The sequence below is a fragment of the Gossypium hirsutum genome, chromosome D08, assembly GCF_007990345.1.
Source record: "Gossypium hirsutum isolate 1008001.06 chromosome D08, Gossypium_hirsutum_v2.1, whole genome shotgun sequence".
Lineage (NCBI taxonomy): Eukaryota > Viridiplantae > Streptophyta > Magnoliopsida > Malvales > Malvaceae > Gossypium > Gossypium hirsutum.
The window spans coordinates 66,504,991-66,576,477 of NC_053444.1; the positions used below are offsets into that span (position 1 = coordinate 66,504,991).

The 71,487-nt window shown below is 31.6% G+C and overlaps 7 protein-coding genes across 9 annotated transcripts; 2 read left to right on the forward strand and 5 right to left on the reverse strand.

Annotated features, from left to right (window-relative positions):
• Positions 1-2,526: 2,526 nt before the first annotated feature.
• Positions 2,527-3,480, forward strand: LOC121219980 (adenylate isopentenyltransferase 5, chloroplastic). Its single transcript, XM_041098915.1, has one exon. It carries the CDS (start codon positions 2,528-2,530, stop codon positions 3,380-3,382), a length of 855 nt encoding a protein of 284 aa, XP_040954849.1. The 5' UTR covers position 2,527; the 3' UTR covers positions 3,383-3,480.
• A 3,765-nt stretch (positions 3,481-7,245) lies between these two features.
• Positions 7,246-13,836, reverse strand: LOC107909066 (zinc finger CCCH domain-containing protein 19). Its single transcript, XM_016836445.2, has 10 exons — positions 13,540-13,836; positions 12,653-12,732; positions 12,342-12,529; positions 11,762-12,010; positions 11,280-11,670; positions 11,005-11,114; positions 10,415-10,474; positions 9,690-9,740; positions 7,855-7,925; positions 7,246-7,614 (listed from the first exon to the last, which is right to left on the reverse strand). The coding sequence occupies exons 1-10, from the start codon at positions 13,692-13,694 to the stop codon at positions 7,458-7,460; spliced, it is 1,512 nt and encodes a 503-aa protein (XP_016691934.1). The 5' UTR covers positions 13,695-13,836; the 3' UTR covers positions 7,246-7,457.
• Positions 13,837-29,275: 15,439 nt separating this feature from the next.
• On the forward strand, positions 29,276-37,480 carry LOC107909067 (protein TOPLESS-RELATED PROTEIN 2). Of its 2 annotated transcripts, none has more exons than XM_041098916.1 (25): positions 29,276-29,470; positions 30,543-30,722; positions 30,888-31,001; positions 31,083-31,241; positions 31,389-31,569; positions 31,652-31,781; positions 31,874-31,983; positions 32,057-32,195; positions 32,285-32,394; positions 32,568-32,637; positions 32,739-32,812; positions 32,890-32,985; positions 33,067-33,162; positions 33,304-33,431; positions 33,735-33,969; positions 34,047-34,214; positions 34,291-34,392; positions 34,474-34,620; positions 34,788-34,898; positions 34,989-35,171; positions 35,259-35,387; positions 35,702-35,797; positions 35,983-36,168; positions 36,915-37,087; positions 37,180-37,480. In XM_041098916.1, the coding sequence occupies exons 2-25, from the start codon at positions 30,574-30,576 to the stop codon at positions 37,370-37,372; spliced, it is 3,279 nt and encodes a 1,092-aa protein (XP_040954850.1). In that variant the 5' UTR covers positions 29,276-29,470; positions 30,543-30,573; the 3' UTR covers positions 37,373-37,480. The 2 variants fall into 2 exon arrangements, with proteins under 2 accessions (XP_040954850.1, XP_016691935.1); XM_016836446.2 differs by having other exon boundaries at positions 29,440-30,198.
• A 1,692-nt stretch (positions 37,481-39,172) lies between these two features.
• LOC107909068 (uncharacterized) lies at positions 39,173-42,448 on the reverse strand. Of its 2 annotated transcripts, none has more exons than XM_016836448.2 (5): positions 42,233-42,448; positions 41,189-41,711; positions 40,944-41,099; positions 39,635-40,824; positions 39,173-39,541 (listed from the first exon to the last, which is right to left on the reverse strand). In XM_016836448.2, the coding sequence occupies exons 1-5, from the start codon at positions 42,344-42,346 to the stop codon at positions 39,461-39,463; spliced, it is 2,064 nt and encodes a 687-aa protein (XP_016691937.1). In that variant the 5' UTR covers positions 42,347-42,448; the 3' UTR covers positions 39,173-39,460. The 2 variants fall into 2 exon arrangements, with proteins under 2 accessions (XP_016691937.1, XP_016691936.1); XM_016836447.2 differs by having other exon boundaries at positions 39,173-39,544; positions 42,233-42,447.
• Positions 42,449-43,714: 1,266 nt separating this feature from the next.
• On the reverse strand, positions 43,715-44,321 carry LOC121219981 (uncharacterized). The gene is made up of 2 exons (XM_041098917.1): positions 44,236-44,321; positions 43,715-44,112 (listed from the first exon to the last, which is right to left on the reverse strand). Exons 1-2 carry the CDS (start codon positions 44,271-44,273, stop codon positions 43,794-43,796), a joined length of 357 nt encoding a protein of 118 aa, XP_040954851.1. The 5' UTR covers positions 44,274-44,321; the 3' UTR covers positions 43,715-43,793.
• A 5,362-nt stretch (positions 44,322-49,683) lies between these two features.
• On the reverse strand, positions 49,684-51,365 carry LOC121220383 (uncharacterized). Its single transcript, XM_041100085.1, has 3 exons — positions 51,273-51,365; positions 50,973-51,175; positions 49,684-50,002 (listed from the first exon to the last, which is right to left on the reverse strand). Exons 1-3 carry the CDS (start codon positions 51,363-51,365, stop codon positions 49,684-49,686), a joined length of 615 nt encoding a protein of 204 aa, XP_040956019.1.
• Positions 51,366-60,848: 9,483 nt separating this feature from the next.
• Positions 60,849-62,780, reverse strand: LOC121220384 (protein MODIFYING WALL LIGNIN-2). The gene is made up of 3 exons (XM_041100086.1): positions 62,685-62,780; positions 61,790-61,992; positions 60,849-61,155 (listed from the first exon to the last, which is right to left on the reverse strand). The coding sequence occupies exons 1-3, from the start codon at positions 62,778-62,780 to the stop codon at positions 60,849-60,851; spliced, it is 606 nt and encodes a 201-aa protein (XP_040956020.1).
• Between the last annotated feature and the right edge of the window lie 8,707 nt (positions 62,781-71,487).

Consider the following 71,487-nt stretch of genomic DNA (forward strand, 5'->3'; position numbering starts at 1 on the left):
GCAACACTCTATCCGTTTGGTGCATCTCAACGGTAGCATAACTAACCAGTGGGACCCTAACGTGCCAAATGTTCGATTCTGTAAGAATTCATCTGGAATTACTACCCGAATTGCCGGATCCTCGTATGGTGTCCATTGAAGCTATATGGACGTGATAAAAATATTAGTTATATATATAATACTAAATACGAAATCGACTATGTTATGTATATATAGTTCAAAATGAAATAAATGCTTACATGCGCTTTCGACCGTTGGTCTAATAGAAGCCGTATATCTTCAAGAGCGGTAGGTATTCCCTTATAACTCGGGTAATGGTTCCACCTATTTAAATAAAATTTTAGAATAATATTTTATTTTAAATCTATTTAATAATTGTGAAATCTAATATAAATTTTACCTTGTTACGAGTGGGAATGTATACAGGTGGTTCACTCGAGGACGTAAAAATGGAAAGCGAAACCAAACTCATGATTGTAGCAGTGCAAGGCAACCTCCAATTTTGATTTTATTTGGTTGCGTCGCCCGACACATCTCCCGATATAATGTCGTCAACACGACAGACCCCCAACTGAGCTCTCCAGCTGCTCTAAAATCGATGAGTTTTAGTAGCCACCTCAGATGTACGAGGTTTCGTGACTTGTCCGGCTTCAGATAACCTTTGATGATTTGAAGGATGTACGCCCAAGCGTATCGTACTTTTTGTACTTCAATCGAATCATCCCCGCACCGGGAATATCTCTCGTAACCAGCTTATATCGATCTGACCTCCGTAAATATTATCCGGAATCGCACCCAAAAGATCATAACATATGGCTCCCCAATCAGTAGATTGAGCGAACCCGGTGAGTACGGATCCATCCACCGATAACCCTAACTGTAATTGCACGTCCTCCAAAGTGATGGTACACTCCCCACATGGAAGATGGAATATGTGCGTCTCAGGTCTCCACCTCTCCACAAATGCGCTGATGAGTTTTGGGTCCAACTTGCACCCTCGGCCTATATTGGCCACATGCCAAAAACCGGCTTCCCTCAAGTAATTTTCAATCAACGGTGATGGAGGACCAGGTAGATTACGAATAAAACATTGTAACACTCGATCTACATGCTATTTTAAAAAAATTATCAAAAATATTAATTAAATTATAAAAATTAAATAATATTAAAAAAATAAAATTAACCCTTACCATTGCATTTGGTCGATGGAGATATGTTTATCATTGAGACGAATTAATTGTCGAGCCATTGCTAACACGATCAAATTTCTTAGAAATTATATAAAAAAACAATAATTCAGACAAAAATAAAAAATTTAGAGAGCTTTGAGAGCTTTTTTGAGAAATTTGGAAGAATAATAAAATTTGGTATGAAAAAATGGGTTTGGGGAGGGGAGTTATACTTTTTTTTTCCTAACCGTTGGAGGCCCAACGGTCAGATTTTTAAACGGCCGTTGGAGGTGACCGTTAGGGAAAACACGGCCAAAAACGAGCCCTTGTCAACGCTTTTTAGTCAAACGCTCCCATGTCAACGAGTTTTTAAGTTTTCGGTTCATACCCATTATTATTTTTAAAAACGGCCTATTTCCGTAAATAATTTAAAAAATGGGCCCTTATTGGTACTAAACCCTATTAACCTATACTAAATCATTTAAAATGTTATCAGTAAAATTAAATTTAGTTTTATTGTAGTGGATTTATTTTTCAAAGGAGTTTACTTATATTAGTTTTATACACTTTCATATAGTTTGTATTAGTTTCAACAGTTAGATTGAATAATATTATTGTACTATTATCTTTATTAATATATAAAAGAGGACAAAGTCATCGTAAAATTATTGAATGATAAATAACAAAATCCCAAAAAAAACCCATATTTGGTAAATATCAATAATAAAAGGTAGTTACAACCACAATTTTGTGTGGCATTTTTATTTCAATTAAATGATTATGCCTGCTTAAGAAATGTTTCCTTTTAAAAATAATGCTTTTATGGCACATTCTTAGTTGCCATACATTAACCATTTTAGCAACCCCTATTTATACACTTCCATTTTCTCTATATCTATTCTATTTCTTCTTTTTCGCCAAATCCACCAATGTCAGTCTTCCTTACCCTCTTTTTCCCTTTTCTTTTTCATCTACGTGTATACAAATATTGCAAAATTTTGTTGGGGGCAGATGTGGATTTCTCTTTATTAATATGATGCGTAAATTTGGTTAAATTTTAGCTTTTATGCATCATTTTCAAACAGATCAATTGGTCGAAAACGGATTGTATATCAGTTCAAACAAAAAGTTAAACAGACTTTTAAGTTAATTTTTTTTTATTTTTTCTAATGTGAGATTTGAGTTGGGTTCATGCATCATTCATGCATAAATATTTTATGAATTTAAATTATCAAAATATTTTAAAAAAACTCAGATGAAAAATATATTTTTCCTAATTTTTTATTTTAATAATTAATTTTTTGAATAATTTAATAATTAACAATATTCTTATTGGTTCTTTTTTTGGCAGAAACAGTATGACAATCAACACCATTGTGAACGGCTACTCCACCGAAAACCAGAAGACCAAAAAGAGCAAAGTCATTTTCGTTGTGGGAGCGACGGCCACCGGAAAATCCAAACTTTCCGTCGACCTCGCCGTTCATTTCAACGGCGAAATCATCAATTCCGACAAGATTCAAGTTTACAAGGGACTCGATATCGTAACCAACAAAGTCACAAACGAAGAAACCAGAGGCATCCCCCATCACTTGCTCGGCATCGTCGACGACCCTGACCAAGATTTCTCCGCCGACGACTTCCGTCGTCACGGCAAGGAAGCCATCGAATCGGTTTTAAGCAACGGCAAAGTCCCTATCGTCGCCGGCGGGTCCAACTCTTACGTCGAACACCTCGTGGATGACCCGAACTTCAGTCGACGTTTTGAATGCTGTTTCATTTGGGTCGACGTTTCTTTACCCGTTTTGCACAAACGGGCTAAGGAACGGGTCGACCAGATGGTGGCGGCCGGACTCCTCGACGAGGTACGAGAAATGTTCGTCGCCGACGCCGATTACGGTCGAGGAATAAGACGAGCTATTGGGTTACCGGAACTGGAAGCCTATTTCACGGTGGAGAAGGACTCCAACGTGGATGAAGCGACGAAAGCGAAAATCTTAGCTAATTGTATCGAAGAAACAAAAAAGAACACCTTAAAGTTGATAGATTCACAGCTGGGGAAGATACGGCGGCTGAGGGAAGAGGTTGGGTGGAAACTGCAAAGGGTCGACGCAACCGCCGTGCATGAAAAATGTGGACGAGATGCTCAACTTGCATGGGAGCAAAGGGTGTTAAAGAAAAGTTTTGAAATAGTGGGGGCATTTTTGAACTAAATGTTTTTTTGGGAGGACCATTTTAAATTTAAGGATTATATATCTAGCAATTTTATAAAATTATGACAATATTTTGGTTAGATTTTAAAATAATTATGTTATTTTATTTTATTTTATAAGATCGAAACTTTTCTTAAATCCTTCTAGATCAATTTTGAGTTTCTGTTATTTTAAATTCGGATCATTTCAAGTCAATCTCGATTTGTATTATTTTGGGTTTAGAGTTAGCTCAGATTCAAACTATTTTAAATTCAGATTATTTCGAGTTTAAGTTGTTTTAATTGCAAGTTTGAAGCTCCAATTTTAAAAAATCAAGTAAATAATTTCAAGTTACTTATTCAATCATTTTAGATTTTAATTATATCAAATTGATTAAGTTTAATTTAAGCTTAAATTCGAGTTTATTAAATTAAATTTTAAATGATTCTAATTACAATGTTAAAAATATCATATGCTTTTTAAAATTTTACTTTTTTATTGATGTATTACATTGTTTTTCACTAATTCAAAAATTATTTATTTTTATATCAGTGGTAAGGCTTCAGCTTACTTTTTGGTCCTGTATTCGAATTTTTGCTTATGCAAAGTAGAAAACTTATTTAAAACCACATGTGGTGGCCTGATGGTCAAAGTTGTTCCCCGTCTCAAGTGTTGCCTAAATTCGAGTTGTGCTAGTCGTGTTTGTTGTTTGAACTTTGCCCTAAATAAAAATAAAATTCTACTAAATAATTATGATTTTTCAAAACCATTATTTTATTTTATTTTACTACATTCAAAATCTATAAATATTTTATTATTTTAAATTCAATATCTAAAAAATAAGTTGCAATAATTTATTTACCCTTTCCTAATATAAATCTATGGCTTAAAAAACAACTCACTTTAATCAAATGTTTAAAATATTTTTATTTTCATTATTTTTATTATAAAAAATTTCATTATAATTACCACTATAATCTTTACATCAAATAGACAATTTTTTTACGAACATATGAACATAGTTATGAAGAAACTTTATTATCCTGAACAAACTTTAAAAACGTCAACATAGTTATGTCGGGTATATATTCATATTTGACACTCACATTCAAGTCAGAATCACATAAATTTAGAATAAAAGTACCGGAAATAAATGACAACTACAATACCTCAATTCTAACTTTATTTTCAATATCTTTTATCAACATAATCAACCAAAATTGATATTCATTATCATCTACGTAATCCTTTTTACAAGTCTTATAATAAATAATTTCTTATATCTAAAATAATAAATTCATCATGATTCGTGACTTCTTACCTTGCATATCTTTTCCGATGCTCGTGTTCTCAATAGTTTCCCTTCCCCCAAAACTACTCACACAATCAATGCACGTAGTATCGAGTATCACTATTGACGTATACAACCCATTATATGGAAATTATAGATTTGTTGAGTGATTGTGTTTCTCTCTCCTCCCTTGAAGGTCCATTTTCATATTTATTAGGTACGGTCCTTTGATGTGACGTACTAGGTTCAAATAGGTTTCATTCATGCCAACATGTATCCTCCCCTAATATCAGCACGTGTCCTCCTGGCATGGATTTGCCAGCATACTGGCGAACTGTTTGGTATGCAAGTTGCTAAGTAACGAGCTACATACCCATAAACAGTAATCGGTTAGGTTGATTTTAATCAGATAACAGATCGAATCAGGACGGATGATGGCTAGCACTATAACAAGAATAAATAACAACAATGAACATTCCAAACCTCGCAAATTCCAACCTAACATAATTTCAATGTTACATTATTTAAAACATCCATTAAAAAAAGCTGTACATATCAAGTATCACTGTCGACATTGCACGAGTGAAACTGCATGCTATCAGATACATTTCAAATGGACATGACAGTTGCACTCACGTTCTGCACATAAAAGAGCTACATCTTCACACACCTCACCACATTCACTGCATTCAAGGTAATACTTTATGTATGTGAGAGGGTGCGGATGATCCCCTTCTTCGTAGATGTTCCCGTTTTTTGATAAATAGATATTTTCTAAGAACACATTTCACATTAGCACAAATATCCCAAGTTATGCAATGATAAAACCAGTGCTTTGGATCCTTTTTTCACTTACAAATGTTACGGTAGTGATGTTTTGAATGATCACTTACCTCCGGATAAGTGAGTGAAAGAAAATATATATCGCATTTGCGTCCAGCTCTACTTGGTAGTCGAATACACCAAGGATCTACTGAATAATTGCAATCCTTGCAGCCGAATGCCGTTGTTATATTGTTAGCACAAGCACTGCATTGCCCGTCAAAATCATTATAGAAAAGAAGGGGGTGTTCATGTCCTGGACATGTTAGAGCATCAGGAGGAAGAGTTGCACATCGAAGGCAAATGTGCTCTTCACATTCATTACATTTATAGGCAAAGCCATTAGAAACGAACTTACATTTTTCGCATCTGAAAATGTAGTCTGAAAGGACAAGGGCAGATAATTGGCAATCATGATGCCAAATAGGCTTCATCTTTGGTAATTCGGCACACTCTTTATGAAGAAAGATTTCACACTGAGAGCAATAGCAGAATCAAGCCAAGATCGGCAACATGCACCCATCACAACATTTATCACTTAGAATTAAGTAGTGATTATGCTTGAAATGCTCTATTATCGTGGCTTCTCCTGCATCATTCCCGTTAAGAACATCAGTGGAGTTGAAAGATACATCAAGAGGTTTCTCATCTTCATCTTCTGGTGAAATAGCATAAAACAAAGATGAATCTCCCACTGCACAATTCACATGTCACATGCAATATGATATTGCACTTCGTACAATAATAACTACCGTATTCCATGTTGATCTCATCATGGCATATTACGTAATCCAATCTTCCAGAATCATTTTTGTCAAGGCAATACGTGTGAAAAACACGATGGCCATAAAACCTGCTTTTGATAATGCGAGGCAACATGATTGCCATTAGTGCCGCATCACAAATGATTGGAGCTTGTCTCAACAGCAAAGACAATTGATGTTGATGACTTATATCTTCATTGTGATGGTGTGCACATTGAACATCAATAGGCTAGCAAACTTACAAAGCGAACAACCACATGCAAACCCTCGTCGTTCAGTCATTTGACATATCTTGTAAAAGAGTTGTTCAGTTTCAAATTGTAGAACGAGAGGGTGCTTGCGATGACACACATCAGGAGAAAAGGTATGATTCGCTAATGGTTCCCAACACACAACGCAGCTAGTAACGATCATTTTAGTGAAAAACAATCATTTTAATGGAAAAAAGTGGGACATTTAATATTTTCAGCAATATTAAATGTCAAACAAAGCACATTTAATATGAAAGTTCAATCCGCAAGAGCAGTGATAAAAGAATTCCTTACATATTTTATCACAAAAATGGCAAAAGCACATTGATGGTGGTTTTTTCGACACAAATACTTCAGTTAAACCCAAATGTCAAACATGAATAATGAATATAAGACCGACTCAAAGCAACAAATCTCACAAAAAGGTTATTCGACTCAAACACCCCAAAAATTTTAGTTTTTAAAGCTCAACCATACAAGTGATTAAACCGGTCAAGTCACCAATTCGTCGATCCAACCAATCCGATTAAATAAATCACTAAAAAAAAAACTAATCCAATCAGAGTTTAGCCACGAATATGAGTCAACCAATTTGAAACCCCTCTAAATTGGAACCCTGACTGACTCCCAATCAAACCAATTCAACTGGTTGATCTAATCCAATTCAAACAACCATGATTTTTACAAGATTCTTCTAAATCATATCACACTACCATAAGCTTTGATGCCTAAAAAATATCAATTTTAGAAAAATGGTTCATCCAAAAGAATGCAGCCATGATTTTCCAGGTATATGAAGTTAATGTTATTTACAGTACAGTGTCTACAATCAACCCTGCAATTCATATAGCATCTAAATCACCATTGATGAAGACATAAAACATAATGAGGTTAGAAATCAACAAAAACTTGAATCAACAATCCAGTTTTTGCCATTAAGCTTCATTATCAGCTCGCTTTTGCAGCTTTCACAATCCGGTTGGGCAATCATTTCCCGAGTAATTCCTATCAGCAGTTCTTTTAACCTCGACTTCCTCCGCAATCACTCTCGGCAACTTTTGAAGTAGTCGCTGCTGTTCAGACGGTTTCTGCAGCATTTCCCTTTCATACAGAAATCGTTCCAACGTATAAAACCAGGTAGAGTTAAGGTAAAATTATTTATTGAAATTGGCACTACCTAAACATAAGTTGGAACTTAAAAGGGAGATACTAGTTTGAGGCAATCCATAAAAATCAATACGGAAAGATTCGATTTGCATCGTCCCGTAAGAAAATTCGACGAGAAGACTTCAATGAAAGACGTGTTCACAAATTTTATTTGCCAATTCAATAGCTATGATATGACACAACACCGTAAAAGGATATATGTATTTCCGTCCCTTCTCATGCGCAAAATCAATTTTACCCTGCAATTGAACTAATTCTCGCTGAATCCACTGCCAATAAAATTCCAAACAAGGCAAAGACAATTAGAGAAATCTATAATGGAATGAGACATAAATAGATGCAGATATTAGACTAACACGGACATCATAAGATTATTCAAATGACTATTGGTATTGAATCAAAAGCAAATTGATTGAATGAATCGAGTTTTCATTAATCATGAGCATTATCATTGCAGCATACAATAGAACAGATTATATCATGCAAACATAAAACTGAACATGCTTTTAAATATATAACATAAGGGCGGAAAAATCTAAGATGTCCATAATCAACACCAGGGATTTAAATTGCGGTCGCGGTCGCGTTTTCGGTCGCGTCGCGTTTGTCGCGGTCGCGGACATAACGGACGCTATTGCAGTCACTGCGGGTATCGCGATCGTGATTTTTTTTCAAATTCGCACAACTTATTGTAAAACATAGTAATTATAATTATAATTATAAAAATTCACTTTTAATGATTTTAGAATGTTTTCTAGCACTTATAAATCTTTATTAATATGATATGAGAACACAACTTTATATATGAAGTCCATGTCATATTAAAAATTGTGTCCAGAAATTTATATATATATTTAAATTTAATAAAGAAATTTTCAAATAATTATTTTAAGACAAATTTTAACAATGGATAGGTGGATAAAAGCACAATTTACATGCCTATTTTCTAGTGGTTAAAATGGACGGTGGCTGCCCCTAATTAATGAGTAAAACAAGAGTCAAAGAAGAAACAAAACAGAGCAGCATGCCAATTGCCAATAAAGCCACAAACAAAAACAAAAACAGAAAAATTAAAAGAAAATGAAACGATTCTTTCTATTCCCTAACCCTAACCAGTAGCCTCCAAGGCTCCAAGCCTCCAACTCATCAGACTATCAACAAAAATGGCCGAATCTCTACTGCTGTTGAAACTTGAAAGTGTGAAAAACCAGGTAAAGGAATACTGGCTTAGAACTTAGAAGGGCTAAGAAAGAACTGGAAGAAACCTAGAAGTACTTCGAAGAGGAAATAGATGGGTTTGCTTTTCAGATTCAAGTCCTCGGCAGTTGGCTCGGCTCCTTGCTTTCATCTGCTGCTTGTTGTTTGCCCATATATAAGAAACAGAATTTCATATTTCTTTTTCTATTGGTTTTGAGTTTTGATTACTTTTTTTGTTTCTTTGACTTCTTTTTACTTTTTTTTTTATTGAAAGCTCTCTGATTTTGCACTTTGCAGGTGGGGGAATATATTCCCTTTTGTTTTTCACTGTTTCTGTCGATTTTTGTTTGAGGGGATGACTTTTTTTTAAAATTTACTGTAACGGAAAATAACGGGAATAGCGGCCCGTTATTGCCGCAATTGGCCGTTACCCGTTAAGTTGCGGCCGCGACCCACCGCTATTGGCGTGACTCCGCTTCACACCGCTATTTTCAGCAAAAGCGGTTTCGGACGGTGCCGCTACCGCTATATAACGGCCGCTATTCTGATATCGGCCCGCTATTTGAATCCCTGATCAACACTTCCCCCTCCCTCAATAGTCGCACGTGCATGCATGCATATACAAGGACATAAACAATAACCAAATTTGCATGAGAAAACACTAGAACATTCATTTATTAGCATTGCATTTGTTTCCATATTTCAAACTGCAAGTCCCCAAAAATAATAAAGCAATATAGAGACAACATACATGGAATCGAAATGCAAATAAAAGTTAAAAATGTATAGCATTTCAATAGAATATCAAGAGAATCAGAATAATTACATATACTTACATGCTTTGTTATATCTTCATGCAGACTTTTGGCTTTCTCTTCGAGCTCCACCTGTCAACAAAAATGTTCGGATTAAGCTTCTGAATAACCTTTCTCCAATTGCGATGAATTTTTAATCAATCCAAATTCAATATGTATTAAGAGAAATAAATAAGAACCCATCTTACAAAATAAACTCTCAAACTTTGCCATTTACATATGGCTTTGCTTCAAGATAAAGTGAGAAATTTATAAAAAGACAAATTGGAAAGTAATAAAATCAATGAATATCTTACACTTAAATGGTTTACACATGAAACCCACATCCGTAAAAGGAAAGTATTTAATCGTTCTCTTCAACCGAACTTAAAATCGTAAATTGGCAAGTGTAATCATATATAAGTAAAGAACCTAGGCATTCATAACCCCAATCAAAATGACTTTTCACAGCTGCCTCCTCCGAACTTAAAATGACTTTTGCTAGGTTTTCATTTCTCATTCTTTAAGCAATTATGGATCCTTGAAACGTATTCTTTTTAAACAATTTTAAGCACAATACTTTCACCAATAACTTGAATACCATTTTATTCCATTGGATTCATTTCCTTGTAGTTCTAAGAACAGTAACCTTCCGAGAACATAGAGTGGTCATATAAACAAACAAGCAGTAATCACTCATAAAAAAAGGTTATTGGATAAGTTGTTTCTAGGAAAGTAGGAGTTTCTCGTGTAGGAGCAAAACTTACAACAGTAGGTCTTTTGATAATACCATCTTTTATCCTCTGTTGCAGATCTATGCATTCTTCCTGTTAACACAACATCATGCAACTAAGCATACAATGCAGGAAGTTACCAAAAATCACAATAATATCATATCTCATTAGGAATGAATTTAAGATGAACATATCGACTCCAAAATAGCATAGGAACAGATATAATCGGTATGCGACACAAGGGATAACTGATACAGCAAGGAAGCTCAAGCAGTTATCTGAAATCTGTGAATCAAATGTGGGAAAATAGTGCAGATGAACGCATACACACTCAAAAACAATGTAAGCAAAAAGAGGTGTTATCATGGGAAATTCACTCAATGCCGGTACCATCTAACTGTTTATAGAAAGCCAAGGAAATTCCCTCGGTAAATTTACGAGACTCCACATGCTTGAAACATACAGAGATATATTGCTGGAAATTAAAATTCAAGTAACTTTACTGCTATGTTTGAGAAATGAATTTGAAAAATAATCCTGAATGTTACATTTGTATGTGTTTTACATCAATATTCGACATTTTGGAAAAACGACAAAAGATAAATCCCCTTGACATTTATTACCTCTGAGATGTCATCATCATTAAGCATGTCGATAGGAATATCAACCGGCATGCAAGAAACCTCGAGGAGAATCCCCTTGTTGCTCTCAGCATTTGAGGTTTTCTTTACGCCTGAGAAGTAAAAGATAAAAAATTGCAAAAATTAACATAATCTTGAATCGTTTACGAAACAAAGATATTTATAGCTTAGATTTAATGCAAATAAGGATAAGGTTATAGCAAAAGACTACATAACGTTAAGAGTAAAAGATTATCTATTTTCATATAAAAGAATACCAGTAACTAGCAAAAGCTGAAAAGAAGTCATCCCCGAACAGTTTCCAGGCTTTCTCTTCACTCTAACAAAACTTCCCACAACCTTTTCTTCAAATGTATCAGGATGCATCAACAGCTCCTCCACTAAGCTCCTCCTTAAGTACACAAGTTTGATATTTTCAACAACTACAGAAGCATAACAACTCTTTCGGACCGCATATTCCACCTTGATAGGTACTTTATAGGGGGTCAATGTTCTCGGCCTCTTGCATTCTGAGATAATTTGTTCATCTTCATTCACCGAACGACTTTCACCACCATTCCGCTTTCCATCCAATATCGATGGTTCCAAAGTATTAGCAAAATGACTTTTCAAAAGATCACATATTTTGTTCTTTGGTTCCCGTTTCTTCTGAAAAAAGAGAATACAAATTTGCATCAGAAAGCATTCCTTATGAGATCACAGTGAGAAGCTTTGAACCCTGTCGAACATATTCTCTTACCCGAGACCTCTTTATTTTGTCAAACGAATCATCTGAAGCGTAATCTGAGCAGTTATCAGCATCCGATATTGAGATTACATCATCTTTATCTTTGTTCTTATCATAATCCGAGCCACTGTTATAGTTCTCCCTCTTCGAATAAGCATGATGTAAATCATCAAAGGTCAACTCTTCTTGCTCCATTATTATCAACAAATATTCTTTAAACAAGAATTCATCCGTCGTTGGATCTTGAAAGTCTAGCTTCTCCTGCAGATAAATCCGAAAAATTCAAAGGCCCATTCTCCCGAAAACAAATAGGAGAGAGATAAAGCGCATAATTAACAGAATAGAGAAAACAAAATTATCGATATTCCCATCGTAGCCTTGCACCCATTTCCCTAATCTGCTTCCCGATTTCCTTTTCCTTACTCATTAATCTTCTACACACATCAAATTCTATCTACTAAAAAAGAGTTTCATGATCAAAAAGCCTCCGAATATTAAATAACATGGCATTTACAAAATTCAAAGAAAACATGCTAAAGCCAAAGAGAAGGGGGAAAAAGGTTATGAAGCCATTATTAATCGAGTTGCTTACTCCTTCGGAGTCGATTTCTGCATTCTTTTCTGCAAGCAGTGCGAGCTCAAAACATGTTTTGCATAGTCCTTTGTCCAACTTAAGACGCACAAACTCATATGCCCAAACACAGAGCCTACAGACAGAATCAGGGCAAGCGAGGCAGTAAAACTGAGGGGGGCCACCACATTCAGCACAAGAATGCCTGTCTGGAAACACAAATAATCGAGACCAACATTAAACAGCAGGTCTAAAAGGAATCCGATATGTTATAACAGTGCAAATCACAAGTATATGTAGCAACTGTTGGCAAAGAGGAAGAAAAGACTTACGGCAGATCCAGCTACCTTCAGACTTCAGTACTTTATTTTTCTTACCAATGCAGCTGGGGTGATAAGCCTTTATACAGCCCCTGGAAACAAAGAACACAACGAGTAACGTATACATACATTATTAGGGAATCAGAAATAAGAATCTATATATCGACACACCATCTTAACAATAATACATATTACGTTACCGAGATTTAGGGTGACTGACTTTCACATACAAATATGATCAACTTACACCCCATACCCCTATCCGAATACTTGTCAAGCATGGATAAACGAAAAATCGGAGTAGTACAGATTATCTATGACCAAAATTCCAAATTCGAAACCAGCGTAATAGAAAAGCACGAAACTTATTGTACTTATATGAAGTATTCAAGCTGCATAAAAGAAAATCCAACAGCCATTTAAATCCGCCATACTAAATGAAAAATAAAAACACATTCAAAGAATTCAACAATGTGAGAACTCTTAAAACAAAGTTTTCTAACAATCAATTTCACTGTTAATAAATTACATGCTTCTTAAGTTTTTCCCTAAAGATGACAAGAATAAATTACCAACGGTGCATCATTAACAATACTATATTAACAAAAGCACTTGTTTTTCTTTTTCCTTTTCCTTTTTTCCTTTACCTTTAATCTTCTTTCGTTTTTCATTTTCTTTTTCCTCTTTTGTTAACTTTTTTCCCTTTCTTTTTCCACTATTTTTTTCTTCTATTTCAACATACAACACAAAGATATAACCCAAATCTGAATGTTTAGTTAGAACAAACAAAACAAACCCAATAATTCATTGATCAAAAGCAAAAGAAAAACCCTAAAACTACCCAGAAAAACCCTTCCAAAAAAAAACGAAAATTTTACTTCAAAAGAAAAGAAACTCACTTGTGATCGCAAAGAAGCAAGTTCCCACCATCTTTACAAACAAAACACCAGTCTTCTGCTTCTTCTTCTTCTTCTTCTTCTTCTTCTCCTTCTTTTTCTTCTTCTTCTTTTTCTTCTTCTTCTTCCACTATCTGCTTCCCTTTGTCTTTGCTCATTGTCAAAAAACTTCAATGTTTCTTCAAAGCTGAAGCGTAGGAGGAGGAGACAGTGTGCAGGCAGTGTTAAAAAGGTAAAATCTTTGAGCAATTTCAGTCAAAGAAGGTAAAATAATATGATTATTATTGTCAGGTATACTCTGACTCGAAATTTAAAAAACTTTTTTTTTATTTTAATCGTCCAAAAATAAATTGGTGTTAATATTATATTTGGTACCAGAATTTGGCTTCAAATTCAATTTGGTATTTAAGTCTTTTTGTCCGAATTTAAATCTAGTTTTGACTTTAAAGTTCACTTTTGAATTTGAGTTTTTCAATTTGATATACGAGTTTTATTTTAATTAAGTACTTAAGTTTGGTTTTAATATTAAATTTAATACTTTAATTTTTTTTTGTTCTAATTAAGTACCTTTGGTTTTTTAGTAGAATATGCATGTTAATTATTCAATGGACCAAATGATGCTATTTGTTCTAGATACCAAATTGAACATCAAAGCCAAACTTAAGCACCAAATTAAGATAAAAAAATTAGATATCAAATGATATATTAACCTAATAATTTTCTTAATACAATGAAAAGACATACAACTTCAAGTTGTCATCAAGAAACCCGAGTCAAAAAAGATAAAATAATAAAATTATTAATTTTATAAACATAAAACATGTAATAATTTACTGATGAATTTACATGTGTTGATATTAATCCTATCTTCTAGATTTATCCCTTACAAAAAAATTCCTTAATAATTTTTTAAATTTTTAAAGGGTTAAAATATAAATTTTACAATTTTATTAGCGATGAAACAAGGGACTGAAACTCAAATTTTCCAAACCAAATGAGTCCCAGACATCTACCTACCTTTGGTTCGCGGCTGCCTTAAATTATGTATTTCAAGTGTGTTGAATGTTGAATTCAATTTTGATAACTTAAAATATTTGTCTGTTAATTAGAATTTAATTGTTTAATTTATTTTAATGATTGACATTATTGGTTAATTAAACAATTAAATCCTAGGCATTTGTATGGCCAAGCAAAAAAAAAAATCTTAAATACTTGTTATAAGATTATTTATTGATAAGGGGAATAATTAATGGTGTTTGTCTTGATTATTGAAAATGTAAGAAAAGATTGGTCGTATGGCGATTGTTGTTAACTATAACCAATTTATAACTGAATAATGAAATTTATCTTTGCATCGATAATCATACCATAAATCAAAATTGAGATTTTACCTTTGACCAAACTCTTATCATATTGGTTTTCTTATATTTTAATTGTGATCTGTCTTTTAACATTTTTATTTTTATTTTTAAAAACTTTCATGAAAAGACAAACGTGGTAGCTAATGCCTTGAATAGAAAGCCATTTACAACTTTGAAAGCAATGAATGCTTAAATGAAATTCGAGTCAAATGAGATATTGATAGCTGAGTTAAAAGTAAAACCAACTATGTTACAAGCTGTGAAAGATGAACAAGTGGAAGATGGCAAGAAAAACGGATTTGAAGTTGACAATGAAGGGAGCATGTGATTTTAAGGTGGATTATGTGTAACTAGGGTGATGAACTGAAACAAATAATACTTTGAGAAGCTCATTGTAGCATGTTTGCTATGCATTTTAGAAGTAATAAGATCTATCATTATCTGAAACCCTATTATTGGTGGAAAAGAATGAAAAAGGATATTATTGAATATGTTTCCAATATTTTAATTTGTCAACAGGTAAAGGATTACAATTCCTGAATGGAAGCGAGAAAGAATCACAGTGGATGTTTTGACCATATTTTTAACCCCATATTTGTGCTTATGTTAATGATACTTTGAATATATGTTGGGTTGTTGCTTGTATTGGAATGATGATGAGTAGTTGAATCTATGGTGATTAGTTGATGTAAATGTTGCATGGTCAGTTTTTGGTACAAGGACTAAATCATAAAAAATGAAGTAAATTAAATAAACTTCAAAACTTAGAATTGACGCCTTTGGGGGAAAACATAGATAGGTGAGACCAAGATGAGATCCTATTGAGCACCAAATTGGTTGTCTCGAGTTAGTTTGGTGAGGTCGAGAGATAAATCGAACTAAATCATCTAATTTGGTAAAATGGTGTTTGAGAGGTAAAATTGAGTCAATTAAAAGTTTAATCTTTTTAGACCCCTAATCCAAGGACTAATCAGCAAAATCAAAGTCAACCAACCGATGTTGTTTATTGAATTGCTAATTGTTTAGTTTTATCTATTTTGCAATTTAGTCATTTTTAATGTTAGGTAATTAATTAACGTAATTAACCTCAATTATAAATTGTCGTAATATAAGACTCAGCAAATAGTTAGCTAGACTTTTTGGTTGCATATTGGTTGCTTAGGAATCACTTATCCCTAAACTCTAGTAATGCAACAAGAGATAGGCCTAAAGTCCACTACTTTACTAGGATTAAGGGACTTAGGCATAAGAGTTAGTAAAATTTGTTTAAGTTATAATTATATCAACAATTTCAATCAAAATCAATTATTACAAGCGCTAAATTAATAACTAATTCAACAACTAATTAACCTCAAATTAACTTACTATAATCAAAATAAGCTTAAAGAAAAACATGCACATTTATGTAAGATATAATTCAAACTTAAGATGTTAAAATTCTAAGAATCTCAATCTTACTATCCAGCTAACACCATAAAATTTATTTCTAAAATAGAAAAAATGTTAGTTGAAGTTACCAAACAAATTAAATCTACAGCTAAGATATATCCAGCTCATTTCCTACATATTTAATGTACAATTAATTACATACCATGTATATATTCAATCTGGATCCTTTTATATGAATGTTGTATCTTATAAAAGGAATGAATGTCAGATATTAGATTTTGTATTAAATATTTACCATATTTATGTAAATTGTATGAATTTATTATTCAGCTTTTTTTTATTTAAATCATTTCGCTAATTTTTATAAAAATGTCTATTTGATGAGAATTTTTATAACAAAAATTAAAAAATTTTAACTAATGAATTTACTAAGATATAAATTTATAGATATCATTAAAATATTTACATTAGGGAAGTGTAAAAAAATATTGCAATTTATTTTATCAAATTAAAAATAATAAAGTATTTATAGATTTTGAATTTAACAAAAATAAAATAAAGCAATGGTTTTAAAAATCACAATTATTCAGTAGAATCTTTTTCTTTTTCTTTTTTTACTTAACTTTTAATTTGATATGATATAAAAATAAATAATGTATTTTTTTAATTAGTGAAAACAATGTAAATATATCAATGGAAAAGTAAATTTTAAAAAAAGCATTTGTTATTTCTAACATTATTATGTGATAATTAGAAATGTCTATTATGAACTAATCTCAAAACTCGAACTTAAATCTAAACATCGAACCAATGGATGTGATCATATAATGTTAACAATTAAATTTCAAAGAGACTTGAATAAGTAATTTGAAATTAAGTTTATTTATAATGGAAACTTTTAAAATGCAAATTGCGAGAATTAAAATGATTTTAACCATTAATCAAAATAAAACAAGTAAGACTCAATCTCTTTCTTTTTTTATTTTCATTTTCATTGGGTAATTGAAGTTTTAGTGTGAATTTGTTTTTATAATATTTACTTTATTTTTTTTCTTGAAAAAAATAGAATGGAAAGCAAGAGATTAAGGTTATTAAGATTAATCAAATTGGATATTAGATATTTGTTTTTCTTGATTGAAAATTTGGTCTAATCATTTCATTATAAAAAAAATGGGATTCTCAATTGAAATCAACTAAGAAAAAAAATTTCCATTTTTTAGAATGAAATGGTTGACCAATTTTTTCAATCAAGAAAAATAAACACCTAATACCCAAATTAATTAATCTTAATAACCCTGATATCTTGCTTATTATTCTATTTTTTTTCAAAAAAAAAGTAAATATTATCCAATTATTTTTATCCTTGATACTTTAATTACTTGTGAAATTAAAAAAGAAGATAAAGATCTAGTGTTGTTGGTTTTATTTTAACAATGTAAGATAAATACAAAACCTAAGGCTTAGGACCATTTATCTTGATTCAATGGCTAATATAATTTTTGTTATCACGATTCTTATTTTAAAAGTTCTCACTATACTTGCCACCCTAGATTGTAGGTTTGATGACAAATTTGGCCACTAACGTTTTTACATGTTTTGTCAAAATGGCCCTAATTGTATTTTTGAGCCTTTTTTGGCTATCGACTTTTTTTTTCAATCTATTTTTTCTAATAGATTTAATGAAAGTACAGTTAAAAAAGTTAACAGGGATGATGTGGAATTTCATATGTGGAATATTTTTAATGAGATGTAATTTATTACTTTGATAACCCAACAAGCTAATTATATGTGAAAAATAATAAAATAAATAATACATTAAATTAAAAAATCTTAATTTAAAGAAAATAAACGTAATTATCTAAAAAAATTAACTCAATAGAAAAACTTATCCGTAAACAAACATATGAAAGATTTAAACTTTTTGAAATAAAAGAAAGATTGAAACCTTGAATTTATTTATTAAATTTGTTAGATAAAAACATATTAAAAATAAAAGTTGATAGCCAAAAAAGACTAAAAAATACAATTAGGACCATTTTGACAAAACATGCAAACATTAGTGGCAAAATTTATCATCAAGCCTGGTTTATATAAGGAGAGAACTACTTACTATCATAATTTTGTATACAATAAATATTTTAACAATTTAATTATTATAGTTATCAATATAAACTATAAGGGTAAACAATACCAAATGTCAATAAACTATTACTAAGTTTATATTTTAGTTACTTAACATCAAAATTTTATAAAATGATCAATGAAATTATTCAAAAGTCTTTATTTAATTCGTTGAATTATTCGCAAGTTTTTATTTTAGTTATTGGGTTGTTGAGTTTTTTTTTTAAACTAGCTAGCAAGTTCTAAGCAACGATTCGATGATCAATATAATGAATCAGTATCCATCGACAAGTGGAAGAACATATCTTAGATCCAAATCAATCCGGGGGTTAGTGTCAGAGATCAAAGAAGAAAGTTGTTTAGATTTTGGTTCATTTGTGACATTCGAAGCTGTTTTATGAAAAAAAATTGAATTGTAGAAGAGAAGATGAATGAGAGTTTTTTATTGATGCATGCAGTGCAAACAAAGAAAGCCAAACAACAACGGTTTTAATACCCTAATTACTTAAAATGAAAACTTTCAAATAATTCAGTGACCATTTTATAACTTTTTGAAGTTAAGTGACCAAAACGTAAACTTACTAGTAATTTAGTGACATTGAGTGTAATTTACCCTAAATACATTCATGCATGTATTTTTAGTTGATTCATATTAGATTTGCTCATGGGTTGGGCCTCTTGCCAAGGGTCGCCTGAGAATTTGGAGAGTTTGAACAAAATATAGGGCCCCGAAAAAATGGACATTGGGTAAATTTTAAGGCACACTTTCTACATGGGCCAAGTCTTGGGCAATATTTTTTCCCGAGCTTGGCCCGACTTAACCCGAATATATTATATTATAAAAATTATATTAATTATATATGTAACACCCCTAACCCGTATCCGTTGTCGAAACAGGGTTTAAGAGCATTACCGGAGTTTACAGATCAATCTCAGATATTTTATATTACTTGACATTCATATCAGAAATTAATCATATCGTCCCTTATATGAGCCATCGAGGCCCAAAACATACATTAAAAACAAGTCGAGACTAAATCGGAATCTCATGGAATTTTTCACAAAATTTCAAAATCTTTCCAAGGTGCAGGGGACACACGCATGTGTGGTCAGGCCGTGTGGCTCACACGGCCAAGTGACACACCTGTGTCTTAGGCCGTGTGGTATTTGAAGTAGGGCACACGGTCGTGTCCCCAGCCCGTGTAGCTCTTTGACTTGCAATATATTTAAGTGCAGGGGTCACACGGCCAAGCCATACGCCCGTGTGAAAATACCTGAGCATTCTGTTTTGAATTTTTAATATGCAAGGGACACACAGCCATATCACATGCCCATGTACTAGGCCATGTGTCACACACGGCTGAGACACACGCTCGTATCTCTGCCCATGTGGACAAAATAAAGCAATTTCTAAGCCCTATTTCTCAACCAATTTTGTCTTCCACCTACATCAACACTTAAACACATTCTCAATCCAATACAAGATATTTAAATCAAGCCAAAACCAAGTCATATACATGATATTTTCATTACTTGTATTCATAAACTTTATTTTACCTAATTGATCAAATTCATCCATGTACTTACCATCATTTGACATTTCAAACACACATCAAGCAATATTTAGATTATTTACACATCAAAACATACCAAACATAAGCCATTCAAATGGCTATTTACAACCAAATTATTTATATGCCATAAATGCCCAATTTTAACCTATACATGCCATTATAACAAAAATTAGTTTTATAAATATACTGAAATGGGTCGATGGATAGTGTGAGTGATCTCCGCCAAGTTTCCAACCCAATGAGCCTCCGAGAACTATAAAACAGAAGAAATAATACAGAGTAAGCACTTAATGCTTAGTAAGTTCGTATAACGGAAATTAACTTACCATACATTTATACATAAAGTAAGCATACAAAGTGCATCCAAAGCAAATTGGCTATTTGCCCAACACATAACTTCACCAAGCATGTTAGTCGTGTATTTAATGTAAATATCAAGAACATGGATGAGCTCATCAGGTATCGAGTTTTCAAAAATAGTTTCATTTTGATTTCTCATGTTCTCATGTCAGAAATTCACCCATTGAATCATTTGAAATCTCGATGTATACTTGGGTAGTACACCTAAAGTGTACAATACTATAATTCCGTCAATTCATATCCGGAAGTACTTTTATGAGCACTTAAACAGAAAATTCACTCTCAAGCACTATAACGAGAAGCTCATTGAGCCTTGTAACGGGAAGCTCACAAAGAGCCTATAACGGGTAGCTCCGAATAACACTTAACAGGAAGCACTAGATAGCCAAATAACGGGAAGTTCAAGCGAGCACTAACGGAAAGCTCCCAAAGAGTATTTAATCGGGACGCTCACAAAGAGCCATATAACAGGATGCTCATAAGAGCTGCAGTGTGCCCACAACACATGTAGGGTCATGATCGATCGGGATGCTCCGAAGAGCATTTAACGAGAAGCTCGCAATAACACTATAACAGGAAGCTTGAGAGGGCTTATATCGGGATGCTCTTTCGAGCTACGGTATGTCCGCAACATATGCAGGAACACTACCATATTGGGAAACAAAACCCTGTATCCAATCGAATTTCGTTCATTCAAACGGGATTTAACATTTATTGGGTATTTTCCGGATATGCAATCAGATTTCATATACATGACCAATACATAACTCACATACAAATCATTCAAACCAATTCAAACATATAATTACACAATTAAGTTACACGAACTTACTCGATAAACGTTTGTATACAATGATCTACTAATCTGATACTTTTTGTTTTCCTCAATCCAACCTAGTATTAGGTCTTTCTGGATCTATATAAATTAATTTAGCGTCAATTTAATCCATTTCATATTCAATTTAAATCAATTCACATCCTAAGAAAATTACCATTTTGCCCCAATACTTTTCATAAATGACGATTTCATCCTTAGGCTCGGAAAATGAAATTCATACAATTTAATCATTATTCCAAGCCTAACCAATTTTTACATATAACATTTAATGCAAACATATTTCATAAAAATCGTAAATTTTCCATGAATTTTACGTCTTTATAATTTAGTCCCTAAATCACAATTTCATGAAAATTCATTTTACAAAAGTTGTTTATCTATTAACAACCTTTCATTTTCTACCAAAAATTTCAAATTTTCAGCATATTCATCCATGGAAAATTTTCAATGCTTTAACATATTTACAAATTGATCCTCAAAATAGATAGATTAGGTTATTCCGATCTCAAAAATATAAAAATTACTAAAAACAGTAAATGGTTACTTACCTAATTAAGCTTGCTTGATTTTCTTTCTCTTTCCTAGAGTTTCCATAGAAATTTTAGGGAAGATGATGAAATAAGATGATATTAGGCTATTATCATCTTTATTTATTCCAAATTCTAATTTAGTCCTTTTCTTTTTCTAATTTTCCATGGATGAATCATAAAAAATATCTACTAACTTTTCTTAATGGTCTAATTACCATGTAAGGACTTGAAGTTTTGAATTCCATAGCTATTTGATACTTATAGTTACTAGAACTCAACTTTTGCATTTTATGCAATTTGGTCATTTCTATAATTAAACATGTAATCGGTAAAATGTTATTATCGAGATTTTCATACGTCTTTCCTACCATAATGCAGACCATGCAATATTATTAAAATAAATTTTCTTTCTGACTCGGATTTGTGGTCCCGAAATTACTGTTCCGATTTCACTGAAAACGGGTTGTTACAATATATGTTAAATAATTATTATATATATTTATATTTATATTAAATCACTAACTCAATAACAATTAAATTCATTACCAAAAACCTAAAAAAAAATTACCCAACTAAATAACTCAACCCAAAATATAAAATTTTAAAGATTATATTAAATATAATAAAATATTTATTTTATTTATTTGTCTTTTTTAATAAAATAAAACATTTACTATATTATGATAATTTTTTAATAGAAATATATTTTAATGTGTTGAAAAACTTTTATTTTAGCGATTTTTAGTGCATTTGATCTATTATGTTTTTAAAAAATTATTTTAAATAAAAATAATCTAAAAAAATTATATATGGATGGGTTCAGTCAAGTTCAAATTTATCTTTCTTAAATTAGACTAGATTTAAGCAAAAAAAAACCCTATTTTTCAGATAAGTCCGTCCCGAATTTAAAAAATTAACCTCTAATTCAAGTTAATGAAATCCAAATTAAGGAGTTAAGGCAGGCCAAATTGAGTGCCCACCTAAATAGGACTCTGTCTCCTACGAAGGTCTCTGTCTGGTCTTTTAAAGTTTGGACTGTCATGTCATCAGATTTTTTTTTAATACCCTGTGGTCGATTTCATCTTAGAAGGGCATTTTGGTTATTTGATAGAATCAATTATAACCTGACACGTTAAGGTCTAGCATCGTAGGGCAGGCAGGCAGGCATTAAAGGCAGATTTATTTATTATATTAAATTTATTTTCTTTTTTTCCATTTCAATGTAAACACATGTTTGTTTGGAATTCCGAAATCACCAAAAGTATTTGATTGGACATTATTTTTAATTACTATTTCCTTCCAATTATGAGGTGTACATTTTCTTAATAATATTTGGTCACAATAATTAACTTATTTAGGTTGAAAATAACTTTCAGAAAATAATTATTTTTTTGAAAAAAATTATATTTTTTGGTATTTGGATGGATCTGTGTAAAATATTTTATATTGTTTGATAGATTCCTAAAAATATTTCATAAATTTTTTTCATTAAAACAAACATACATTTGAGATTCATAATAAGTAGTGAATTGATTACAAAGTGATGTTAAGGTAAATTATATTAAACAATGAATCTTCATGATGTTAAGGATTAAATTGTAAACTTTGTAAATTTTATAATTGAAACAATAGAAGTGTGAAATAAGATATTATAATGAATTTTTTTATTAAAGTGTGATTACATGGTGAAAAATAGATTACATGGCAATGGGGACTAAATTGAAAAATGTACAAAAGTTTAAGTATGAAACAATTTAATATGTGAATGAGGAAATTATGATAATAGTTTAATGAATGCGTTATAAGATGATGAAATATGCATAAAGTATTGTAAAAGTGAAATTGTGAAAAAATATGAAATTTTATGATGATAAGGATTGAATTGTTAACTTGAGAAAATATGTGGATTAAATAATAGAAGTTTTTAAAATATAAAACATAAAAAAATCCGAAATTATTAAAAAGTAGAAAACTTTTAAAAATTTATTGAAAATATAAAAAAATATTAAAATCTAAAAATTAAAGAAAATTATTAAAAATATTCATAAAAATATAAAAAAACATTTAAAAATTATAAAAATATATTTAAAATTATTATAAAATACAAATAAATATAGAAAATATTTAAAATTATTATAATAGAAAAAAAAAGTTATAATTTATAAATATATATATATAGAAAAGTTTTAAAAAATCGTGGCAGATTTGTCTTCTGCTTCTCTAAGTGGCAGATTTGGAAGGTGAACAGCCATGAGATCTCCTCAAAGTCGGAACCCATTAGTACTCCTTGGTCTGTTCAAGAACCCAAAAAGCTTTCAGTCGCCTGAAGCAACAAATTCTAGTTGTTGAGCTCCATTGCTGATGCCAATTCTTGGAAACATGGAGACGTCAAAGCTTTTGGGAAGAGTCGAAATGCCATATATATTTTTTAATATTTTTTTTATAAAATTTAAATAGTTTTCTACTTTTTATATTTTTTATAAAAAATTATTAGTTATTATTTTTTTGATTTTTCATTGATAAATTTTTTATCATTATTCTAGCATGTGTCACCACGTGGTGGAATTAACTCAAAAAAAGAGAAAGAAAACAAATACCGTTAAAAGTTAACGATTAAATGACTCTTTTTTTTATGAATTTTGACAATTCAAGTAATATTAAAAATATAGCCAAATCTCATGTTCATCTATATAACATTTTAGGTGAGATCTTATTATTGTGAGATCCTGTGAGATGCTTTTAAACCAACGATCATGGTTAAAAAGACGGAAATTAGGAGATTGTAGTCGTTTGATCAAACAATGCTAGAAACTAAAGAATTGTGTTGGTGGCCTGAAATTTGTTAAATCGGTTACCGAATACATTGTTTTTCTTTGAAAACCAATTTATCTCATTTAGTGTTGAAACATGTTGAATTGTTAAAAGATAAATTCACGTTTCTTAATGCAAATCTCACTAGCATGCTTGACGGTGAATTGATGTTTTTTCTTCTCTCTTTTCATTTCAACCGTTGAATTAAAAAAATCTCACGGGATCTCATTATAATGAAATATTTAAATAAATGCCACATCCATTATAATAAATTTATAATATATTAAAAAAGTATTCAACCAAGTCGATTATGCTTAAGCTAAAAAATTTATTTTAAGGCCCAATTCGAATGAAGAATGAGATTAAAATTTTGTCCAAACCTATTTATTGAGTCTAATATTTGGACAAATAACCTGACAATTAAAATTAGCATCGAGTATATAAATACCCATCATCTGTCTGCTATAAGGGATTGAAGAGGAAATTAAGGGCCATTAGACCTTTGTTTTGAATATTTAGAGTACTAACAAAAATAAGAAGTTTAACTATTACATATGTATTAAAATAAATGGTTAATATCATAGGAGATATAAATTTAAACTTAAATTTAAAAAATGATTAGTAAAACTCTAGGGAAAAATACAATATCTTTAAAATAAATAAAAAATAAAAAATAAAAATACGTTACTTGAGAGAATATATTTCTTATATCCCACATCTAGACACCTCATGCCACACATAGAGCATCACCATGACACCACAAAGGGCAACATCACATTATTATCGAGGATAATAGTTACATCAGATTCAATTTTATTAATGCTCTCAACTTCTCAAGCTTACACCAATCTTACGTCGGGTTGCATTCAAGCCATGCACTAGTTTGAGTCTAAATCACAATCTTTCAAGGAGACAATCATTGTATAAGACACACAATCTAAACCCTTTCTTCCTATAAATACTCATTTTCTAAGATCGAAGGGGACATAATACACAACACAAGAGATCAATCATTAATTATCACTTTGTTAAAGCATCACCATAACCCTTTGTAGTAGCTTTCTACATCATATAGAGCGTGAATCACCACCATAGTTTATCCCAGTACCTTCCGCAAGTTAATTATCATAACAATAGGGATAAATATTAAAATTATACACAAATTTTAATACAAATTGTAATATTATAATTAGTTTTGATTTGGTGCATTTGTATACATTGAGCTTTAATTTTTATTCAATTTTCACATTTCACTTACCCGTTATTTATGTGGCACAGTTTTTCATTAAGCTATGCATAAATTATTGACATGACATTTTAATAGGCTGAAAAACAATGAAATATATTTAAATTATTTTCACATAGATTAAAAAAGATAAACACACTTAGAAAAATGGTTTCATATTTCCCCCTATTTTTTTTCTTTTAGCTAGGTGGAAATAATTTAAATTTATTTGTTTCTTTTTTAACTTAATAAAGTGTTATGTAAAGAATTTACACATAATTTTATGGAAAATTTTGCCTCATAGATAATAGAGTTAAAGAAATGTGAAATTTTAACCAAAACTAAAGTTTAAATGAAAACGTTGATTAAAACTTTAAATTTCAAACAATGTTGACGTGGCAATCCGTGTAACAGTCCACGCGTACTTCATGCTAATATGTTATTATTTTTCTCTATATCACATCAATGAGTGATTTAAAAACATAATATATTAAAAAAGTAAAAAATAAAAAATCATAAAAATTCTAAAAAAATTAGCATGAAGTACATGTATATTGTCATGCAGGCTATCATGTTTAAAAATTTAACATTTTAGTTTGTATTTTTATATAAAATCAACAATCTCACTATTTTGAAATGTTAAGGGTCAAATTTGACTATTTTCAAAAGATCGAGTCCAAATTTAACTAAAAATAAAAATAATGGTCAAACTGAAAAAAAAAATCAAGAGTTAAATTTGATATCATGCCTTAACATTTTATTTATTATTAATAAATTTTTATTTACTAATATTCGTTACATTGAACGATAAAAAATTTAACGTCTCTTAAATAAAGTATCAATTCGAGTACTAAAATGTAATAAAAGTTTTTTTTGGGGGGGGGCATCATCCATCCCCGTTATTTATTTTGTTACGAGGAAAAGGAAAGTTTTTGTACACTTGGTCAATAAAAGTTCATTGAATGTCTCAAAGTGGGAATATAAAACAAAACATAAGTTTAAATATATAGAAACCATAATTATTATTACTATTATTGTATGAAAATTTTAAATGAATATATATATATATCAAAAGAATGTGTATATTAATAGGAAATAATTAATGAGAATTTATAGTACTCAAAATTAAGAATTTTGGTTTAAATATTTGTTAAGTGGGTCCATTTTTCCAATGATTTTTTAAAAATGTCGTCCGTTTGAAAGTTAATTGGTCCTCCAATAATCGAATGTATCCTCACATAGATTTTGTCTCCTGTATTTTATTAAAAGCCAACATATCATGATCAGTTGTTTTAAGAGTTTGGTTTAAAAAGACTGGAGTGTCTCGACTGTAGGTGGGTGGCCGTATACCTATATATATATTTGAAGAAGTTATAAATACAAATACAATCACGATTGATAATTGTATCCCAAATTATAATAAATCTAAATAAAGCTCACTTACATGTAATTTACATATTCTGGGTTTGAATTTGAGATCATAGAGTTACCAAAGCCTCGACTTTGCCATTAAAAGCAAGGCCTCATCCAACTATCTAAATTGTATCTTAAACTTTTAATTGAGTTGTGTCAGGAGTTAACGGAACATTAATTTAGTTAGGCAAGAACAATAATATTATCATTTTACGAAGTAAATTATGTTATTTTGAGGATATTATTATTAGTTTATATTAAAAAAAAACAAACAAAAAGCTATGCATGCAATAGAGTTTGAAACATAAAACATTATGGGTTTTAAAATTTTTATTTTACCATTTCAACTTATGCCTTATTTGTTTTTATATATTTTATTATTATTATAAAATATCTAATACTAAAATTTAAACGTTTTACTGAGTTGTTATCACCCTTAATCGGGTCACAAATTTAGTTATGAAATTATAAAAATACCTTTTATTTTAAATTATAATTATTAGTATAATGATTTTGTCTTACTTTTATATAATTTTTAAATAAAATAATTAAAATACAAGTCCAATAATAGAACACATGTTTAATAACATTAAAATATAAATTTATTACCACTTAACTTATATTTATTATTAAATAAAATTTGAAAGGAAACATTTTACACATTGTGTGATAAAATCTAATATTTATTATTATTTTTCACTTGTATACGTGCAATAATTTTAAATAATTTTTGTTCATGGACTAAGTACGTTGAAGTAGGTTTGAAAATAGAGTTGTCCATGGCTTGGGCTGGGCTAGGTCGGTTCAATCTGGGCCTTAACAAAATTTTAGGTTCGGACTCAGTTCGACTAGTATTATTTTTTTAAATTTTATTTTATGTATACAAAATTTTAAAAATATTAAAATAAATGTTTCCCGATAAATTGAAATTAAATTAAAAAAGTCTTTATACTTAAATAGCACTAAGATAAGTACAACTTAACAAGTAAATGTTATACAATAAAACAAAATTAACAAAAAAAAGTGTTATACAATATCTAAACATTAAAAAAAATAGTAGCAGTATAATAGTGAAATAATAATAAAATAGTGGTAGAAAGTGAGAAAACAACAGCAAAAATAACAAATTTTTTATTATTAAAAATTTAAGTCAAGATGGGCCCTGGCAAAAACCTTATTTGAGGCTCAGCCCATTTTCTAGACGGATATTATTTTTTTGATAAAATCTATTTTTCAAGTTTATATTTTTACTCAGACCCTCCAAATTTTAAGCGGACGTGGTTAAGCAACTCTACTTTATAGCTGATTCTCTATTCAAATAACATGTTTTAAAAAAAATTATAATTAAACTAAAATAAAAGACATTATAAATTATAAAATATAAATTTCAACCAAAGTAGAATGATAAAAAAAGTCATAAAATCTTAATTTAGAATTTATTATTTTGGATGGATCATACTATTATTTTATTCAAAAGTGTTGGACACTTGAACTTCATTTTCTTTAAAATTAAAGGTTGAAAACATAGGGAGTGAAAGAGACAATTATTGTGACACTTTAATAAAGGGGCAGCTACACCCCACCCCACTAGATCTGTTTTATATTTAATAATTTTTATAAATTAATAATTCAAATTATATCATTCCATAAAAAACATATAAAAATTTATATAAAAACTAAATAAAAATCTTAATTAAAAGAATAAAGTGAAAGCACTAAAATTTATAGCGTTTTAAGTTTAAATTTAATATTTATATTATATATAAAGAAATTGTTGATGTCATGAGTTAACTCGAATAAATTCAATCATGAAATTATTAAAATATTATTATTTTAAAGGATAATTAATATTATTATAATATCTTCATATTTTTATATAAATTTTAAATAAAAAAATAAAAAATATTATTTAAAAATCGAATATAAGATCAACAAATTCATATTAAAACTCTCACCACATCACTAGTAATCATTTATTAATATGTATTTTAAATAAAATCTAGTATTTATTTATGTATTTTTATAATATTATATATAATATATAATTATTTCTATGTATAGCAGCCTACACCAACACCAACACCAACACCAACACCAACACCAACACCATTTCTTTTTATTTTTTTCACAAATTTAACACTTTTTTTCACCATTGAAACTCTATAGATTCTAGCATTGCTATTATTTGACAGAGCATCCAACTGTCATACCACTTAATCGGACAATTTTGTATTTGTATGAGAACATAAAAAGAAAAAAAGAAAGAAAGAAAAAGTCCAACAGAGCTTTGTCCTAATCTTACAAACAAAAAGGTACAGACAGAGAAAGAGAATCAAAGTTTGAGTTTTCCCCTTTTTAAATTTTTTTTTTCAGACAAAAGTTAAGGTTGTTGTAGAAAAAAAACAAGGAAAAAAGAACCCTAACCCTGTTTTTAGTTTTTTTTACTCTCCTTGCTCTTTCATGGTGCTACAGCAAAGGCCAAAACTTTACTCTTTTTAATTTTTTTTTCTCTAGTAAAGCTTAGAAGTTTCAGACTTTTGGTGTTGTTGTGACTGAAGTTCAAGCTTTAGTTAACTCTCTCACACTTTGTTGGATCTTTTATTTAAGGTGAAATGAAATTAGGGTTTATGTGAAAGGTTGAAAAAAAGGGGGGTTTTTTTAAAGGGCTCTTTTTGCTTATTTATTGTTTTAATAATTTGGGTTTTTGTTGTTTTGGCCAGAAAGGGTTTTGGTATTTTGATTTGCAGCTTGTTAGTTGGGAAAAGTGAAATTAGAGTGTTTAATGAGTGATTTTGAAGGCAGTTAAAGGAATGCCATTTCTGGGTATTTTGTTAGGGTCTTTATGAATTGTTAGGGTTTTTTTTTGTTTGGTGTGGTGGTTTTTTGGGTTAGTTTTAAAAAATTAATTTCTTGGTTCACCATTAATATTTGAGCTGGAGCGATTAGGAGTACCCGGGACAATGTCTTCCTTAAGTAGGGAGCTGGTCTTTTTGATATTACAGTTCCTTGATGAGGAAAAATTCAAGGAAACTGTTCATAAGTAAGTTGATTATTTCTTTTGCTATATTGATTCATGTTAATTTTCTTTGTTTTTTTTTTGGCTTTTGAGATAGGTTAGAAGATTATGCCCTAAGAGTGTTTTTTTTAGATCATGTTATGTGATTTGTTAAAAACCTTGTAGACTTGTAGTTAATGCTTTTTTTTTTTTGTGTTGCAAATGGTGAGAAATCATGGATATTTTGATTAGCAATATAGAAATGTGCTTTGTTAGTAGCTGAAAAAGCATTGGTACCCTTTTGTGGTAGGTTTTTTAGTTCATTGACTTTGACCAGATTTCGAGTCCTTGTTTAATGTCTTGTTTTGCATGGTTTGCTTGAATTATAGGTTAGAACAAGAGTCCGGTTTTTTCTTCAATATGAAACATTTTGAAGATCAAGTCCAGGCTGGTGAATGGGATGAAGTCGAGCGTTATCTATGTGGGTTCACTAAGGTTGAAGATAACCGTTACTCGATGAAGATTTTCTTTGAAATTAGAAAGCAGAAGTATTTGGAAGCACTCGACAGGTGAGCACTTATTGTATTGCTGTTAATCTCTTGTTTGTTGATGTTTAGGATTCACAAACTATGTGTTTCCACTTATAATTTCTGAAGTGAATGGTGTCAAAGATAATGTAAAGGGTCATATTTCTTTTGTATGGTTGGATTAATCTATGCATTATCTTCTACCAGGCAGGATCGAGCAAAGGCTGTTGAAATTCTTGTAAAGGATCTGAAGGTTTTTGCATCCTTTAACGAGGAACTTTTTAAAGAGATTACGCAGTTGCTTACTCTTGATAACTTTAGGTGTGTACTCTTGCATTCCTTTGTTCTTAATTGCTACTTGATTGAATTATGCTAAATTTTCTGTTTGTATTCTGTTATCAGACAAAATGAGCAGCTTTCAAAATATGGTGACACGAAATCTGCTCGGAATATCATGCTTGTAGAGCTTAAGAAGCTGATTGAAGCAAATCCCTTATTCCGCGATAAGCTTGCATTCCCAGCTTTTAAAAGTTCACGACTAAGGACCTTAATAAACCAGAGGTGACTTTTACTTATTCTATGGTCGTTTTGAGTGTTTCCGTGTTAATACCTTGATACTTGTAGAAATGGTACATAGAACAATTGATACAATTGACTCTAGATTGGTACGGTCTCTGTGAGCTCATTTTTCTCTGTTGAATTTTTCAGTCTGAATTGGCAGCATCAGCTATGCAAGAATCCTCGTCCAAACCCTGACATTAAAACTCTTTTTATGGATCATTCTTGTTCTCCCTCTACTAATGGTGCTCGTCCTCCTCCACCAACTAGCAGTCCTCTTGTCGGACCAATTCCCAAGGCTGGGACATTCCCTCCCATCGGTGCTCATGTTGTAAGTATTTTGCATTATTTTTTCTCATACAAAATATATACATCATTCTTAAAAAAAATTCTTGGATAACTCCGATGTGCAGCCATTTCAGCCTGTCGTTTCCCCATCTTCTGGTGCTATTGCGGGGTGGATCTCAAGTGGTAATCCTTCTTTACCTCATGCGGCTGCTGTGGCGGCAGGTCCTCCTGGTCTTGTCCAGCCTTCTAATGCAGGTAGGAACAATGCAATTGGTTTTTGGTGTCTTTGTATAATAATGTTTCGGCAAACTTGCATTATTTGACTATTTTTTGCCTTGATGGTTCAGCTGCATTTCTTAAGCATCCGAGGACACCATCTGGTATGCCAGGAATGGATTATCAGTCAGCCGATTCAGATCATTTGATGAAGCGCATTCGTACTGGCCAACCTGACGAGGTACAGATATATTGTGCAATTTCCCGGGTTTCCTCAGTTTTTTTTACTCATCTAAATACAATGGCTTCTGCAGGTATCCTTTTCTGGTATCGCACATACTCCCAATGTGTACTCACAAGATGACATTCCAAAAACCGTTGTGCGTGCTCTTAATCAAGGGTCTAATGTCATGAGCATGGACTTTCATCCTCATCAACAAACTATTCTCCTAGGTAAATATATATTTTTTCTTCTTCATGTCACTTTGCTATGAACTTCTAAAAATTTTAGCACGTGTTGATGGATTTACTTTTTATTTTAGTTGGCACGAATGTTGGTGACATCAGCCTTTGGGAAGTAGGATCTCGGGAAAGATTGGCCCATAAACTGTTTAAAGTTTGGGATATCTCAGCTGCTTCCATGCCTTTGCAGGTACTCTACAATTTCCTCTGGTTTTACCAATTCATCATTCTTTGTCAATTCTTACCAATTATACCTTCCTACCATGTAAAACACAGACAAAGATACGCTTGGAACTTGAATGATGATCTGATATCAGTAACCTTTGACCTAACATTGATCTTTCTGTCTTTATTCTACTCCAGACAGCTCTATTGAACGACGCTGTGATATCAGTCAACCGATGTGTTTGGGCACCTGATGGACTTATGCTTGGTAAGCTTTGCTTGAAACTTGAATACTGTTTGATCTCCCTGTCTCCCCTTCCTCGAAATTGCTTTTATATGTTCTCGAATCAAGTATTGCTTTTTCTATAGGTGTTGCATTTTCAAAACATATAGTCCAGATATATCAGTGTAATTCAACTGGAGAATTAAGATCGCATTTGGAGGTAAGCCTATCACATGTAACAATATATATTGGAATTCACAAAGAAGAAGGTCATGAACAGCTTATTATATCTTTTAGATTGATGCTCATGTTGGAGGTGTTAACGACATAGCATTTGCTTATCCCAACAAGCAATTTTGTATCATTACTTGTGGTGACGATAAGACGATCAAGGTATTAACTTTTGACCCTATTTAATATTTGTAGGTTGAATAGAATGTGTTTATTGATATTGAAATGTTTTGTGTTTGGCAGGTATGGGATACTGTAGGTGGACGTAGACTTCATATTTTTGAAGGCCATGAAGCTCCTGTATATTCTGTTTGCCCTCATTATAAGGAAAATATTCAGGTAAATCTCAATTAGAAATTACTATTACCATTCTACTCTTTGTTTCTGCTTCTGCTATTCGTTCATGGTTGTTCCGCAGAATTTTGGCCTGTAAATTTCATTTCCATCCTCATAGTTTACAAACTGGTTCTCTATGAGCAGTTTATTTTCTCCACTGCCATTGATGGGAAGATTAAAGCTTGGTTATATGATTGCTTGGGGTCTAGAGTGGACTATGATGCTCCCGGACTTTGGTGTACGACAATGGCTTATAGCGCTGATGGAACTAGGTAAAAATGTTAATTTTTTGGAGAGATGGCTCTTTCATATATAAATATACACATATTTATTTGGAAGTCTTGGCATGTTTCCACGTATACATGTTCATAATTAACCATTGCATTATTCGTATTTTAGATGAATCTGAACTATTTCAAATTAAGAAGATTGTAGTTTATTTTCCCTTGGTTCATCTGACCCTGAAAAATAGTTCATTTTAGATGGTGTCTGATCTTGTTTTAAGGCTTATTTCGATGTTATTTATGTTCAAGCTTGATATACATATGAGCAAAAACTCGGATTTATTCCCGTAGGCTTTTCTCTTGTGGAACAAGTAAAGACGGTGAATCCCATTTAGTCGAGTGGAATGAGAGTGAAGGAGCAATCAAAAGAACATATTCTGGTTTTAGGAAGCGTTCATTAGGTGTTGTCCAGTTCGACACAACAAGGAACAGGTTCTTAGCAGCCGGCGATGAATTCCAAATTAAGTTTTGGGACATGGATAATACTGCCATGTTGACAGCTGTTGACGCAGACGGCGGGTTGCCTGTTAGTATTGTTACAGTTTTTTTTCCCCACAAGTAGGTTTAAGTTGCTTGTAATAATCCATTTTTATCCTTTTACAGGCCAGTCCAAGACTAAGGTTCAACAAGGAAGGGTCGTTGTTGGCTGTTACAACTAGTGATAATGGTATCAAAATCTTGGCTAACAGTGATGGTTCACGCTTGATACGAATGTTGGAGAGTAGGGGCGTTGATAAAAGTCGAGGCCCTTCTGAACCTGTCAATTCTAAGGTAGTTTTCTGCTTCGGTTTTAATTATTCCTCAGGTTTCGCAATGCTATGTAAATTCATACACTTTTTTTGCGCAGCCATTGATCATTAACGCACTTGGTCCTGTGGGAAATGCTGCCATTCCACCATCCCTTGAACGCCCTGATAGAGTCCCAACTGCTGTATCCATTAGCAGTCTTGTAAGTTCAACCTGCTGTTTCAGTTGCGTTTTATCTTCGGTCTTACCGGGGTTCCTAATTTCATTTGGGTGTCATTCACAGGGTACAATGGAAAACAGCCGGCTTGTTGATGTTAAGCCACGAATTTCCGATGATGCAGACAAGATAAAGGGCTGGCGAATTCCTGACATTATTGATCCCTCTCACCTGAAAGTCCTACGATTATCTGATGCCATAACAGCAGGAAAGGTAGGTACTTAGAAGAATGTGATTAGTTCTCGGATTTTAGTACATTAGGCATAAGTTTTACATGTGTATATCTTCATGTATTCACAAACGTAATTGTTCTATATATTTTATCCAACTTCTAGGTTTCTATATTCCCGTAATCGAGGGTTACCAATCTTTGATTGCAGGTTGTGAGGCTGTTATATACCAACTCTGGTCTTGCTCTTTTGGCCCTTGCATCGAATGCAGTTCACAAGCTTTGGAAATGGCAGCGTAGTGAAAGGAGTCCCTTAGGCAAGGTGTGTCTTGTGTCTTAAAATAAGAAAAGCTGTATTTCTTAGTTATTAGCATATATTTTCTAATATTTCTTTCATCTCTAAACCTTGAAGGCTACTGCATATGTTGCACCGCAATTGTGGCAGCCACCTAGTGGCACTCCTATGACAAATGATATAAACGAGACTAAACCAGCTGAAGAATCTGCTGCGTGCATTGCATTATCTAAAAATGATTCTTATGTTATGTCCGCCTCGGGAGGGAAGGTTTCTTTGTTCAACATGATGACATTCAAGGTCTACGAATGCAGTTTTCACTTGTTTCCTGTTATATGTTGATTGAAGTTTTTGACATTGCTTACACAACGGGTTAATTCTTTACAGGTGATGACCACCTTTATGTCCCCTCCTCCTGAAGCCACGTTCTTGGCATTTCATCCACAAGACAATAATATTATCGCGATTGGCATGGAAGACTCCACAATTCAAATTTACAATGTTCGAGTCGATGAGGTGAAACATAATTATATAGAAACTTCTCGATTTATATTTGGTTAGGACAATTTTGTTGGAGTAGGAAAATGCTAATTTGTTGCATTTATCAAATCCTTTTTAGCATTTTTTTTATACAAGTCCTACTATTCATAACCCCCAAACCCTTAAATCGAAGGATAATACGTGGTTAAGTGTGCTTGAACCACGTCCTCATGGTTGTTGCAACAACGGTGCTGAAGCTAAAATATTTCACAGAAAGCCAAAAGCTTATTGTATCATTTCCCTAATAACATTCAGCTTCTGGTCTGACGTTCTGCTGTTGTTTTTTGCAGGTCAAAACCAAACTCAAGGGCCACCAAAATCGGATAACCGGACTTGCCTTTTCACAAACTTTGAATTCTCTGGTGTCTTCAGGGGCTGATGCACAGGTTAGTCATTGATTGAATGAATATTGTATAATGCCGTGTCTGAAAGCCATGTTCAACGTATTGGGTAGCATGGGACATACCCATAGCCAAGATTCACCCCAAGTTCGAGTAACATGGAACAACCGTCAATTTTACAGTTTTCTTATACATAATTTAACTGTTTAATGACTTCATTTCGCTTGCAGTTATGTGTTTGGAGCATAGATGGATGGGAGAAAAAAAAATCGAGGTTCATACAAGCTCCGGCTGGTCGTCAATCTCCGCTAGCAGGAGAAACCAAAGTCCAGTTTCACAATGACCAAACTCATCTATTGGTTGTCCACGAGAGCCAAATAGCCATTTATGACAGCAAGCTCGAATGTTTACGCTCAGTAAGTTGTTTACCTCGCATTATTTTCCTTGTATTGTAGTTCATCATATTTCTTTGGGGAACTCTTTTACAAGAACATGACTAATGTGGGAATAAGGTAACAAAAACATCAGTTATTACTATTATCGGGATCTATCTGGTCTGAAGTTCCGAACTTGAGTTGTGGTCTTTGGGTAAAATTACCATAGAGGCCTCTATACTAAGAGTCGGGTTGCATTTTGCCCCCTCTAAAATGGGCAAATTAATCTCTGTTAGATCAAAGAGCAAACTGATCTTTCTGTTAAAAATCTCATTTAAAACTACTATTAAAAATTGGTCCCTGTATGTTAGCATGAGGTACGCGTGGCATGTCACATGTCATTGTCTGGTTATTTCATTAACCACGTCAGTTTTCAACAGTACAAGTAGATGAAATTTTTAATAGAAAGGTTGCTCTTTGATTTAACGTACATGGACTAATTTGTCTATTTTCTGAGTAGAGGGGGCAAAATGCAATCTTGGCTCGGGCTTTCATGGTACTTTTACCGTGATCTTTGCTCTTTGGAAAAACAGTAGCAGATTTTTCCTGCAAGTTTTTATTTGCTCGTTGAATGTTTCCAGTTTTTATTTGGACGAGTTTTTAGCGTTGTCTATGCATGAAAAATCATATATATTGTTTTTATTCATTTTCAATATATTGTTTTTATTCATTTTCAATACCTGTTTCGATCGTATGATTTTATAAACAGCTGATCTTCATTTTTGCAGTGTTCTCCAAAAGAGTCATTAAATGCTCCCATTTCGAGTGCAATATATTCTTGCGATGGCTCACTGGTTTATGCCGGTTTTTGTGACGGCGCCATTGGAGTTTTTGATTCCGATAACTTGAGACTCAGATGTCGAATAGCACCTTCGGCTTACATACCTTCGTTATCCGTCAGGTAGCATATATAGTAGGTGTTCGTAACTTATAGTAGTTTTACGTACAACTGTTTTAACATCAAACATTGACAAAAAAACGAACTTTCTGCAGTGGCAGCAACGGTGCAGCCTATGCCGTGGTCATAGCAGCTCACCCATCGGAACCAAACCAGATTGCTCTCGGGATGAGTGATGGAGCAGTTCACGTAATCGAACCCTCTCAAGATAATGGATCCCATAATCCATCAAATTCATCTAATCCTTCATTAACTGTTAAACAACCAACAGAGTTACCTTCTAGGTGAATATTATTAATGTAGATACAAAAAAAAAAAACTCCTTTTACTTTTGTAATCAATTTGCCTTAAAACCACTCCCCAATGTTATGTAATATTCATTGTAATTTTCTTTTACTACGCCTGTTTTTTTGTTTGCCTTTTCTACCAAGCAACCTTTAAGACTTATGCATATGCAAAAATTAGCCGGTTGGACCGAACCGGAGGTCGAACTTTTACAATGTGGCCTTCGGGATATTGGTTCATCTCTCATTACTTGCAAAAAAAACCTTGGTTTTTGGGATGCCAAACTAGTTGGAACTGCTTTGATGGATCAATCCACATATTTTACTGTTTTGGTGAATGAATTTTTAGTAGTGAACTAAAAGGTGCATTATTAGCTTAATATTAGCAGTGTTTTCAATTTATGGGGTTTTTTTAATACAATATTTAACTTTACTTATAATATTTTTCCATTTTTTAAATTGGGGAAAAGACGTGCTTTTCTTTTTGGTGAAGAAATAAACACCACATTACATTGAGCTAATATAAAACGAAAGCATTTCTATCTGTGTTAGACTTCAAAAGTTTCAAGAAAATTCGAACGTTACGATCTATTTCCTAGAAAATTTGAATGTTTCGATCTTTGAAGGTTATGATCCTTATCAGTTGCCATTTTAGCTAGTGAACCTACAATTCAACTATGTTGAATGGTTTTGGCTACTTTTAAATTATCAGCTTGGATCAATACTCTATCCAAGCCCTGCTTTTGTAGGAGAGCCAAGCCATCTAAAACCCCTTGGAGCTAACCCTCAAATAATGATTATATCCAAAGATTTACCTTCAAATCCCTCAAATAATGATTATATCCAAAGATTTACCTTCTATTTGATTTTCGCAACACGGAAAAAACGTGCTTTAAGCATATATGAACTTCTCTTTCCTTTAGTTGCTAATGGTTCCAGTTATGCTAAAATTTAATCTTTTTAGATATAACTACAATGGTCCTCGGTTTGGGCATAATCTATTTTTATGGAATCTGTTTGATAAAATCTCTTTTCACGTGATAGTTTATTGAGTTTTCAAATTGAATCGATGATCGAACTAATTAAACTAATTATTCACTCTTTAAATGCTCAAATTTTAAAAAATAAAAATTCAGAAAAAGAAGATCCGAAAAAGAAAAAAATGAGCACAAATAAATAAGAAATTTAATGTATATAACAGGTGGGAGACACACCCCATTTAGCAAATCTATCACATGTTTCAAGTTAGCTTTTGACGGCTTAAGAGGAAACCAAATAAGATAATGACGATGCTAATCCACTATGTCTCTCACCCATATTCAACTACTTGAAACATGTGATAGATTTGTGAAATGGGTATGTCATCATTATATTTTTAATATCATGTTTAATTGTTAGGTTCATTGTAGGTGAAAAGATTTCTCTAACCTTTTTCAATTTCAAATTTGAATAAATTGATTTTTTTAAAATTAAAATAAGTCAATTTTAATCGGTCTTTTTGGCCTTAATTTTAAAAAGTTAATAAGATCAAATTGATAAAATATGTAAATATGAGAAATAAATTTATTATTATACCAATTGATGAAAAACATTGACGTCCCACTTGATTGTTGTCCTTTTTTTAGAAATTGATAAGGATCAAATTGCTTTGATTTTTGTAGATGACCAATTTACTCGGTTTTTGTAGAGTTCTTTTTTTACCCATGATTTTTACAGTTTGGAATAAAAGGTTGGAATGCAGTTAAAAATTAACCCAGATTTTGCAAAGAAAGTGGAGGACTATATTATAGAGAAGGCAAAATAATGAACTGTGTAACAGTGCCTTGTATTATATTGTAAACGCAAGTGTTGGAGAGAAAATCAAAGATGAAAGTAAAACATCTTTATGATGTTGATGAGCCAAATAAAATGGTCTCTCTTACATCTTAGGACTCATTATTAGCAAAATAATGGACTGTAAAATGGAAAAGAAAAAAAACAAAACATCATTGTTTTTCCAGTTTTGCTAGAAAAAAAAAAACAGAACAAAAACCCAATGGAGACCAACAAACCAAGGTTTGAATCCCTTCATCATCATTATCACATGCTTGTTTCAGTTTTGCTTCTCTGCTTCTTCATTGTTCATACAATTCTGTGGCAATGATTGCAAGGCTGTTCTGCTCTTCCCAAATGGCTGCTGCACTCATAAAAAAAAAAAAACCAAATTACTATTACTGAACCATTTCAAAGTATTTCTATGTTACTTGAAGAGTGAAAGTAACCTCACCTTATTGAGATTATCATCTTCTTTGTTCTTCATATTATCATTGATCTCTAGTTTGTTAAACATCTTGGTTAGCTTCATTAGTTTCCTAAGGCTCAAATCTTCCAAATTCTGCATGGTACCCTCATCAATGACGTTCTTGTTTTTCTTCACCTTCTTCACAACATCAATGTTCTCCTTGTTGATGTTCTCCTCCGGGATTGTTGTCTGTTTCTTGCTTGATGATTTCCTTGGTTGAGAAAGTTGAGGTTTCAATGGTGATGGCAATGGTAGTGAGGTGGTGGTTGTAATAATCTCAGTTGTCTCTCCAAATTCAACCTCTGGCATTACACCAACATCGATCAATGCTTCTGGATCCTGCACTTGGAAATCATCATCCACAACAGATTGGGAAGCATTGTGGAATGAATTCACAGGGATTGTTTTGGCTTCGGTTACATTTGCATCAACCAATGCTGCTTCATTCACCACATTAGTCATTAGATCCTCATCAGCTACAGATTCATCATCGATGTTTGAATCGCCAAGGACATCATCATCAGATTCTTCGTCCACCATATTAGTCATTGGATCATCACATTCCTCAACATCGATGTCTGAATCGCCAAGGAGCTCATGATCATCATTAGATGCTTCATTTCCCTTGTTCGCTGAGGAATCAATATGATCTTCAGGGAGAACTGAAGGAACATCTTGAGATACTTCGCCCTCGGCATACTCTTTAGCTTTCGGAAGTATGGTTAGATCATCATGTACTGCTTCAATTTCTTGTGGAGCTTGATTAGCATGCTCTTCTACTCTAACAGCCTCCACTGGTGAAGAATGATCCAAGACTTCCTCAGATATATCCTCAGCATTTGCAACCAGTACTTCAGGCTCATCAACTACCAATTCCTCATGGGAAACAACATCATCGGTGTCATCAGCTACCGATTTCTCAGGTAAGCTCTCGATTTCAGGTGCATCTTCGGAAACAGCAGCATCATTGGTTCCATCAGCTGCCAATTCTTGAGAAACAGCAGCATCATAGGTCTCATCAGCCACCAATTCTTCAGAAACAACAGCATCGTTGGTCTCATCAGCCAACAATTCTTCAGATACAGCAGCATCATTGGTCTCATCAGCTACCAATTCCTCATTCGGCGTGCTCACAGTCTCATATGAGTCTTCAAAGACAGCATTATCATCACAACCTGAAGTGTGACAACCATTTTCAAAGAGAACAAAATAGATGGCTTGAGAAAACAAACTGCACATAGGTTGCCATAGTTCAATAAATGTTAAAAGAGTTAAAAACAAATAGCTTTCATACCCTTTGGACCTTCAGGCTCATCAATCTTGTCATCAAGGGAGATCAGTGTCCCATTACTTCCTCCATTTTCACACTTGCTATTTTCCTCAACATCATCTTTAAAATCCCTTTCATCTTCAAGAGATGCACTTAAATTTCGAGCCAATGGTAACTCTTCTGTAAACATATTCAAATTCATGAGATGAACAAATAAAAAAACCTGAAAATCAAAATGCCAAATGCATTCAACACAAAGAAAAACATACCAGATTGGCCATTGTTGTTTTGAACTTCACTTTCCACCATTTCATCAGCCTTCACGGGCTCCATTTTTTCACTCTCTTTTAAACTCAACCCTTCCATACACTTCTCCAGTAACCTCACCGACCGCCTTGTTCCGTAGCCGGTCTGCAATGTATCCTCAACTTTCCTCCTTGTAGATCCCACTCCAGGCCTTCTCCTACCACTCTGCAAAGCTGGAGTCTCAACCAAATCACTCTTTTTTTGATCCTTAACTTCAGATTCAATTTTCTTAGCCCTCCTGCTGGTGTTAGTAGTCACCGCAGGAGTCTCAGTCACATTCAGGTTCTTGTTTTCTTCATCCAATTCAGCTGTTCTTCTTGTCATTTTTCGGGTTCGGACAGTCGATTGTGCAGTTTGATGCTCTTCCTTGGTAGGTTTTCTCCGAGTTGATGTCCTGGAAATAGTAGAGGGGATTTCTTGTGATGTTTTATTCATGGTCTTTTCTGGGGATTGAGATTGATTCTTGAACTCCTCAAGTCCTTCAACCTGTTACATCGATTTATTCAGATCATTACAAAAAGGAAATTGGGAATATTCAAGAAAATGAGCCTTCTAAAAAGAATCAATTAAAGGAAATGATTATTGTTATTATTTAAATGAATTATTATTTTCTGATGGTAACCATTTCACTATCAAAGAAGACAACAGTAGGCAAATGGATTCTAAAAAAAAAAGTTCTTTTCCTTACAAATCTATTGATTTTCCCTTTTGCCTTGTTTTCTTGGCAACCAAACAGAAAAAAGAACCATTCAATCAAAGAATCCAAACTGTAAATTCATTGAAAAATAAACTCTTAAATGAATTGCAGAAGCCTTAAATAATCGAAATCGTTTCACATGAGAGATATTTAAGATTTAAAATTTTCAATCGAATAGAAGATACGCAGCTCCAGCTCTGATCTTCAAACTCTATCAAATTTTTTTCTTCGATCAATATATAAAAAGGTAAAGTTCAAAACAAAGAATAATGATAAATATAAAAAAAAAGATGAAAAAAAAGGAGCTTACAATCTCAAGAGCTTTGAGAGCATCAGCCATGGCAACATTGGTAATATTAGCTGGGATTTTGTTTCTCTTGCAAAGAAACTGAAGCTCTTTCCTTGTAAGGCAATCGAAATCCATTTTTTTTCAAAAGATCAAAGAAACAAACGGAGATAGTTTGTTTTTCTTTTTCTTGTTTGGTTACTGAGAAAAAAGATCTCTTTTTTTAGATGAAAGGAGGGAAGAAATGCCGGCCTTTTAAAGGTGTAATTTGTAAAGGATGAAAGAGACGTTGGGAGAAAACCCTAGAGATTATTTGACCGTTGGAGCGGCTGCATTTGAAATTTGAATTTAGGGTTTTCGAAATTTTTTAAAAATTGCCGGTTATTAAAATTTTCTTAAAGGATAATAAAATCCCTTTTTTTCCTCCAAAATAATAGTTAAGCCCAATTTTTTCTTAAAAAAAAATAAAAATAAAATTAAGGGCATGGTTTTCTTTTTCCTAATTTCAAATAAAAGAAACATAAAAACGTATTTTTTGAAATAAAAAATATTTAAAATAGTCTTTTTAATAAATATTAAATTTATACATAAACTTTGGTCAAATGTGTAATTTAATACATGAACTTTGAATTTGGTATAATTATACATATAAAATATGAATTTAGAATTTTAATTTTGATTTAACTGTGCATATTTAGATAAATAAATACATTTATTTTCATATTGAATTAATTTAATTATTTTTTGTGTGCAATATATGAACGTAAAATGGTGTTAATTTGACAATGGTGTTAGTGATCTGTGAAAATTGAATCAAATCAAAGTTTCATGTATAAAATCGTACAAAATCGAAATTCATGTATGGCATTACACATTAGATCAAAATTCATGTATAGCTTTAATATTTATCCTATTTCTCTTGCGCTAGATATTAAACTCATTCATCCTTTAATAGATCTAATCAATATTTTAAAAAGGTTAAAATGTGATATTAGTCCCTATACTTAGACAAAAATTAAAATTTAGTCTCTGTACTTAAAAAATTAAAAATTAACTTCTCTTACTTTTGAGATTTAAAAATTTTAACCCAATTATTAACATTGTTAGTATTTTCTGTCAAAATTTACCAACTTAACACGTTAATTAGACTATTCTCAATTCTTATATGACGTTGCATATGATTGACAAAGTCGATAAATTTTAACAGAAATTACAAACAATTATAATGATTAGACTAAAATTTTTAAAAAATTAGTCCAATTTCCAATGTTATTTGGGCTTTTAAGGCCCAAAACTTGTTAAGCACATTTTAGTTATTCATTATTCTTCATTTGTCTTTTATTATTTATTATTGTAAATTTATTTATAATATGGAAAATAGGCCGAACACTGAAGATTTTCATGAAAAAATAATTAAAAATATATATAAAAAGGAAAAAGAAACGAAAAACCCAATAATAATCCTTCAGTAAAAAAATAATAATGAAAAGAAAATTAATTTTCACAATTTGACCCATGCCAACGCAACCACCAAATTGATTTCAAGACTAATGCACGCCGGAAAATCAACGAAAAAGATTTCCGATCAACTGAATTGTCGCTTGTTATAAGCATCTTCAGTTACAAAACCAGAATTCTGGATCGGGAATTGAGGTTGTGCCATGACTATGCCACCTTGATTCGGAATCTCTACATTGCTGGTGCCCTTCTCTTTCGAGTTTAGGGTTTGATAATAAAAGACTCCGAAAATGGAACTTACAGCAGCCAAGACAGCTCCGGTGGCAAACACTCCTGGTTTGATAACATAGCAGTAGTAGCCGCCGTTTTTCACAATTACTTCATCATGTCTATCATTCAGTGCTGCACCGGCTAGCAATAGACCCATGCCAATAATAAATGTAATCCTGCATCAACATGTCCCTGGGTATCAACATTAAGGTTACAGAAAAAGAAATCCAGAAAATTGAAGATCAATAAAAAAGTGAAGTCTCTAAGTATTATCAGTAGAGGTGTTCAAGCTAGACTACCTGTCACCCATATCTAACCCGTACCCGGCTTGGTCCATCAACACCTTTAGTTCAAGTTGCGAGTTAAAATGTGATTCTAAAAACCTTTAAAAGCTTGAACCTATCTATCCAAAAGCTCATTTCTTTGTTTAAAGAGTATTAAATATTAAAATTATTTTTATATTTTTTATTGTTTATAAATAGTAAAATTAATTCGGAGTTAAAAAATAAAAATTCAAACTCGACTAAAAATAAACCAAGCTGAGGTGATTGGGTCAGGTGGTCGAGATGAACAACTCTAGGATTGTGATGGAAAATTACCATGAAATAATATAGAAGCAAAAAGCTCTAGTGAAGTGAGGTTCAGCGGTTCTTCTAATGCAGCAAAAACAGCCGGTGGCAACATTTATTATTATTTGAGCCATCAAAATCGTTGCTGCTGATATTATATATGCTAAAAACAAGCGCAGGGCTCTGAGGATATGAACATTGTCTGAAACTATCTAACTTCACTTGCGAAGCCTAAAAAACATAAACAAGAATTTAACACAGAACCCAATATACAAAACATAATTAAGAAAGCCTTAATCTATGCAAAAACAATATGATGATGTTTTATGTTTCATTACCTTAACCCTTGTAACTTCAGCAGCAAAGCCAGCACCTGCTGATATCATCCCCAAAAGGGCCACAACAAAGCATAATATACCCATTTTGTCCATCTCTGATTACTTTCTCTCCTACACTTTCCTGGGAAAAAAACTAAGAATTTTCTGTTTGGTTGATGAGAAAATGGAAATTGTTTGTTTGTGTCTGTCTGAATTCTGAAACTATAAAGCTTTTGCTGATTCTGAGTATTGTTTTGTGGTGCCTGCCTTTGGGATGACGACTTTATACAATATTTATAGGATTTTAGGCTAACATTTTTATATTTTAAAGGGTAAAATATATTTAAGGTCACTAAATTATTAGTAAATTTGTGTTTTGGTCACTTAGCTTTAAAAAGTTATAAAATGGTAGTTGAATTATTCGAAAATTTTTATTTAAGTCATTGGACTGTTAAAGCCCCTATTGTATGGTCTTTTTTAATCTCATTTGGCTTCTCTTCTATAGTTTAGTTTTTTTTTCATTAAACAACTTTGAACGTTAAGAATTTGCGAACCAAAATCCAAACAACTAATTTTTTCTCTGGTCTCCGACACTGACCATCAGACAACTTGGATCTAAGATATGTTATTCTACTTCCACTGCACAGATTGTCGAATTGTTGCTTGGAGCTCGCTAGCCGAACTTAAAAAAAAAATTACCAACTTAGTGGTTTGAACAAATATCTTCAAATAGTTCAGTGAGCATTTTGTAACTTTTTGAAGTTGAATGACTAAAATGTAAAGTTACTAATAGTTTAATACATCAGGTGTAGTTTACCCTATTTAAAAAGGTATAAAGCAACATTTAGTCCTAATCTTGGTAAGTTTTTTCAACTTAGTCCCTATTTTTTTAGTTCACATTAGTATTGAAATTTGATAATTTTTCCCAACTTTGTTCCATGCAGTGATATGTCACTTTAATATTGTGCCACATCATCTCAAATATCAAAATTGTGAAAAATTGTTAAGTTCCAATACTAACATGGATCAAAAAAGTTCAAGATCAAATTGAGAAAAGTTGCTAAGTTTAGAGACTAAATGGTGTATTATTCCTTTTTTAAAAAATATACTTAAATTTCATAAATTAATTGTTTTATTTAATATAAAAGCATTTTAAAGGTTTTCATTAACCATTCTCAGTTTTTATATTCTTCTTGTCATTAGGGATGTGAAATAAGATAATTAACTGTTTTCATTGGTCAAAACGAAAGAATTATTATTTTATACATGTCAAAAATATATTTTTATTGTGGGATTTAAATTTTTTATTTTAATATAGGTTAATACTAAAATTTTTAATTTTAAGATTACATGTTGGTATAATCATGAATTTTATCCTTCCATTTAATTTTTCATTCTTTTTAGCCCTTAAACTTGTGGAAGACATGTCAACATTTAATCAGCCTTATTAAAATTTTAAAAATTCAAAAAAAATTATAAAATTTGTTTTTAAATTTTTTAAATAATTTAAATTATTAAAAATATTAAAAAAAATACTTTTTAATATTTTTAAAATTTTAAAAAATAAATTAAATGCTAACATGTCATCCACGTGGTAATCCATGTGTATGCTACCTCAGCAAAGTTAAAAAACATTAACTTTTTCATTTATTTTGGGGTGATTTGACAAAAAAATTAAATTTAATCGTTAAAAGAGGCGAAAAATTAAACATATATAGGACTAAAATGATTTTTTTGTAAAGTTAGAAGATAAAATATTCATTATACCTAGATTTTATATGAAAATACATAAAAAAAAAACTAGAGCAGAAAAGAGTGGATTAGAAGGTAATAATTAGAGAAGAACGTGCTTTGCAATATCTCTACTCTTGATCATCTAATTTCAAAGTCAAAGAGAATAATTATATTCTTTAAAAATCAAGAGGTAGGTGGCTTTTTAAATACATATATATTTTCTATACAAGGATGGATAGCGGTAAAAATGGTTGATCTATTCTGTTTAGAACAAAATAGCGAGTCGTCGAAACGAATGATCCGATTAATAAGGAAGAGAGAATGAGGTTTTGGAATGGAGAGAAGAGGAGATAGAGAAGTTGCTTGGGTTACTAGTCCTTAATCTCTAACTTTTATATTCTTGTTGTCTCTTGTCTTAGAGTGTCACGTGTTAAGTTACTATTGGTGAATTATGTGACTTAATACCATAAGCTTAGGTAGAATGACGAGACGTGATAGTTGAGACTTGATATGATGGCTAATAAATGGGTTTTCTTGTCAAGCAATTTGTAAATCGAGAAGCTCTTACAAATAATCTCCTTGGAGAGTCTATTTGTACTGCATAGAGACTTGACTGTCTGGACGATCATGATTGGGTGTAACATTTTTTTTTGAAATTATTTGTATTTAATATTTATATTAAAATTAATATTTGGTACAATATAATATTTAAGTTTAAATATACTGAAGATCCTTGTATTGTTTTATATTTAAAATTAATTCATATACTTCAATTTTGAGAGAGTTCTCGTACATTTTTTTGGCCCCATCATCGAATTTTTCAAAAATATTATTTATATGGCAACTATAAAAAAGTAAAATAACATTTTTAGTCCTCTCACATTTACTTCCAGCATTGTTAGGTCAAGAGATCATGTAACTGTATACAGTTCAGCCAAGTCAACATTGGGAATGTGGATGTTCAAAAACTTTCTGTAAACATTATTTATTTTGCTGAGTAATCTAATGAGCTGACTTCTAAAATGAAGCCAAAAGTCATCGGTAAAAGAAACAGCGAAGTTTTCTTATATGTTGGTGTTAAATTCCGCCATTAGTCCCTGTACTTTGTGAAAGTTATAGATTTAATCTCTGTATTTTAATTTGATCATTGTTAATCCTCGTATTTTTTCGATTTTAAAATTTTAGTCATCACCAAATATTAATTGTTAAATTGGTTAAGTTCTGTTATTTTCAAAATTTGATACGTTAAACATATTATCATACGTGTAATTCCATGTCAACTTAATATTTCCACGCATTACTCACTAATAAATGAATTAACGACTGCCATTTACGTCAAGACTAAAATTTTAAAAGTCTAAAAGTATAGGAATGTAGAATGATCCAATTGGAGAATATGGAGCAAATATACAATTACACATATATTTAAACCTATATTTTATAATATGTATTTTGTGCACTAGTTGGGATCTGAATTTGTTAATTATTTCTCACATTGGGGCATGAACTTTTTTTGTGCAACTTTTAAAGAAATATTAGGGACTAACTTGGAAAAAAAATAATTTAGGCCTCAATGTGGGAACAGTTGCCAAGTTCAAGCCTCAAAGACTGCATCAACCTTTTTCGAATCAATGAGACTTCTTACAGATTATACGATCTCACTAACCTTCCTTACACAATACGGGTTTAAGTTAAAGGTTTTTTTTCTTTAAATTATTAGATATTGATTAAATTCCAATTTTGGTCTCTTTATATTTTGTTTTGAAATTAAATTACAATGATGAAATTTCAATTTTGGTTCCAATAAACTTTTAATTTATATACTTTTAAGTTTTATATAATGTAAGCCTTCCTTATGATCTCGTGTGGGTCTAACTCTTTATTTATTTATTTATTTATGAGAAAATGCTTAAATATCAATTCTGATTCCTTTACTTTTTTTTTAATTATATAACAATGGTCAAAATTTAGTTTTGATCCCTATACTATGCTCAAATTTAATATCTAATATCTAAATTTTAATTTTTAACATAATTTGATATCTTAATTTTTAATTAAAACACTGACATGAAATTAAGAATTGTTGACTTCAGGAAAATTTTTTGCTAAATTTAGATCCATTGGAATGTCTTCTTTTTTTATCGCATGATTATCAAATGAGTATTTTTTTATTTCAAAATGTCACACTAATAACGAAAAATTTTAATGGTATTAACAACTAGATCTAAAATTTTAAATTAAAAAATTAGGACTAAAGTTTTGAAAATAAACACATGGGGACTAAATCTTAAATATATGAAAAGTATAAGGGCACATTGTAACCTCTAAATTTTTACTTTATAATTTAGCTCAAAAAATTAATCCAATGAGAAACGTGAATAAATACCATACTAGTTATATGATAACAATATATATAATATTATAAAAAATATTTTTTATTGACACATGGAAGTGGTGTGAAGATCGGAATTATTTTCACCCTTGGAGGGTAGAGAACCATAAGATGGAGATGGTGGCGTTGGATGGAGAAGAAAAGGGAAGAAGGAGCTGAAAGAATAAAAGATGGTTGAAGGAAAGAATGTATGTGTGTGCGTGTATGTGTGTGAACCAGATCTATTTGCTAAGAAGTAAGAGACATGCCATGTTGCCCTTCTTGAGGTCAACGTGTCATTCATTGATCTTTTACTAGGTTGGCAATATGATGTGAAGTGATCAAGATGTAAGGTATATAGGCGACGAGTGATAGATATATTGTCAGTATGATTAGATTGTCAATGATAGTTGTATATTTTTAACAATCTGGTGGAACATATTCTCTAACGAATGAGGAGAACGCTGGTGAATCATGCTAGACAGCGAGAGTGATAATTCAATGAAGCTGTATGTGTAAGAATTCATAATAGTTGACTCCGTTAAAAAAACCATGCATGCACATTAATCAAAACAATGTCCAATACACAATGTACAAAAACCACCCATTACGTCAAGGAAAATAAAATAACTTTCACAATTCATAAGCTTTAATATTTGACCCATGCCAATGCAACCACCAAACAGATTTTTAAGACTAACGCACGTCGGACGAACAGCCGGAGAATCGATCTTCCGATAGTCGAAAACTTTTTGATCAATTGAATTGCCGCTTGTTATAAGCATCTCCATTTACAAAACCAGGATTCTCAGAGGGGAATTGAGGTTGTGCCATGACTATGCCACCTTGACTCGGAATTGGAGCATTGCTCGCATCCTTCGCTTTCGAGTTTAGGGTTTGATAATAGAAGACTCCGAAAATCGAACTTAAAGCGGACAAGACGGCTCCGACGGCAAAGACTCCGGGTTTGATAACATAGCAGTAGATGCCACCATCTTTGTAAACTTGTTCACCTCGTCGATCATTGAGTGCAGCACCAGTTAGCAATAGGCCGACTGCTGTCATAAATGTTATCCTGCATCAATATTTTGTGGATATAAACATAGAAAAACCTTAGGGTTCTGGGAAAAAATTAAGAAAATCGAAAACCAATTGGAAGAGTAATGTTTGGATTGATTTTGTTAAAATCATATTGGTTTGGATATTACTTTATTTGATTTCTATTGGGTTTGTTCTGTTTTGATCACAAATTAAAAACCACAATTCTTCAAATTGAATCGATTTGGACCATATTATATTTTTTCATATAATATTAAGAGTGGGAGATAAGAGTGACACAGTTTAAACCCGTATCAAATGAATGCCGGACAAAAGTTTTAACCATTGTTCCATTTAAATTGCGACATATTATTGTCATTACTTATTTAGTCTAATCTTTACTTTAATATTTAAATGAGGGAAAATGGCTTAATAAAAAAATATTTCTTAAAAAATTTTAATAACCTGAACTGGGTTTTTGGAAAACAAGAATGTTGCACATTAATCACCGATTTTTCTTCTCAAAATCAACCTAACTCGAAATAACTCCAAAGAGTTGATATTTGATTAACTTGTGATACAAAATTTAATCAGGATTTTAGGTTACTGTGTATATATATACATACACAAAATGATAAGAAGAGATAAAACATTTAGTCCTTGAACTTAGTAAGTATAATGAGTGACATTTTGAGATTGTGTCAAGTTATCACTTGAAATCTTTTAAAAGAAAATATAAAATCTAAAAAATACAAAAAAAAAGAAGAAGAAATAACTAAACTTTAAAAAATAGATGATGTCATGGAATAATTTTATAGTGCAACTTCATCGCACCTGAACGAAATCCAAATTTAAAAATTAAATTGAGAAAAAGTGTTGCCAAGTTCGAGAAAAAAAGATTCAAGGACTAAAATAAAAAAAATTATGAAATTAAAAGAGTAAATATTATTTACCCTAAAAGAAGAAGAAGAAGAAGAAATCTACAAGTAATGTGATTGAAAAATTACCAAGAAACAATATAGAAGCAAAGAGCTTTAGTCCAATTAGAACTATGAGATTGAGCATTGTTTCTTTTGCAGCAAAAACAGCCAGTGGAGAAATTTATTATTATTTGACCCATCAGAAGCGTTGCTGCTGATATTAAGCTTAGAACCAGTGCTGGGCTTCGTGGATATACACATTCTCCCAGTTCCAGTGTAACCTGTGAAGCCTTTAAAACAAATAAAAGAAAATTAGTAAAAATAAAGAAACCCAATTAATTTTAGAAAAACCCCTTAAAATTTACAAATTTGATGTTTTGTTTTTACCTTAACCCTTGTAACTTCAGCTGCAAAGCCAGCACCTGCTGATATTATCCCCAAAAGGGCCACAACAAAGCATAAAGTTCCCTTTTTCTCCATCTCTTACACTTTTTTCCTGGAAAATTTCTGTCTGGCTGATGGGAAAATATGTTACCTAGGAATGTCTGGATTTTGAGACCAAGGCCGCTTTGCTGGTTCTGAATTTTGCGTGATGGCTTTGGGATGACTTTATGCAATATTTATAGGATATTTGGCTAACATATTATATGAATTTATCAAATTATTTATTTATTTTAAATGTAATTCATTAATCAGATTTAGTTTTTTTTTTAATATTCTTCTTTGTCATTAGGGTAGTGAACATGTAAGGCAGTCGTTTTTCTTAGTCAAAATGAAAGAATTATTATTTTATACATGTTAGTTATGTTTATTTTGGGATTAAACTGAGTATAATCGTAACTTTTCAAAGGGTTAAAATACCTAGGAGGCCCCTGTATTATAGGGGCTGAATCAAATTAGTGTCTATTATTAAATAGATCACTTTAGTCCTTAAACTATTAAAAAGAATCACATAAGTCAAAATTGTAACAAAATTAACATTTATTGTATAAAAATATCTTGAAAATTATTATTTTACAATTGTTGTTCAATTCCAAACAAAAGATTTCATTTACAGAACCATAAAAACTTTTAAAATATTAACTATTAAATAGTAAATGATATTTTTTGAATAACAAATGTTAACTCTATTCCAATTTGGCTTTTTCACTTTTTAATACTATAAGGATTAAATTGATCCAGTTAATAGTAGAAAGACTAATTTGATCCTTATCTTATAATATAAGGACCTCTCTGGTACATTCACCCTTTGCAAAGGTACGCCAGATTTATTATAAAAAGAAAATTACAAGAAAATAGGAAAATTAATTATTGAGGGGAGGCCAACTCTATCAAGAGAATTTTGTGAAGTGTTATTCGCTCAATAGGTTGATATTATCTTTGGGGTCTTTCCGACTTTGATTAAAACTCGAGTGCCTAAAGAGATAACTAGTGAACCGTGCATGATTCTGCATGGTCTAACTCGAACCCATGCCTTAAATCTTATAGGACATTTTTGGTTAAGCATGTAATTTGTTAGCCCAAGGGCCTTATACACTAAAGGGCACGAGTTAAAATCTCATCAAGAGCAAATGTTGAGATATTCTTAGTCAAGGACCATGCATGCACGCATGGTTCATCTTATTAAGCACTTGACGAGGTGTTCCCATTATGTTGAACTCATCACCTCTTTAGGCATTTGAGCTCTCACAAAGTTGTGAGATAAAACCCCTACGGAGGACAACATCAACATATTGAAGGGTTCGTTGACTCTTGACGGACAATACTTGACAGACTTCTCCCAACGGAATCGATCTCCCCACAACATTAATTACTAAAAGAATAAAAAATATATAAAATATAAAAAAATGGAATATAGATATTTTAAAAAGCATAACTTAGACAATTACTGTGGTTATGTATAAAAAATAGTCAACTTATAATCATTCTTTTGGTACATATAATCATTTAATTTGCAAGCAAAAAGTATTTAGTAATGTAGGGTTGTTGGACCAACCGGCTATACCTAAATGGAATAATGTTTTTCTAAAATTAAAATAATTTTTATTTTAAGTAGGAATAATTTATGTTAATTTTTGGATGATTCATCACATTCCTTTGAATTAAAAATGTTCTTTGTTTCGATTCAACCATTTTAAATTTTTATAAATCAAATCAATTTTGAATTTGGGATTGGAATCAAAACAGCGGTTCAATTATCATGACCTTTACACAGAAAACTCCCATGGAGGTTTACATATTAAATGGGGTTCATTTGATCCACTCGAACTGGTCTGATTCGAAAAATAAGTGACAAAGCCTATCTACTTGAAGCCTCGGTGGCCCAACAAAACATTTATGGGAAATTAGGACTACCTTGGTAAATAGGGAAAGTAACCTTTGAAGATTTGTAATATGATAAGATTTGATTTTTTTAATTTAGGAGATTATGTAAATCCCTTAATTGTAAATATGCTTCGATTTTGTTTGTTGATGTAATTCTAACTCGATCTATGCCGTCGATTTTGGGGGAACTCAACTATAAATAGAAAGCCTCCCCCTCAGTTGTAATCATCCATTGTTTACATTATTCGAGTTAAATAATATATTGAGAGCATTTACTCAAATACTTTGTGTGCATTGCTTTTCTGTTGTTATTTTGCTCTTTTGAGCTTTTTTTTTTTGAAATTGCTTCAACTATAATTCAGTGCCTTAGAGGAATTCTGCGAGAATCCTTATTTTGAGAGAGTTAAGCTGATTTAAGTGCATTTGAAGCGTAAGAATCGCCTAAGGCCGTACGGATTGCGAGACGAAAAGTCTAACCCCGTGACACAAGTATAAACTTATATATTATGAATGCATTATATTTCGGGTTCCAATCCTAAACATGATGTTACTTTTAGCGATTTTTAAAATTATTTATTAATTATCTTATAATATAATTCATTGACAATATATCTTATACATAAACACAAATTCGTCAAAGGGAATAATTATATTCATTAAAAAGGGAATAAGTATATTCTTAAAAAAGGAAAAAGTGTGGCATTAACATGTTTTTGGTTGGTTAAAGATAGTCAACCTTAAACTAAAAAATAAGCATTTTTTTAAAAATATTTGTATTTAATATTTATATTTAACATAATTTAAATATAAGTATAAAAAAATTCAATCCTAAACTTTTAAAAATAAGGATAAACTACCTAGATAGTCACCCAACTATAAAAAAATTTCATTTTAAGCATCCAAAATAAAAAAAATTACAATATAAGCACCCACGTTATATATAGTTCGATTATTTTGATTAATCCCGTTAAAATCGTATACGGACAGCTAACGCGATAGTTAAAAAATTGGTATAATAATAAATTTAGCTCTAAACTTTGACATATTATATCGATTTAATCATAATTTTAAAAATTAACTCTCAAAATTTACAAATATTCTCATTTTGATCCTAATTCTAAAAAATTAAAAAAATAAACATATTTTTTAAATATAATAAATTTAAATTACTAAATAAAAATAATTATATTAAATAAAATAAAATAACAAAAAACCCTTCCCACCCGCCCCTCTCCTCAACCCTTGTCTCTCTCCCTCTCCCCACACCGTCCCTTCCCTTTCTTCATCTTCGTCCTCCTCCTCACCTTCACCATTGTCTCTTTTCTCTTCGCCAAAAAAAGGGAAAAAAAATTATGTTAGTGAATAAAAAAGCAAGCAACAAAGAAGAAGATGTTTCTTTTCTTCCCCAGAAATAATTAGGGTTAACGAGTAGTGGTCCTGTTCCTGTGGAGAAGACGGTTTCTCTATTAGTACATGTTGATAATTGAAACACTTATTTTGATAAAAACAAATCTGTAACACTGACCGGAAAATAAATAACTAATTATAAAATCAGAAATTTATTATATTGTGGTAAATTCATAACGGTTTTGCCTTGATCAGTGTAATCGTGTAGTAGACGTCGTCCTCCAAAGTTAATGTAGCGCTTCGATATTCGTACACCCAAATATGGAAGATGAAACTCAATTGGTGTTGCTTTTCTCAGAAAAATCATAGTAGAATCCGTTCCCGGGAAAGTTTGGAGAGTTGGAGGGGTCACAGTTGGTCTTTGCTTAAAACCCAAACTCCTAGATATTATTTTCACAGGAATAATTGAGGGTTAAATTTGTTATTATATCATTTTTTAACTGCTGTATAACATAAATACTTAAATTGTAAACTTTTTATTTTGGGTGACTAAAATAAAAAAAAATTAATAGTTGAGTGATTATTTTTATAGTCTACCCTAAAATAATATATATTGTTTTAGTATTGCATACATACCTATTCAAAATACCCTGAAATCCATTTCAAAAGAAGAAGAAAAAGATTACAAGACATAATCGTGTTTTAGTTATTTTATATTTATACAAGTTTTAATAATTTAATAATTAATATTACTCACAATTGGTTGGGTGCAATTGTAAGACACATTATACTCTCGAGAAGAGAATGTAGAGTTCAACCTCAGAAACAATATTATTGACAAGGATAACTACGAACTCTATATATAAACAGTAAAATACATAATGCCCAAAAAAAAGAAAAACATTATATACATTTGGATATAATCGTGTATTCGTATCATATAATATTTTAATTTTTGTCATCTTCTTGTTTTCCAACATTATGAGGTGCAACTGTGTACAGTTCAGCAAAGGTCAACCTTAAATTTGATTGGTAATGTGAATGTTGAAAATCATTCTTTAAACATTCTTTTTTAATTTTTTCCAGATTAATTTAATAGAGTTGACTTCTAAAATGAAGCCAAAAATTAAGTGGAAGTGAATAATAGTAAAATATTTATTAAATAATTTTTGCAAAAGAAACAGAAAAGGTTCGTGATAATAGTATTATTTCAATATAATTAAAATAAGATAAAAAATTGTTTTAAGAGTTAAAAGATAAATAATAAATTTTTAAAGGGTCAAAATGCAATTCTATAATTATATCAATTTATAATTTCATAAATTTTAAAGCGATTAAAAGGTATTCACTATTTTTAGAGATCAAAGTTGTCGAAACCACTTTTTTTTTAAAAACAAAAAAGTTTAGTTGTTGACTTTGTAAATGAAAATGAGAGTCGCCACCGACCTTTTAAAGAGGTGTGGTCGGAACACTTTGAAGATGATTTTAGGTCTACGAATTTTGAGAAAATAGGTTCGGGAGTCGGTTACGCACGAGGAAGGGTTAGCACCCTCGTAACGCCCAAAATCGGTACCGAACTGATTGTTTAATGTCTCAGTGTCGAGAATTTGAAAAGATTTTAAAAATACGACCCTTCCTTTTTATTAATGTTAATTTTATAAAAGATGCTTGGATAAATCGAGATGAGTGCTAAAGACCTTCTTGGCTTAGAGTAATAAAATGTCACATCCAATACGTTAGGACACGACATTTTTAGTCCTCGAGAATAAGCCTGTCTTTTGGTTTTCAAAGCTCTTGCGATGAAGTTAAAAATGGATATTTAATTGCTTTAAGTCAGATGAAAAATTGAAACCCAATACGTTAGGGCACAATTTTTCAAAATTCCTAGCATTGAATATAACCTTTATTATTTTTTAAAATCTTCATTTCGAGAAAACGGCATGTCACATCTAATACATTAGGACACGACGTATCGAATTCCCGAGAATGAGTTTCTATTTATGTTTTGATTAAAGCATATCCTCGATTATTTAGATTCAACGAGAAAAATTGGAACCCAATACGTTAGGGCTCAATCTTTTCGAAGATCCTAAATGCCGAGCATTGCGTTGTTTTTGAAAACTTTTGTATGAAATAACTTTAACATTTGTAAAAAATGATTGAATAATAATGTACAACGCGAAATGGTAATTCGTAATTTAAATCATACGCTAATGAACAACAAAGATTCAATATACGAATAAACAATATTATATACATAAGAGCAACAATTTTATATCCTACATTATGCAAATACTAACATCCATATTAGCAAGCAAAATGAATTAAAAGGTTAATCTTAAAAAAATAACAAGCGAATTAAATAAAACGTAACAAGTTTTTAAATAACAAAAAAAAAGTAACATGAAAGAAGGGAAATTATATATTAAAATAAGTTTAAAATAATATATATATACATGAAAGTTTGAAATAAACCAAAAATATAGTTAAAAACAAATAATTCGAAATCAATAGTATACATACATATGAATAACAAAAATAATTTAATATAAGTTGTATACATAAAAAATATTAAATAGGGGTATTATCATATAAATCTTTAAAGATGAAATATATAAAAATAGCTTTGAAAAGTATATTATAAAATAAAAGTTATTAAAAATATGTTATATTGGATTAATAAAAAAATGATTCATCACAAAGTTAAAATAATAATATATAATAATAATAAAATAAAAGAATTTAGGAATAATAGTGCATAATAAAGTAATATATATATATATGTAAAAACAACCGAAAATGTAACCAAATATAACAATAATGTCAATAAAAATAACAAATAATAATAAATTAATATTAAACTAATTAATAAACAATGGGCTGATTTGGAATTAAAACAAAAATTTAGGGGTAAATCTGAAATAAATAAAAGGAAGAGGAGGCCAAATCGGGCATGCGAGGAACAAGGAGGGAGTAAAGCGGAAAATATCCCCGCCCTCAAAAATGCTGCGTTGCGGCATGGACTGAAACGGAGTCAGCAACAAATTATGCAGCCCAATTTAAGGAAGCCGTACAAACTAGATTGAAACCAAACACAAACAAGGAGGACTTGGAGCGCAAATAACTCTCCCTTACCAAAACGCGCAGGTCAAGCCGCAATCGGATTGGGTCATCAGGTCATGGCTCAATGCGGCACCGTTTTAGAGCCACTGAAACGGGCACTAAACAGTGCCATTTCACCCCCATATAAAAGTCCCCACAAACCTTAAAAAATTAAACCCTAAGCCATTAAAAAACAAATAGAAAAAGACCTCCTTTTCTCTCCGCCGCTGCACAACCCGAACCCCATCCAACTCCATTTCGGACGAAATTGACAGGGCTCCGACGGTGCAACTTTGCGAAGGTAAGAACCTCCTTTTCCTCCTCTTTATTTTCTCTTCTATTTAATAATAATAATATATATGAAACGACGATATACCAGAAAAGAAAAAAAACTCGAAAGAAATCACCTTTAGAAACTGTTTTTCTATTGCTTTTCAGAATTTTTCGATACAATATTCGTGTTTTTGATTTCTTTGAATGCTTTCTTTTTACATTCAATCTCTCTGCTTTCTTACATTCATCCCCCCTTTTTCTTACATTCGATCTATATATCGAAAAAAACAGAATAATAAAAAAGAAAGAAAAAAAATCTGTCATTCGCTATTTTCTTTTCTTCTTTTTTGTTTTTTGTGTGCTGCGTTGTTCGTTTGCCGTTTGTTGCAGGTGTATGGAGGCCAGCTGGAGTGTACGGAGGTGCGTGAAGGTGTGGAGGGCGATGCTGGTATGGCGCGGAAGAGAGCCCGTGTTCGATTGCGGCGTGATAACTGCTGAGGGCTAGGGTTTCGGTTCTATTTTTTAATGTAATGGGCTTAGGGTTAGATAATTGGGCCTCTGTAACTTGGGTCTGGTAAATTTTTTGTAATTTGGACTGTTTATTGGACTATTAGACTTTAAATTTTGATTTTGTTTTATTTAGTTTTATTTATATATTTATTTATTTTATTTTTTATGATGTATATGGGCTGAGCATAAATTGGGTATTACAAAAGTTATTGCCTGCCCCTTAATCTACAGCTTTGTATACATACACTCACGAATATAATGCAAATATATAAATATTTAAATTAGAGTAACACTTTTAGTTAAAACCCCATTAATTATTATTAGTTTAGTTTTATAAATTTTCCTAATTCTCAATCAACCAAATACAAAATTATACCAATTATTGAATTAATATTGTTCTTATTATTATTTTTAAAATTAATTCTTTCTTTTCATGAATGGTAACATATAATATGGAAATGAAAGATACAATAAATACTAATTATAGGTAATGAAGGATAAGTTCTGTCAACATAAACAAAGGCTCTAACCACAACAAAAATAGAATAATTACGACACGTTAACAATAACATTTGTCTCAACCCAAATATGGTATATTTGGAGTGGCTGCAAGCACTTATCACGATAAAGGAACTAGCCTTGAAGGGTCCAAAGCAGCGGTAGAATCAACAAAAAAAATTGAGCATACAAGACAAAAACTTGTATAGGAGTACCAAGACATGAAATTTTTTTACTATTTTCATAAGAAAAGGGACTTATTAAATGAAGGAAAATAACAGAAATACACAAGACAAGTAACTATGACCAACCCACTCCCCCAGGAAGAATAGTTGGCAACCAGTGCGGATTCAACAATGTCAAGCATCCGCATTTGTCCATCACAACTAGTGCAGACAAAACAAATATGGAAACTGAAGAGGGAAAGAGGTGATGGAGGACAAGTGACACCAACCAACAGCTGGACAGCTGCTCACACGGCACTGAAAGATCCTCCCTTTAAAGCGGCAAAAAAAAACTAAATTAATATTGTTATTCTTATGTTCATAAGAAAAAAATAATAAAATCAAACCATTACAATATTAAATACGAATTATATACAAACATGATTTACGAAGTCAGATTCAACATTGAAAAAACACAAATTTTAAAAATATACTAAACCTAAACCCTAAATCTAAATCCAACTCTTGAAAACTAAAATTTCAAAATCATCCATTTGAATTTAATTGTGGATTTTGAAGCTAGAGGCATAAATTTAAATTTTTCTATGGAAATTGTTGGCAAACGGTCAAATCCCAACATATGAAAAAATAAAAACACTTTCTTATTAATAATTATTACCTTATAAAAATAATAAAACTTTAATCATATCTTATAAAAAATTTTAAATTTTATAAATTTATTTTATAGAATAGGATGTTTTAAGTAACATATAATAATAAATAATATAGTCAAATAGTAAACATTACCAAGAAATTTTCATAGGATATATATTTATTAAATAAGTGATCTTAGAATAGCTTAATGTACTAAACTTTTTTTTTTCATAAAAGCGATTACATTAAAACAATCTACTATTAAGTGGTATCAGTTAAGTAGCCACTATCTAACTTGAGTAACTTTTTTACTAAAATTGGGACTTCAGTAAAAACTTACATCTCATTGTAATTTGAACTTGCAATTTTAGCCATATGATTAACAACTTTATTGTGGTCCTTGGGAATATGTTGAAAACGTATTCTCCAATCGCGACTCAAGAAATGATGAATCAGTTGTAACTTCGGCATCCTACTATTTGTCACACCACTAGCTAAAATAGATTACACTACCAGAGCATTATCACACTCCACCTCTAATTGCCTAAAGTCAGAACTCATGCTAATTTTAGGCCATCTAAAATGGCTCTTATCTCGACCTTAAACACTGATTCCTCTCCAATTTGCATAGTAAAACCACAAATCCATTTAACATAATGGTCTTGGAAAAGCCCTCCAATTGAAGCAGACCCATTAGAGACCGAGACTGTTCTATCAGTATTTAGCTTAATCCACCCTCTCTCTGGTATCATCCAACGTTCACCTCTCACTCTTTAGACACGATAGACTTCACTTGACTTTGAATTCTCAAAACTAAAATTAAAGCTAAGTGGTTGCTTTCGTTTATGGACTCAATACAAAATTAAAGAAAAAAACTAAAAATAGAGTGGGATCTAAATTATAAATTAATAATACATAGTAATTCTATTATATGTATTATTTCATATTTAATTATTTATCTAAATATTACACCTTCATTTTCGGGTCTAACAATATATTTAACCCCAAATTTCAGTCGAGTATCAAATTGATTTTAAGGCACCGGAAAGCCGAAGAAAACTAATCAAATGTTTTCCGATCAACTGAATTGCTACTTGTTATTAGCATATCCATGCACAAAGCTAGGATTCTCGAATGCGAACTGAGATTGTGCCATGACTATGCAAACTTGATTTAGATTCGGTGCATTGCTAGCATCATCTTGTTTCGAGTTTAGGGTTAGATAATATAAGACTCCGAAGCTCGAACTTAAAGCGGCGTAGACGGCTCCGGCTGCAAACACTCCCGGTTTGATAACATAGCAATAGTAGCGGCCGTCACTCGTAGTTACTTCATCATCTTGGTTATTCAGTGCAATATCTTTTAGCAATAGACCGATAGCTATAATAAATGTGATCCTGCATTTATATGTCATCGGATAATTTAGTCTCTAACTTGCTAACATTTTTATTTTAGTTTTTGAAATTTTTTATTTACAATAGTTCTAAAATTTGGTAATTTTTTTTCAATTCAATCCCTAAATTTAGATTCTGTTAAAATGTAATAACATGACACTTTAATATTGGTCATATCATCACTTGAAAAATTTTAATTACTTTTTAAAGAATTATAATTCCTTTAATATTTTAATAATTTTTTTGTATATTTTAAATTTTATATAATTTAAAAAAATATTTAAGTGATGATATGACCTTTTAAGGGAGTACCACGTCATTATACATTAATGGAATCTAAGCATTTCATGCGACAAATATACATGTTTTTGTAATTTGACCCACCTGTTTTAAATATGCTCAATGATAGAGATCTAAGCAGGCATTTTATGCCAAAGCTAATGGTAAGGTTGATGAAAGAATCTAATTAATATGATATTGATATGTTGAAAACTCAATTAGAACGTTTTTAAATGTAAAGACTAATTTAGAATTTTGGTAATAGTTTAGGGACTTCCAATGAGATTAACCCATAAAAGTTTAAAAAGAAATTAAGGAAAAAAAAAGATAATCTAGAAATAGCATATTTAAAAATTACCAAGAAATAATATAGAAGGTAACAGCTTTTGTGTGGTTAGAGCTGTGAGATGGATCGGTTCTCCGGCAACAAAAACAGCCGGCGGTGGTATTAATTATGAATTTTCCGATCAAAAGCGTTCCAGCTGAGATTAAGCTAAGACCAAGCGCAGGGCTCTTGGGATATGAACATTCTCCCAAAACGTCTACTTTAACTTGTGAAGCCTTAAAAAAAGAAAAAAGAATCAAAAGACGAGAATATGAAACAAACCCAATACAGAAAATGCAATTAAAACCTTAATATTTACAAAATTGATATTTTATTTTACGTCAAGTTACCATGTCTAGAGGTGTATTTGAGTCAAGCCGAGCCGAGCTTAAATATTAAAAAATTCGAGTTTAACCTTGAACTTGATTAATCTTATTTATCAATTTTCGTACTCACATTTGATTAAGCTCATGCTTATCCAAACTCAAGCTCGATAATTACCAAATCATGTTTGAGTTTTTTTAGTCAAATTTGAGTAACTTGCAAGCACTAGTATTTAATTTATACCCCTAACATGTGTTTTTGGTCGATTTAGTGAAATGTATTTCAATTGGAGTTAATTTTTTATTATTAATTCTGTCAAATAATTTATTGTAGTTTTTTTAACAATTTGAATATATGTTCTGATAATATATGCGCTCTTTTTTAAAATAATACCTAAATCTACATTAACAATAATGTTCATACCAATTGAGCTTATTTTTCTTTAATCAGATGATGATATGACATATATATTTTACCAACTTTTTTAATAATCAACCAAAATTTAAAAACACAAATAAAAATAGTAATTAAATTATAATAGAAAAATTTTTTAGGGTTTAAGATTTAATTTACATAATGCATTATTTTTTTTATAGAATTTGACCTTAACCCTTGTAACTTCAGCAGCAAAGCCAGCGCCTGTTGATATTATCCCCAAAAGGACCACCACAGAGCATAAAATTATTCCCTTTTTCTCCATCTCTTCTTCTATCTCTTACACTTTTTCCTGGAAAAAAAATTGAGATTTTCTGTTTGGCTGATGAGAAAGGGAAAATATCTAGGAATAAGGAAAAACCGTGCTGATTCTGAATATTGTCAATGACGGGTCCTTATGCAAATATTTATATAGGGTTTTCGGCAAACACGTTATATCAAAGTAATTATTTATTTAATGTAAAAATATTTTAATGGCATTATATATATTCTTGTTGTTATTAGGGTAATGAAATGAGATAATTATTTTTCTTAGTACGTGGGAATGAAATAATTATTTTTTTATAATAAATGTTAGGGTCAATCTAGAAATTTTTTACTAGGGATGGAATTGAATTATAAAATATTGAAAGGTCAAAATATAATTTTATCATTTATTAATTTATGATTTTATCAGTTTTTAACTTATAATTTCATCATTTATGAAAGGACTAAATTACAAAATTTCTATTTCTAGAGGCCAAGGGCCTATGATCTGCCTCCTTAGATTCTCCTCTGATTTATTTTGAGATTAAAACATTGTGTTATTCTGATGGCAATGTTCTTTAAATCAGACCGGTGATTGAACCAGTTAGGCCAACGGTTCACCGATTCGATTAAAAAATTATTAAAGATTCAAAAAAATAAAAATAAAAAAACAAGAAATCCGGTTCAATCGTCTTGTTCAATCAGTTCGTACCGTTCTTGGGCCCCCCAGTTCAAAACTCCTCTCCGGACCAATACCCTGGCAAGTTCTTGATCCAACTGGTCTGGCTAGCCGATCAGTACTAGTTCAAAAAACAGTGATTGACGAAGTCTTAACTCACAGGGGCGAATTTAAAGGGGGCAGACAGGGGCCTTGGCCCCCTTCAAATGTAAAATTGCACTTTGCCCCCCAAAATGAGGAAAGTTATGTTTAATCCCTTAAAAAATAATGAATAATATAATAATACATTATGTTTAATCCCTTTAAAAAATTGTTATTCAATTCCGACCCCTGTTAAAATTTTTTTCTAAATTCATCTTTGTTAACTCGATTGACATTGTTGTTATTATAACAACTTTGAAATATGTGACTTCGAACCCACTTAAACATGTAATATTCCCACTTGGACAGTTATGGTTAATTAATTTTACTAAGCAGTTCGGTTTTACATTTTCTTCTTTCTTTATAAATTTTTAGCAAATAAGTCCTAATGTCCTATATATTGTATTATCTTCGTGTCGTCCAAGGCCATGCAACTGTATATAGTTGAGCAAAGGTCAACCTTAGATATCATCTTCTTATTATTCTTTTAATTTACCGATTACTTTGATAGAGTTGACTTCTAAAATTAATTAATCAATTTCCAATAATAGTAAGAATCAATCAATTCAACTGCTTACGCCATTTTGATGATTTAAAATTTTAAAAATTTTAAAGAGTTTAAATGAAAAAAATTTATTTTAGGGGAGACCGGGACTGCTGTCAGTCCCCTTAGTTACGCTCTTGGTTAGGGAATTGATAAGTGTCCTTCAGATATGTAATTAAATATTAAAAAGTTAAAATACTTGACAATTTTTTAAAGTTGTTTATAGAATAAAATAAGTAGTGTACCAAATATTAACCCATTAAAAAAACCCGTAAAATTATTAATACATCAAAACAGATCAAACAAGCATGGACAAGGTTTTAAATTCTGATATTAATAGACCCAACTAACAAATTATGGTCGCTTGTTTTCATAAACTAGAAAGCATGAAGTTGGTGGGAATCTAAACTTGTTAATTGCTTTGAATTGTTTATGTTGAATGGAAGTGCTTGACTCTAGTAAGTATTTCAATTCTCGTGCTTGATTGTAGTGGCTATTTTGGTTTTCATCGTGTAAAATTAGTAAGTAAAGTAAACCATGAACGCATAGGATTGTTTACGCACTTTGGATTTTCTATGTTTGCGAAGTCTAGCTCAATGAGTAATTCTATTATCTTTAATCCACAATAAAAGTGAATCATGTCCCATCACTCTCAAAGTAATGAGATCTCACTTTTGTCCTAAACACTAAAACACTCCCTTCTAAATTTTCTCCGCAATAAATATAAATTGTTTACAACAATTACATTTCACAAAATAAGTTCGTCAATGAACAATACAATTCTCTCTATAATCTCATACAAAATCTATACAAAATAATAGCAACTACAAAATAGTAAAAAGAAAGCAATATATTAATAATAGTGAACTAATAGAGATTCGCTCTTTAAAAAGTCTTCAATACAATCCTGATCTGTTCTCCCATAAAGCAATGGTGTAATTAATTGATCCAACTCAATCTCTAAAGATAATTACATTAAAAAATACTTAAATGTTTTTTAGGGAGAAGATAAGTTGATGAGAGAATTCATTGTTATAACATTTAAATTATTTTATTTATTTTTTATGTGCATTTATCACTACACCAAAAAAGGGTTATTAGCGGCGTTTACAGCGGCGATTTAACCAAAAACGCCGGGAAAATCAAGCAGTAGCGGCGATTATATCCAAACGCTGCAAAAGGTAAGCAATAGCGGCGCTTCTCCTAAAACGCCGCAAAAGATCAAGCATTATTGGCGCTTTGGGGAAAAGGCCACAAAAGAGTTAAGGAAAACGACGTCGTTTCCTTGTTCAGCTTGACGGACATTAGTGGCGCTTATCTACAAACGCCGCTAAAGATCTATCAATAGCGGCACTTAATGCAAAACGCCGCTAAAGGTAAGGAATTAGCGGCGCATATGAAAAAACGCCGCAAAGAAGTTGAGCAAAACGACAACGTTTTATTTCTACGCTTTAGCGGAATCAGCGGCGTTTTTTGACAAACGCCGGAAATGATTGAGCATTAGTGGCGCTTATTGAGAAATGCCGTAAATAAGTTAAGCAAAACGACGTTGTTTTCTGTTGAGGTATAGGGACATTAGCGGCGCTTTCTATAAAACGCCACTAAATGTTAGGTAATAGCGGCGTACGTAAACAAACGCCGCAAAAAAGTTGATCAAAACGACAGCGTTTTATTTCTTCGCTTTACTTGATTTAGTGAAAACGCCTCAACTTTCGTTCTTTACCGGCGCTTTTCCAAAAGTGCCGCTAGTAAGTAAAGCAAAACGACGTTGTTTTCTGTTGATGTATAGGGACATTAGCGGCGCTTTTTGTAAAACGCCGCTAAAGGTTAGGTGATAGCGGCAAATGTAAACAAACGCTGTATAAAGTTGATCAAAAACGGCAGTGTTCTATTTCTTCGCTTTACTTGATTTAGTGGCGATTTTTAAAAACGCTACAACTTTCGGTCTTTACCGGCGCTTTTCCATAAGCGCCGTTAATAAGTTAAGCAAAATGACGTTGTTTTCTGTTGAGGTATAGGGACATTAGCGGCACTTTTTGTAAAACGCCGCTAAAGGTTAAGTGTTAGCGGCGCATATAAACAAACGTTGCAAATATGTTGATCAAAATGGAAGCGTTTTATTTCTTCGCTTTGCTAATAAGTTAAGCAAAACGACGTTGTTTTCTGTTGAGGTATAGGGACATTAGCGGCGCTTTTACACAAATGCCGTTGTATATTAAGCATTAGCACCACTTATTTGTAAACGCCACAAAAAGTTGAGCAACACAACCTCTTTTTTTTGTTAAGCATTAGAGGCATTAGCGGTGTAAGGATCATGATTTATTGTTTAAGGGTTCGATTTTAAGTGTTAGGGGTTTAAAGTGTATAGTTTATGTCTTATGATTTAGGGTTTCCTAACGGATAGAGGTTAGAGGTTTAGGGATTACGATTTATTTGCCATGGTTTAAGGGTTGGGGTTTAATGTATGGTGTTACGGGTTAAGGGTTAGGGGTTTAGGGTTTATAGTTTATGTTTTATGAGTCAAGGTTTAGGGTTTACAGGTTAGGGGTTTAAGGGTTATGGTTTGTGCATGGGTTATGGTTCAAGGGTTGGGGTTTAAGGTTAATGGTTTAGGGTTTAATGGTTAGAGTTTAAGGTTTAGAGGTTAGGGATTAAGGGATATGGGTTTAGGGGTTAGGGTATAAGGGTTGGGTTTTAAGGTTTGTGGACTAAAGATTATGGGTTTAAGGATTGGGGTTTAGGGGTTGGGGTTAAGGTTTAGAGTTTAATTGTTAAAAAGTTTAAGGTTTAGGGTTTTAAGGTAAATGGTTTAGGGTTTTGATGTTAGAGGTACTGAGAGATTAGGGTTTAAAATAATTAGTATTTTTAATTTACATATTAAATAATTTATTATATAATTGTTGAGAACATAATATTAATTTTATTATATTAAAATTTATATTACTTAAATCTACAAAAATTAGATATTTATAATTGATATGAATTATGTAAAAATTAAATATAAAATTGTAAAAATATGGGAAGATTAGTGGTGTTTGGATATAAAGCGCCACAGTAAGTAGGCAATAGCGGCGTTTGTACCGAAAACGCCGCTAGTAACTATTAAATTCTTTCAAAACGGCCAGTTTATCTTCAGGAATTTAGGGTTTTTCTGGCGTTTTTTGTTAAACACCGCAAATGTTATGCAATTAATGGCATTTTTTTTATTAGCGCCACAAAAATTGGAATTTCAATTTCACTTAAACATTGTCGTTTTACTTAATAGTGTCTGTTGTTCCAATTCTAAAACTCCCTCAACCCGACTCTCCTTCCATCTTTCTTCTCTTCTGAAAATCCTTAGATCTTTCACGCCTTCAACGACGATTTCCCCTCTTCTCGGTCGAATATCGCTTCTCGTCTGGGTTGACTGGTAAAAATCTTTCAAAATCCCTAATTTCTCCGTTGACTGGGTATATGGCTGTTCATTTTTCTGTTTGATTTTTTCTTTCTCTAATGCCCACTTCGTTTTTCCTTTCTCTTTAAATTTTGTGTTGCTTCTGTTGCTATCTGTAGGGCATTCAACTTGGGCATTCCAATTGTTGCTCTTATTTTCTACGAGTGAAGTCGTTTGCTGTTCATTGCAGTTAAGGTAAGTTCATTTTCTGTTTCTTGTATTATTCGGTTTGTTGATGTTTTCTGGGTCTTAAATCTAAGTGTTTATATGGTCTGACATATATTTTAAATATGTAATTTTTACATACCTAATAAAATTAAAATTAATGCTTAAAATAGGGAAATGCTGAATACCTTCAATCCTGTTTCATAGCTGGAAAATGTTATGGATTGTGTATGTCCAAAAAGGTTTTTCTGTTCGGTTCGTTTACATTATACACGCTTCAAAATTTTATTTATGTTTATTGTTGACACCATTTTTTGGATGAAAACGGGTCGACTTGGGTTTTGAAAAATGAAAACGAAAGTGGGAGTCGCCACCAATCTTTTTTGATGAGGTGTGATCGGGTCACCTTTAAAAGCAGTTGTTTTTAATAAACAATTTAATTTTATTAAAACAACGAGTTTGGTCTACGAAATTCAGAAAACGGGTTCGGGAGTCGGTTACGTACGAGGAAGGATTAGCACCCTCGTAACGCCCAAAATTGGTACCTAGTTGATTAGTTAATGTTTTAATGTCGAAAATTGAAAACTTTGAAGAACTTTAAAAATACGATCCTTGTATTAAAATATTGAAAATTTTGAAAAAAGGGACATATTTCATGTCAGAAAGAGAATCATATCCAGTAAGTTAAGATACAATGTCTCGAAATCCCGATACGTGAACGAATGCCAAAAATTTACTTATTTAAAAAATATCTTAGCTATCTCGGATTTAAAAAGGACATCACGACCAGTAAGTTAGGACACAATATTTTCTTAATTCCCGAGATCGTTTAAAAATTGAGTTTGAAAAGATTCGTGTATTTAAATTTATTTGCGAAAATCGAAACCCAGTAAGTTAGGGTACGGTTTTCTCAAATCTAAACACGAAATTTTGTTTATTCAAAAGTCATAATTTGTACATTGAATAAAAACAATTTAAGGCGAAATAGTAGAAATGAAACACGATATTGATACACGTGACAAAACAATAATGAATTTGGCAATGTAAGTATGAATAATACGAACAATCCCCAAAATGAAATGAATAAATATAAAAGATAAGTCAATCATATTATAACAAGTAAATAAACGAATAAAATCAAAACATTCTTTTAAAATAATAATGAGCATGTAAATAGCAATAAAGAAAATGAATAAGGTTAAAATGTGAAGGGATAGATACCTATATATATATGTATAAATAAAAATATATGTATATGTGTATATATATATGTACATACAAAGTATAAAGCATAAAGCATAAATAATATATAAGTATGTATATATATATAAAATAAAAAGAATTTATGTGCGTACATGTATTTTAAAAAATGTATGCGTATATATTTTAACATATATATAAAAAAACATATGTATGTACATGTGAATCTTAAAATTATAAAACATAAAGGATATATATACGTATATATACGGACTGTAAAACATGTGCATGCATTTAAGTACATTACAAAAATATATGTGTGTATATATAATAAGCGTGGAACCAAAAAGTGTACAAGAATCCATGATAATAATAATAATAATAATAATAACAACATCAAATTTGTTAACTTTAATAATAAACTAACCAAAATAACGCAAAAGGACTAAATTTGCATTTTAAAACAAGATTTTGGGGCGAATCAGAAAATAAATAAAGTATAAGGACCGAAATGAATGCGTGCATAAAGAAAAGGGACTAAATGGGGCATATTCCCGTCCTCCAGAACGCAGCACTCCACTTGAGGTTAAAATGAAGTCAAAATAAAATTTCAGGGCCAAAATCAGGAATGAAATAAATTTAATTGCCAATCCCTGAAAGCCCGAGGGACTAGAGCTGAAAATAACCCCAGTAGACCCAAAACACGCGGATCTGATAGCGGTCGGGTCGGGTCATGCGGGTACAGGCCTTGTACGACGTCGTTTTGAGGCCACTGCCATAGGCTTCAAACGACGTCGTTTCTTAGCAAACAAAAGTACCCTAATCAGCAGGGTTTTCCCATTTTTCAAACAAAACTAAAAGGCCAAACCAGCCTTCTCTCCGCCGCAACAGAGCAGCCCCTCTTCAACTTCGATTCCAATGAAGTGAGCGAGGTCCGGCGACATGTTTTGAAAAGGTAAGACTCCCCTCTCCTTCCTCTTTTGTTTTATTTTGCAAATGTATGTAAAAAACGAAAAAGAACAGAAGAAAAAAAAACAAAAAAGCAAATCGGAAACCACCTTATTTTCTATTCAATTTCTCTGTGTTTTTTGCAAAATATCTCCTCCCTTTTATTATTTTTGATCTATTAAATGCGTATATAAAATAAAATAAAAAGCAAATAACGAAAAAAAGACGAAAGATTCAAACCTAAAAACCTTTCCAGAATTCGATCTCTATTTTTTATTTCTTTGTTTCAAACTCTATTTTTTCGATTCAAAAATTCCCCCCTTCGGATTACATTTAGTTCGACCTTTATAGCCGATTATGTTACTTTTTTCTATTGTATTCCACTGTTCTTTTGCCTTTGTTTTCTTCTATTGTTTTGTCTTGTTTGCAGGTTTTGGTGAGGTCAACGGAGACGGAAAGCTTCCATTTTGGTGCAAGACGCAGCTGACGGTGGCAGACCTCAGGCGCGGTGCACGCTGAAGGCGCACATGGGTAGCAGCGGCGCGAGGCAAGGGAACGGCGCCAGAAACCCTAGGGTTCTGGCATTCTGAAAATGTCAAAATGTTTTGGGCCATTTGGGCTTTTGAATTTTGGGTTGTGGGTCTGTTATTGTAATTAGGTCGGTAAATTTTTTGGGTTAGTAGGTTTGGGCCCGGGCAAAATAAGGTCTGTACATTTATTTTTTAACTTAATAAATGAAGAATAAAAATCTAATTGTTCATAATTTACAGCCCTATATACAGACAGTATTATAGAAGAAAATGCTGCATGTCTGCACATGCGTAAAGGAAATTACTTCAAAGCACCAGTTTAATTCTCTTGGAGATTATAGGATTATATCTGGAATTAAGAATAGAATAAGCACTTTAGATAATGTGTTCATTTAACTAAACATGGGTGGAGTTTGGTGAAAGATAAACTTTAGGAGAACTTGTGTTTGGACAATCATTTTGAAGTGGGGAGAAGGTGACGAGAAAAGTTACGGGTAAAATGATGGTGATGTAATTATTGATTAAAATTCAAACCCCATAACTATTTTTTGTCTGTAATCCCTGTCATTGAAGGACAATGAAACATGGATGCCTAAGTTGATAGCAACAGCTAGCTGTTCTTAACCTTGTATGCCTTTAGTTACAACTTTTGATAATGTTGTATATCGTGTTTAGGTTCCTATCCAAATTAAAGTCTTACTGCCGCAACAAGCCTTATCCAGAAGGATCGATTGCTGAAGGCTACTTGGCAGAGGAATGTATGACCTTCTGTTCAAGATATTTGGAAGATGTTGAAACAAGGTTGAACAGAGCAAGTAGAAATGCTGGACTCACGGATCATAACTTCGTTGATACTTATTTGTTCCAAAGTTTTGGAGAACCAATCGGCAAAGTTGAAATTACAGAATTGGATGATTTATCGTGGGTACAAGCACATCGATATGTTCTGTTTCACCACGAATTAATGGAACCATTACGAAAGTAAGTTCTAGAAATTTGATAAATATTCAGCAATTAAAAATTGTTTATCTTCTAACAAAGTGAACATTTTTTTAACATAGTGAGTACAAACAAATATTGAGATCT

Excerpts from the sequence above, each read along its gene's own strand:
- LOC121219980 (XM_041098915.1), top strand. The coding sequence starts at position 2,528 with ATGACAATCAACACCATTGTGAACGGCTACTCCACCGAAAACCAGAAG.
- LOC107909066 (XM_016836445.2), bottom strand. The coding sequence starts at position 13,694 with ATGAGCAAAGACAAAGGGAAGCAGATAGTGGAAGAAGAAGAAGAAAAA. Across the intron at positions 12,530-12,652 it reads TGAAGGTAGCTGGATCTGCC|ACAGGCATTCTTGTGCTGAA; the intron begins GTAAGTCTTTTC and ends TTGTGTTTCCAG. Across the intron at positions 10,475-11,004 it reads ATGATGATGACATCTCAGAG|GAAGAATGCATAGATCTGCA; the intron begins GTAATAAATGTC and ends TTGTGTTAACAG.
- LOC107909067 (XM_016836446.2), top strand. The coding sequence starts at position 30,119 with ATGTCTTCCTTAAGTAGGGAGCTGGTCTTTTTGATATTACAGTTCCTT. Across the intron at positions 33,163-33,303 it reads ATTATAAGGAAAATATTCAG|TTTATTTTCTCCACTGCCAT; the intron begins GTAAATCTCAAT and ends CTCTATGAGCAG. Across the intron at positions 33,432-33,734 it reads TATAGCGCTGATGGAACTAG|GCTTTTCTCTTGTGGAACAA; the intron begins GTAAAAATGTTA and ends TTATTCCCGTAG.
- LOC107909068 (XM_016836447.2), bottom strand. The coding sequence starts at position 42,346 with ATGGATTTCGATTGCCTTACAAGGAAAGAGCTTCAGTTTCTTTGCAAG. Across the intron at positions 40,825-40,943 it reads TGAGCCTGAAGGTCCAAAGG|GTTGTGATGATAATGCTGTC; the intron begins GTATGAAAGCTA and ends GTCACACTTCAG. Across the intron at positions 39,545-39,634 it reads AAGATGATAATCTCAATAAG|CAGCCATTTGGGAAGAGCAG; the intron begins GTGAGGTTACTT and ends TTATGAGTGCAG.
- LOC121219981 (XM_041098917.1), bottom strand. The coding sequence starts at position 44,273 with ATGGACCAAGCCGGGTACGGGTTAGATATGGGTGACAG. Across the intron at positions 44,113-44,235 it reads GGGTTAGATATGGGTGACAG|GATTACATTTATTATTGGCA; the intron begins GTAGTCTAGCTT and ends ATGTTGATGCAG.
- LOC121220383 (XM_041100085.1), bottom strand. The coding sequence starts at position 51,365 with ATGGAGAAAAAGGGAACTTTATGCTTTGTTGTGGCCCTTTTGGGGATA. Across the intron at positions 51,176-51,272 it reads CTGAAGTTACAAGGGTTAAG|GCTTCACAGGTTACACTGGA; the intron begins GTAAAAACAAAA and ends TTTGTTTTAAAG. Across the intron at positions 50,003-50,972 it reads TGCTTCTATATTGTTTCTTG|GATAACATTTATGACAGCAG; the intron begins GTAATTTTTCAA and ends ATATTGATGCAG.
- LOC121220384 (XM_041100086.1), bottom strand. The coding sequence starts at position 62,780 with ATGGAGAAAAAGGGAATAATTTTATGCTCTGTGGTGGTCCTTTTGGGG. Across the intron at positions 61,993-62,684 it reads CTGAAGTTACAAGGGTTAAG|GCTTCACAAGTTAAAGTAGA; the intron begins GTCAAATTCTAT and ends TCTTTTTTTAAG. Across the intron at positions 61,156-61,789 it reads ACCTTCTATATTATTTCTTG|GATCACATTTATTATAGCTA; the intron begins GTAATTTTTAAA and ends ATATAAATGCAG.